The sequence below is a fragment of the Diabrotica undecimpunctata genome, chromosome 1 (assembly GCF_040954645.1).
Source record: "Diabrotica undecimpunctata isolate CICGRU chromosome 1, icDiaUnde3, whole genome shotgun sequence".
NCBI lineage: Eukaryota > Metazoa > Arthropoda > Insecta > Coleoptera > Chrysomelidae > Diabrotica > Diabrotica undecimpunctata.
Genome location: NC_092803.1, coordinates 195,826,924 through 195,899,012, shown reverse-complemented (window position 1 = coordinate 195,899,012; position 72,089 = coordinate 195,826,924).

Below are 72,089 nucleotides of genomic sequence, written 5' to 3'. Positions count from 1 at the left end.
TACTAGAAACGGCAGAGATGAGAGTACTGAGAAGAATTACAGGAAATACGCTGAGAGGTCGAAAGATAAGTAAAGGCATTAGAAGAAAATAGAAAATGGAAAATGGAAAAAATGTAAAAACTACATAAGCAGAATGAAGGAGACCGTTGTCGTCAAAATAGCAAGAGATAAGTCATCAATCGGCAAAAGAAGTATCGGACAACGGCGCAAAATATGTAGTGACAACCTACCATAGAGCTATTAATCCACGTATGAACAAGCAGAATTGCTTATAAAGGGAAAGAAGAAGAAGAAGAATGAGCCTGAAAGTTTACTTTTTGAACAATCCTCTTGATTACTTTTTGAAAAATTTAAGAGGCGTTAGTGAGAGGCAGGGTGAGCGTTTTCACCAGCATATTAAATTTACTAAAAAACGTTACCAGGGCCGCTATAACACCAACATGATGGAAGACTGCTGTTAGTCACTTTACCGAGAAGCTCTACAAGCAACTTATCTCAGAAAAAGCTACACAAGCAGCTTCAAAGAAAAAAGAGAAAGGAAGTATAAACCAATTCCATCTGACTAGTGAAACCTACATTGCTACACTGTATCATTATTTAAAGTAACATACCATAAATAAAAACCATGATTGTGATTAAACATAGCGTTCCATTAATTTGACCATATAACGTATATGAATTTTAAACCAAATAACCAAAAGCAGGTTGCTCTAAACTATGGATGATACAAAAAACTTGGACCAGATTTTTAATGAAAAAAAAAACAAGCTAATTACTATAAATAAGGTGAATAAAACCTTTACGGTATATTTTCAAATTTATAATTTATCTAAGTTGTTCTACATACTTTTTCGTACATATTGACAATTATTTTTTTATTATACGGTATTTTAATTAAAATTTTTTTAGTGCAGATTTGTTCCATATTCGTAACGCCTCTGTAGTACACTCAACATCAGTATGACATCCGATAGAAAATCTGACAGGGAAATTTCACCCCTGTGATGCTCAATTATATCTCTCGCATCGTCATGCCACTGGAATCGGAGCATTACATTTTCTGACAAATTGATCTGCATTTGAGTTTCCCTCAGAAGAAGATGGATGAGGTTAGTTATAAATGTGAAGCTTTTGGAAAGATTCCTCTTCTGCTCGTTTCTTTTATACATAAAGTATCTCCGAGACATCCACTAAGAGTTTTTGCTGTACTCCCTTATCAGAGATGTTGTAAGAGTTTCACTTGCATCATCTTAGCAGAATGGAGAAACGCGCACCGACCTACTTGATGGATGTTCAGTCATCGCGAGACGGATATCATCTGTATATTCTTAAAATCTAGAGTCGCAAAATGCACAATGTTGCCAAATATTCTTAGTCTATTTAATAATTTCGTTGAAAAATGTTAAAAGAATCGGAAATTATATAAAACAACATTTAAATTAAATTTGAATCCATATAGGGGAGTGGTAGGAACACTGAGACGCAAAACTTTCAATGACAATAACTTTTTTATTAAATGCTGCTTTAAACTTATATTGTACCTCTATATTTATTAAATAAACAAGAACTAAAGAATCATGTCGTTTTTTGATAAAAACTAAAGTTAACACCTCAAAAATATTAAAACTTCTTGCAATGTGGGAACACTGAGAGGTAACAATTAACATTATTTTACGTTAACACTGTCAAAGTTTAATTCAAATTTTAAAAGCAAACTTTGGCGCTTATTTTACGCTTGCATTACAGAGGGCGGCAAAATCATTTTATTGTCTCTTTTTAATACATGTGAGAACCTGTTTTCACATTTAGCGCTTTTTCTTAAAAACGATATTTCAAAATCATTTTCTTTTATTTGAGACAAGACTTTGCCTACATAGTATATCTTTTCCTTGGAGTTAAATTCAACAAACACACAATTCTAATTATAGCGACAGCGATCAAGATCTTTGAAACTAATTGGTTCGGGATCTTCACCAATAAAATCCTCTCCTCCGCTGGAATCATGTAATTCCATCTCATTTTCAACTTGCTCATCAGAATCACTATCTAATACGCGCCTAGTTTTTTCTGTTTTGGTGTTTTTTCTTTAGATTTAATCAGTTCCATTTTTCAGAGGTATCCGTAGCTATCATCATCTTTCCTTTGCGTTTTTTGTTGCTCTCCCCATTAGGATAACCCTTAAAAACTATTGGACTAACAAAGGTTTTCGTGGTATTAGTATTACTTGGACCTGGATTTTCTACATCTAGAGGTTCATTTATATTTTTAGCACCAGCTTCAACGGTAATAGGTGGCCTGTCTACCACAAAACTTGACAAAAAATCTTCTTCAGTGAAGACATGCCGATCAAATGGAAATATTCCGGTTTTTCGAAAAGCACTTGTGATGTTAACTGGCGTCACTGCTCGTGGATATACTGTGCCCACACAGGCTGCTACGTTAAAATGATAAATGTCTGACCGAAATGGTTCATCATGCATCTATTGCAGCATTATAGAGAATTTGAAATGGTTTTAAGAAGCCTATCGAGAAGAATCGATGGCCTTAACCGATAAATGACTTTGATGATTATCCACTAACAATAAAGAAGGATTTTCTCTGGTACTACCAGTGTGCTTAATAAAATGTTTAACAACTTACACAAAGCACTCTCTATTCATCCAACCTATTTTTGAAGCTAGTAATAAAGTTACACTTACGACTTGTTCAGAGTTCGATCTTCAACTGAGACTAAGGTTTACTAAGTACTACGTGTGGTCAGTGCTGCTATATGGCGTAGAGGGCTGGACACTCAAAACGAGGGATATAAACAGATTAGAAGCTTTCGAAATGTGGCTCTATCGCCGTATCCTAAAAATACCATGGACAGCGAAAATCACAAATATAGATGTCCTTAAAAGAATAAACCAAGAACGCCAACTTTTCGAAACCATCAAGAAAAGGAAAACGGCGTATCTAGGTCACATCATGCGAAATGAAAAATACCAGTTCCTCCAACTTATAATCGAGGGTAAAATTGAAGGCAAGAGAGGAATGGGACGCAAGAAAATGTCCTGGCTCCGAAACATAGGGCAATGGACAGGGATTAACGACATACAATCTCTGATACATATTGCAAGAAATAGAGAATTAATAAAAAATGTGATCGCTAACATCCATTAGTGGATTTGCATCTAAAGAAGAAGAAGAAGAATAAAGTTACAGGGGGCGACCCGTTTATCATAAAATCTTTAAAGTGTTCTCTCGGGAATATCAGAGCAGAAGGAAGAGCTCCCACAGATGCTCTAACAATACAGCACGTTGTTACGAGAATTCCACGTTCGCCACTTATAGTCTTACTAACCCGTTGTATACCTCTTTCTGTAAATACTTTTTGGGACTTTTGAACGGTAACGGTTCCTGTCTCATCTAAATTATAGATGTCACTACCATCCTCAAACACCGGGAAACGCTTTAAGATAGTTTCAAGTTTACTGAAAAACATTTCAACGTTAAATTTATTGAAACCGGTTGCTTTTGCAAGACTTCAACCTTCTGAGGTCCGAAGGGATAAGTTATTCGAATAACGTTTCTGAAATCCTTTCATCCAGGCAAGTGAAGAAATTTTTGATGTATCCCAGTTTGCTGAAACCACTCTTTTATTGTGGACTGCGGCTTCATATGACGGTGTCCGGGGGTATCTTCTCTGGATAAACCACAAAACATTTTAGAACATTTAATTATATATTCGCACAAGTCGTTCTCTTGTTCGATTGTAAAAATTTGCTTTACGTTGTAATTAGGACATAAACGGACATTCTTGTCTTGTTGATGTATTTTATATATCTGTGGTCTGTTTGGAAAGATAGTCCTTACATGTGCCGCTTGCCGTATAGAAGTGCCACCTTGTACTAATTCAATAGCCGGTCTCATCAGATCTTCAGAGTATCTTCCTATTTTCCGATTTTATTCTTTGGTATGAAAGTGTAAAAAACAATTTCGTTTCCGTGTACTACATAAACATATCTTACATTTTATACAGAATACAGTTGCAGTATTTTTCCAATTGACCTTTCTGCATCTATTTTGTTTATCAGCATAGTCCAGTAAATGCTGAGCCTTATAAAGACGTTGAACTTCAGCAGGTATGGGTTGAATTTCGACTCTTTGTTTTTTATGTTTTGGCTCTAGGTCTTCGTAGTCGCTACAGGTCTCCAAATTGGAAGACTGAGTGTTGTCCAATATCATTTGTTCTCCCATTACTAATTTGAATAATCTCAGTTGAGGTTTTGACACCAAGAGTTGCAAACTGCTAAATCTAGAAAGTGGCTGATGAAACGAATTATCAAGTTTTTGGTACGTGTTCGTGCCGGACAGACTACCAATGTTCTGTCGACAAGGTCAACTCCACCCATGATCTAATTGTAGAAGTCAACGTTTATTGTTCTACCAAAGAAAGCAAAATCTGTATCCTGCAATGATTTTCAGACCATCATTTTAAATCACATTTTAAAGATATTTCTAAAAATCATACACCAAAGGATATATAGACTATGCGAAGAAGAAATCAGCCGTACACAGTTTGGTTTTCGGAACGCAGTGGGTACGAGAGAGGCTCTCTTTAGTGCTATTTCAACGATGTAGAGATGTAAATTGCGATATTTTTCATGCTTTATTGATTATCATAAAGCATTTAATATAGTAAAACACGACAAGCTGATGGAGATATTAACAAATATTGAGAATTATCAGCAATCTTTACTGGAATCAAACATTGTGTATCCGTACAGAGACAGAATAATCCGACGATATCAAAATCAAACGTGGGGTCCGACAGGGATATATACTATCACCCTTGCTATGTAACATATACTCTGAGGAAATCTTTCAAGAAGCAGTAGAAGATGTTGAAGCCAGAATTCAAATTAACAGAGAATGTATCAATAACATTAGATACGCGGATGACACGGTGGTATTTGCTGACAGTCATGAAGCCCTCCAGAAGTTAATAAATAGAATCGCAGAGGTAAGTCAAATATATAGACTTTCACTGAACATTAAGAAAATAAAATGTATGATGATCTCTAAGAAGGACCAGCAAATTGAAAGAATCAGTGTGAATGGTCAACCAATAGAAAAAGTAAAAAGATACACCTACCTTGGTACAAATGTCAATGAAAATTGGAAACATCCCCTAGAAATAAAATCTAGGATAGTAAAAGCAAGATCTGCATTTCCAAAAATGGCTAAGCTATTCAAATGCCACGATTTATCAGTATCCATAAAATCAGGTTACTACGATGTTATATCTTTCCTATACTCTTGTACGGAGTTAAGTCGTGGACTCTTACAAACGCCACCTGTAAGAAAATTGAGGCTTTCGAAATGTGGCTTTATCGTAGAATTCTAAAGATATCCTATACCGACCACGTTACTAACCAGGATGTTTTATTAGGAATGCAAAAAGAAAAAGACTTACAAAGTCTTACAAAAGAGTTACAAAAAAACCACAATAAAAACAGCCAAAATTGAATACCTCGGTCACATCATGAGAAACAGCGAAATATATGGGTTGATGCAATTAATTTTTCAAGGGAAAGTAAAAGAAAAACGCGGACCAGAAAGGCGGAGAATTTGCTGGCTAAAAAATCTAAGAACGTGGTCAACACAATAACCACAAATCTTTTCAGAGCCGCAGTTTGCAAAATAAGATTGCCAACATCCGAAACAGATAGGCACTACAAGAAGAAGAAGAAAATACATTTCATTAACTGTGGAAAAGTTATTTGATGACATCTCTCATCCCTGAATTTAACATATCACTTACAAGATACGATAAAATTGCTCAGGGAACTCTCAGGATTATAAAATCTTTCAAAGAAATTGTCTTTACAAACCAATAATCAAGAACTATACACTGATGCTTCAAAAAATGATAAAGGAGTAGGCTCTTCAGTTGCAATGTCACATACTATTATCACGTCATCTCTTATCCTTTTGCATCGTTTATACCGGCGAAATATTTTATCAATAAATCATTGGGATACGATCATCACGATCAGTAATGTTTTTATGATCGTAGTCTCTTACTATGATAACTGTTCTAGGAAATTCTTATAGGGTGCTTTTTCCTTGCCTTCTTCATCGCACTACCACAACCATTCAAACATTTCCAGTCATGCTTGTGTTAGTTCTGTTTTAAGCCGATCCAAGATCATTTCCTCTGCGCCTTGAGCTGGTACTGATGATTGCTACTACCCTTCACCAGAAAGGGATAACAAATAGGTAAATAGATTTTGGAAGGATGAAGGGATGGGACATGGTTTCACTCGGTAAGACATTGTGAGCAAAGCATGGCTCGCGTGGGCAGTATCGTTTTCCTGAAGTGATCTTTTCTCTATCAGGATCGTAAAAAGTATTAACCGGCTAACTTCATTATTTTTATTAAACTTTTATCAAAAAGTGGAACATATTTATTTCATCCTTCGTGGTTATTATGTGTAATTATATGCAAGAGTTTCTCCATTACTTATGCTTTACTTAGACGTTTCAGTTTTAGGTTAGATATTTACAATTTGTTGCAATTTGCGTATGTTACATACATACGACTTAAGTTAATACTATACTACAACATAGTAACGGTAAAATAAACAATCATCTTCAGAGAGTTGAATGAACAGATGTAATAAATGTCAAACCACCAAGTATGAGTAGCCTCATGAATTTAGAAAATAAAAAAGAATGCTACAGAGAAGAAGTTAAATGATAATAATAACATAGAAGAAGCATAATAAGGAAAAGAAAATTGCGAATAAAGAAAAAGAAAATAAGAAGAGGAAATTTTAAACACTAATATTTTTAATTAAAAAACATTATATTTATATTTGTGTATGGCAACATTGCAGAAATATTTGTGACACAAGCAATTCATACAAGAAGATCTCCAGCCCACTGTTACACGCCTATCTAAAATGAGAAAAATATGATTCGTCTACTCTTAAAGCTGACAAATCGTGTCTTGAGCCGGAGAGTAAAAAGTTGAACGTTTATTTAATGAGATCATATATTTTCCGAGGGGATAAATCATGATTTTGTGAAAAAGTTTTGCGAGATATATGGGAATGGAAATTACCGTATAACGGGGCGGATTTCCACCAAGTTGCCAAAGATATTTATATCACGCCTTCGAAATACTTTTTGTAGATAGGAAAAGGAATATTTTATTGTGTAAATTTTCTCTCAAACCAAGAAAAAATAAATAGGAGTGAAATATTCAGACAAAATCTTTTTTTTAGTTTAATTTTAATTTTTTAATAAATAATCTTTGAAACATACAGCAAAAAAATTTTCTAATGATTTAAAAAAAGTTAATATATTTGTAGGGTAGATTCACGTTTCCATTGTTCCGAAATTATCGATTGTTTTATTCGGAATAATTATTGTCAACTTCCGCCTTCTCCTCCTGTGATTACTTTTTTTGCATGTCTGATTGTGGGCATCCTGTAAACATGTTCCATCCAACGTGCTCTTTGTGCTGTTACTTTTTATATTCTTCTTCTTCTTCGAGTGCCATATCAGAATTATCCGACGTTGGCGATAACCATTGCGAAGGCTTCTCTATCTTCTTCAATATGGAATAATTGTCCCGCATTTGATATCCGAGTCCATTCACGCATGTTCCTCAACCAAGAAACCCGTTTCCTTTCTACGGCCCTCTATTTTGCAAGGATCAGTTGTAATATTTTATATCGACTTCCTCTTACTATATGTCCCAGATAAGACATTTTTCGATGTTTAACAGTCTTTAGCAGTTCTCTGCTAAAGATCTTTGTTGACACTCCTTAGTACTTCTTCATTAGTTTTTCTTGATGTCCAAGGTATCTTCAGTATTCGTCTATGAACTCACATTTCCAATGCTTCAATTTTGTTCATCGATACTTTTAGCGTCCATACTTCTGCACTATACAAAAGTACGGACCAAACATAACACTTAATCATTCTTTGTCTTAGTTCTAAAATGAGATGATTATTGCAAAGAAATGACTTTATTTTCATAAAAGTAGTTTTAGTCATTGCTATTCTACGTCTTATTTCTATGTCAGAATCCAGTTGGCCCGTTATTACAGTTCCCAAATATGTCATTTTTGACTTAACACTAAACACATTTGGTTTTGTTTGAGTTTATTTTTATGCCCATTTTCTCTCTTACTTCGTGAATACGATCAAGCAGAATTTGGAGACCTTCAATATTATCTGACAGAATTACTGTATCGTCTGCATATCTAATCACATTAAGTAGTTCCCCGTTGATTTTTATTCCATATGGTTGTCTCTCAAGTGCCTTTTTAAATAACTGGTCCGAGTAAACATTAAACAATGTTGGCGATAAAATGCAACCTTGTCTGACTCTGTATGGAAATTTCATCGTTGTAGTTATCTCCAGTTTTTTACGATATTTTTACGATACCAGTTGGTTCCAGTACAAATTTTTAATGACACGAATATCCTTATCCTCTATTCCGATATTTTTCAGTATTTGCATTAATTTTACATGCTGTAATTTGTAGAATGCCTTTTCGAAGTCCACGAAACATGCAAATACTTCTTTTCTTTGGTCACGGCATTTTTTTAATAGGATGTTAAGCGCAAAAAGTGCCTCCCTGGTTCCCATGGCATTTCTAATACTAAATTGGATATCTTCGAGAACTTCTTCGCATTTGCGGCTAATTCTGTTGTGAAGTATTCTTAGAAAAATTTTAAGAGTGTGTTTTAGGCTAATTAATCGATTTATTGAGCATTTTCTCGCATTGTGTTTTTTAGGTATTGCGACAAAGATAGATTTGAGCCAATCTGTGGGAATCACTCCTGTGTTATATATTGAATTAAAAAGTCTTACTACTACTTTTATGTTATCATCCTCTATTAGTTTTAGCAACTCAGTTTGTGTATGATCTGGACCACAAGCTTTTCTAATTTTAGCATTATTTATAGCGCGTTCTACCTCGCATTTCATAATTTCTGGGCCGTCAGTACAGTTTTGGTAGAATTCGGCAATATTATCTTCAAACAACAGTTTTCGATATATTGAAAAAAATCGATTTTAATTTTCTAACTTCAAAGGGCTGTAACTTTTTTATGTGCACATTTGTAATAAGGTAAGTTAGGGTTCAATCGAACTATTTGTGGTCCCAGAATACGCGATTTAATTGATGACTTACCTTTTTGGTACACACTGTATATTATTAATATCGTTATTTACGTCCCTTGCTTTTTAAATTAACACTTGGATACTGAATAGTGCTTCTTTAAGTCCATTTCTTAATCCAAATTGAAATTTATCCAGCTGCTGTTCAAGGTTTTCGCAGGAAGGCGATCAGCAACATAAATCAGTTCTTTTTAGCGTTTTTTTTATTTGCTCAGTGTTTACGCAAACGTTCTGCAAAACGATGTTTTCGTTCTTCTGATCCTTTTTTGGTCCGGACTGCTTCTGTTTAGTTTGCTCCGGTTTTATATTCCACTTATCTATTTCGTCTTGTCTTGTCTCTTGACTAGTCTCTGAAGGTGTTTTTGTCTGTGATGTCTATTTGGTTTATATTTGAGCTTTTGAGATATTTTCAAATATCAATTCACCAGGATGTTGGTAGTTTAAGTGCAGTTTTGTACTTCAATATTTTTTTTGTTAGCCTATTTCTTGGTAGTCCTTTCTTTTTATATGGCCACAAAAATTCATATGTCTTTTTCCGATAATAATTTCTATGTTCGAGACTTTTTCAACTGTTTTGTTTTATTGTGGTCTGTATCCATCTTCTATTTGGCTAGTACCAATGATTTTTTTTGATTATTTTGTAGTGTTGTAGTGGCGGATTTTAGTGTTCTTTGATACAGATTTCTTGTTATATTTGTTTTGTGTCATCCCTAGTACTTTTTTAGTCTTTTGCAGTCAGCATTTTTGCTATGTTTATTGTTTCCCTGTGTTTCCCTATGTTCAATTTTTCACATGCGAAAAACCATGTCATATTTTTCGCTGGATTAATTCCTACTATTCTCTATGTGGCTAGCTTTTTAGACTCGTATGTGCTGTAATTCTTAAAGTTTTCGTCAATTGATTTTAGCTGTGGATTTACACATTTTCTTTTGATTTGTCGAAGTTATTTAGATGCCTGTTTAGTTACAAAACTGATTGAAACTATTATAAACATTTATAGAAACAGAATTTTATTTTAATATACTAAATAAATTGATAGGTATATCAGCAATAGTATTTGTAGACTTAAAATAAGACAAGCTAGTATTTTAGAACTGTTTTAAAAGAATTTGAATAAATATTTAATAACAAACTATATGATAATAGGTAATGACTTCACAGCTAAAACAGGGAGGATGGCATATGAGACAAAAATATCACTAGGAAAATTTGATTTGGGAAACAGAAATGAGCGGGGTAAAACTTTACATAGTTGCCTGCTGAAAAAAAAAATCTATTCCAAATGAATAGCTTTTTCTACAAAAAAAAATCGGTTGCCTGTAAAGTCGGTTTTACGGGCGAAGATTTTACGTGACAACGTCTTTTTCTCGGTAGAATATTTATTGATATGAATATTATTAAATTGCACAATAGGAACAAGGAACTGAATGAAAATAAGAATTGCACAAATTTTAACTATAGAAATATATTTTGTTTACTAAAACATTGTACATGTAAACTTAAACTTAACTAATTTCTATTTGAGTGATTCAACGCGCCTAATTCTCTAGTGCTGCGCGCGCAGCGGATCGATCATGTTTGAGTGGGAGAGAGACGCAAGGCATTCGCCGGTCCGGCGGGCCTCTCTCTCGTTCGGTGACTCATCGTAACAGACGTGAGCGGGCGTTACACTTTTTCATGAGTGACTCCGAGCCACAACCTAATTTAAGACGTTGTTACGTCAAAAAACCATTGAAGATAGATGTGGGATAGTTTAAATGTAAAAACTAGGAGCGAGATCAATTTTATGATCACTGACATAAGGCAAATCTTTAGAGATATTCTAGTCCTAAATTAATTTTCCACAGGTAGCGACCACAGAATGAGAAAAGTCTGGATATAAATAGACCTTGGGAAAAATAGGTATCGCATCATCAAAAAGAAGTTTACACCTACCTGGACAGAGCCTAATAATATAAATGTATTTGAAGAACATATCAACAGTGTATTGGACGGATGTCATCATACGATTGAGACTTTCGCGTGATTTAGACGGGGAGATGCAAAGTTTTCAACAAAACCGCGTCTTATTCTGATCCTAACCATGTCGAATCACAGAATTAATTACATATCTTGTTTTTTTCGAAGATGTCCGTCAGAGAAGTTGTTATAACTATTCTATTAGCTATGTTTTAGTATAAATAGAATATTAATAACTTTTTCTTTCGATTCTTTACAGAAGGAAAAAAAAGTGATCTTTCCTTCCAAATTCTGTTGTGTCTTCACCAAATTGGTCTTGTAATTTTATTTTTTTGTCTGTTTTGGACTGGAAATATGCAGTGGCTTTTAGTTGATGTTTCTTCTGGCGGACTGAGTAGGAACTACAGATGACTGAGTGGGACGTAAGGATGACTGAATAGGACTACGTATGTCTAAAGTAGACTGGGAATAATGAAGGTGGATTAAGGATTATTATAGCCCTATACTTAACTATGGATTATAATCTATAACTATCTTTGAATATAAAGATAAAATTCAAAATGAAATAATATTTTCTAAGTTTCTATTATTTTTCGTATTTTTTTTATGTTTCAATTTTAAAAGAAAGTAATATGTTTATTTTTGTAAGAAGGTATTATTTTTTTGTTATTTATTAATTATTGTATATGTATATGTATATGTATTGTATATGTGTATGTATATAAGTATTGTATAATTATTTAGTACAAACAGTTTTTAAGTTATTAGGTTAAAATCTCCACATTTAAAAAACTTTCCATAACTTCTTTGGCTGTAGATATAATGCATTTATCTCCTTTCATAGGTTTTGTTTGCATTGTGAGTCCCTAGTAACTAATGTATTCGATCTTGTTGATTTTGGTTCGCACAAAAATCTATCTACCTATTAAAATCATAGCTCTCGTGGAAGAAAAAGAAAATTTATATCAAAACCTCACTAAATTATCACCCAAATTTATAGTGTCCTTATAATGAGATGTTTTTGTAAACTCTGTATATTAGATATTCATTTGGAATAAGGTTATGACTTCGTGTTAAACCTGCATATATCAATATTAAACATCTCTTCTGTAGACTCGAAAGTTTTCTAATTTACTTCGAACGTTACCAATGTGATTACATCGATTCATTCGAAATCATGTTATTCATAAATGAAAATGGCGTGATAATACGCCATAATCATGTATATTTTATGAAAAAGTTAATAGATTTGGTAACGACGTAAACAGACGGTGAGTGATAGTTTAGTGGTAAATTTATTTGTAGTTGTTTTGTTGTTAGTTTACACTGATAAAGGACCAATAACATTTTTTAAACGTAGGAAAATATGCATATTCGGTAATTATGCATAATCACCGATTCATGGCACTTACTATAATATATTTATCTAATAATATTCTATTGTTTTATTAGAAGTAAAAAGTAAAAATTATACGTTTTGGGTGAGGCCGTACGTTTGACATTAAGCTGTGCCTCAAAAAGTCATTTTTACTGCGAATAGAACATACTATTTTTTTTTTTCAAACGCCGCATATCATTTTTATGTTACTATGCTTACTTCTATTGATTGTCACTTTGACAAATAAGAAAAATCACCAATTTCCTTCAGATAATTTGTGTACAGCAAAGACTGTAACCACGAGAACAAGCACAGCACTATTTAGTCTCCAGGTATTAAGATTTTTCAATATACACTAATAAGATTTTTTTCAGATATCCTTAAAAAAACCAACAAAAAAAACAAAAAACGGCTTCTCCCACAAAAAAAAAACTATAAAAATACTAACAAAAAACCGGCGCAAGCCAACAAAAAAATTATCAAAACCAAAAAACTTGGGCACGTAGGGCCCAAACCCTTGAGCACCAAGTCTCCAAACTGGACGCAGCCCAGAGCGAAGACTTGAGACCCAAGTAAGCAGTTTTAGTTTCGCGGACAAGTCACAAAAGGATAAAAGGACTAAAGCGCTTAACGTTAGCCTAAATTTGAATCGGTTAGAGTACCATGTTGGAGTTCTATTACCCAGGACTTCCACATGAAGAGCATTTGGCTGATAGTGCCACTATCGCGCATCAGAGTGCTATAGGGGTGAGGAGTAAGGAATAGTCATAGACCTCCAATATAAAAGCTTCAATGAATTGTTACATTTAAACCTAATTCTAAGAGGTGAACAAGTCTTACAGGCTAGGTTTAATAAAATTGCTTGCTTACGCTCAGTTATGCCTGCTTCTAATTTTTTGTTAGTTTTATAAACGACAAAATCATCAGCATACTGTATAATAATATAATTATTTTTTCCATCGGGTATTTCTTTTTTAAAAATATTAAGAAAAAAGTACGAGATAACGGAACCCTGTGTTAAATATCAGAAGGCAAGTTATTGGTTGGTGTTGTGTTTTCAAAAGTGAGCTTTCAAAGATTTGTGTCACCTGATTTTCAATCCTATCATTGACAGGAAATTGTCCGGGTTGTAATCTTTCCGCCACTTTCCTCTAATAGAAGACATTCTCTGTTTTGGAGCATAAATAAGTCTTAATTTTATGCTTTCCGTCTACTTTTCTAGTTCTTCGCCATTTAAGTCCATCTCTTTATAATTCCATACTACACTGTGGCAGTTAAAGTGACCCAACACGAATTTTATTGGCTGTGAGTGAAAGCTATTTGCTTACTCGTACAAAAAGTCAGCGTTTAGCAGTTTTTAGATAGATTACCGTATGGGAGTTAAACTCCAATGTGAGTATCTCGATGTCATTTCGGTTTGTTAAAGATGTGGAGGCTACATCGATATCTGGTCTGACAAAGACTGCGCTACCATACCAATCTGTGGTGTCTCCATTATCTCTCAATACTTCATCAGGAGAACAACAATTATTGTTGTTAATGATCAGGATAACATCATGTTCTTCATCTTCTTCAAGTGCCCTGTCCGTTGCGAACGTTGGTTATCAACATGGCAATTTTGATCTTGTTTGCGGCGCTTCTGAATAGTTCGACCGATGTGAGCCCGAACCACTTCCGCAGATTTTGGAGCCACGAGTGTCTTCTCCTGCCTGGCCTTCGCTTACTGTCTACTTTCCCCAGGACATTCAATTGCAGTAGACAGTACTTATTGTGTCTCAATATGTGGCCTAGATATTCAAGCTTTCTTTGTTTGATTGTGCTCACGATTTCTTTCTCCTTTCTGATTCTTTGGAGTACCTCTATGTTGGTGACATGTTCGGTCCAGGATATACGAAGAATGCGTCGGTACACCCACATTTCGAATGCTACTAGTTTTCTCGTGAGCGTCTCTGTCAGCGTCCAGGCCTCCATACCATATAGTAAGATCGCAAAAATATAGCATTTAACTAGACGCAGTTTTAGGGGAAGAGACAAATCCTTGCTTATGAGGAGCTTTTTCATATTGTTAAATGCTTCTCTAGCTCGTTCTATTCTCGCCCTAATTTCTGTGGCCTGTTCCCATTTTGCATTTACGTTGGTGCCAAGGTACACATAAGATTCTACATGGTCAAGAAGTATGTTACTTATCCGTAATTGTATTGTGTGTAAATATCCGTACACATTTATCATATATTCTTCTATGAATGATCTTAGTGAACGGTTTAGTGACATGATTGATCAAGCTTATAAGCCGGTAGTCATCACAAAACTGGGCATTTGGTTTCTTCGGGATTGTAATAAATGTTGAAGGTAGCCAGTTCTCCGGAATTTTACCGCTATTATTTGTTAAAAAGTACAACTAGATTATCAAGGAACTGTTTATCTGATTTACATAGGATCTTTAATATTTCGCAGGGTACATTGTCCGGACCTGTTGACATATTGTTTTTTAGTGCTGCAATTTGATGGCTCCGAGATAAGATTTCCATCGCTATCTTTTATGCTGTTGGGTGACCTATTGAATTTCCTCTTGTTTGTCATTGATTTTATTTTTTTGTGCATATTGTAACTGTCGTATTTCTGTTCGTATTGTTCTATTTCCTTGCATTCGTTGGAAAACCATTTTTCTTTGGCTTCTCGAATTTTCGTTCTTATGATTTTGTGGATCTGCTGGTATTTTTCTGCATTTTTATTCTTGAATTTACGTCTTTCATTCATCATATCCATTATCTCATCAGAAATCCATTCTTTCTTCTTCTGTCTGTCACGCTTTAATAGAGTCGCGCCTTCTTCACTGGTCCTCTTCGGTCGAAAATTTTTCTGATCGTTGCATCTTCATCTCGCCTAATTACATGTCCTATCCATCGAAGGCGTGCTAATTTAATACATTTTACAACGTCAGGTTCCCCAAAACTTCTGTATAACTCAAAGTTATACAGAAGTAGCGCCTACGCCACAAACCCTATTCTTGGACTCCTCCATATATGTTCCTTAGAATTTTTCTCTCGAAACTTTTAAGCAATTCTTGGTCGTTCTGTGTAAATGACCACGTTTCTGACCCGTATGTTAACACTGGCCTTATTAGTGTTCTATATATGGTAACTTTAATTTTTCTGGGTAGTTTTGGGGCCATCTGTTTCCTCAAGCCATAATAGCACTTATTGGCAAGCACTATTCTTCTTTTAATTTCTTCGCTGACATTATTGTCTTTGATCATTACTTATATATTCACTAAAAATATCTATTGGTTTCATGTGTTGAGTAATTTGAATATATGCTATAACCGTTGCACTAAACGTAAATCTTGAAACGTTCAGTACAGTCGACGCCCACAAAACAGGACCAATATTAATCTTATATTTAATTCTACTTCGGAATTTTCTTCTTGTCCTTTATTTTAAAGCTCTCTCAATTTCCGTTTCGTCACTATAACTTAAATTGTCATTTTTGAATTTTTAATTTCTAAGAACCACATTCATACAAATTTAAACGGAGACATATAATAGTAAACTGTCATTAGGACAGAGGACGCGTTAATACTAAGGTCGTTGTCGGGTTAGAAAATCTTGTAATTGTCTGTTTTCTTTTTTCTTCCTCTGCTGATTCTACTAATGGAAATTTGTGTTCACAAAAACTCGTTCTTGTTGTTCTTATTAATTCTTTAGATTAGTAGGTAGCAATATCAAATTTGTGAAACAAAAAACCGGACAACTCAAATAAAGGCTCTCCACAATCCGATTAGATATTTCATTAAGCATTTCATTTCGGAAGGTGCATTCAGTTTTATAGATCCCTAAAAAGCACATTAATTTTCACCTCCACTAGCAGCGGGGTGGATTCAAAAACGAATCAATTGCATAGATTGACCAAAGTAGTTCATTACTCGCATCTATTTTCAGCACCACTCGAAATTCGCAGCTTTAATATTTATAAGCGCATTTGAACTCATACATAGAACGGCGCTTTATATGCCAACTAGATGGATAACATACGCCATTTACTCTGCCAAATCAGACCGAAAAATAACCAGCCATTGTTGAGAGCTACACTTTATTGCGGAGCCACCATATGGAATACTGATTTGCGCACACACATCACAGGGCCAATTCACTTTTCGCTTTTCACAATATTACCAAAACATGTCATCTATTAAGTGGATACATAGTATACGCAACTGCGGCGTTGCCAAATTTTTTTGCGAATAAAAAAAAAAGAATATAAAATTATTTTAAATCATGCATTTTTACGTATTATAAATGTAACTAAAAAATATATAAAAATAAACTTACTTCCACTAAACACCTGCTAAGAAAAGCTCTTATCAACAAGTATAAATAAATAATAAATTATATTATTTTCTTAGGATACTCTTTTTCGTTAATTATTATTTTTTAATTCAAAATCAATTATCAATTACAATGAATAAGAAAGAAAAACAAAGAAGTATATCTCCAATCCCAATAACTAGTACCAAACGTCCTCTAGCTATGTATATAGGACAATATGTTAGGTATAAATAAAGCATAACCAACTTAAAACCCCCGGATCAACTGAGAGTGGGGGACCTGAAAGGAACCAACACGTATATTTTGTTCACTAGAGAAAACAATCGGGTACTCCCAGAAAACGAGTAATATTGGTACCAACACAGATGAAAGCTTAATCAAAACGGTATTTATCAAGGTCTTGGTGACTAGTTCAATTATTATTTAATGACTATCGAACTCATGGTTGAAGAATCTACGTGATTGGTATCAATGCAGATTGATTGATTTGTTTAGAGCACCAAGTTCAAAAATAAAAATAGCCATTATGATTGCCAACCTCCGTAGGGAAACGGCACTCTACGAAGAAGAAGACTATCGGCAGATAAAGAAAATTTGTTGTCAAATTTTAGCAGACAACATGATGTTATTCTGATCATTGACAACAATAATTATTGTTCTTCTGATGAAGAACTGAGAGATATTGAAGAGACCACAGATTGGTATGGTAGCGCAGTTTTTGTCAGACCAGATATCGATGTAGTCTCCACATCTTTAACAAACTGAGATGAGATCGAGATACTCATAGTAGAGTTAAATTCCTGTTCGGTAATGTCCATCTACAAACTGCCAAACGTTGACTTTTTCTTCAAGTAAGCGAAAAACTTTCACTTAGCCAATAAAATTTGTGTTGGGTGACTTCAACTTTCACAGTGTCGTATGAAGTTACAACGAGATGGACTCTAATAGCGAAGAACTGGAAAAAAACACACAATGTCTTCCACCAGCGGAAGATGAAAAAAAGTTTATTAAAATCCTTTGTAATGAAAAAAAGGGTTCAACCCCGACTATACCCTGTCAACAAGAGGATTGAAGATCTGGTGATTTCTTTGAAAGGTCACTCCAAAAAACACAACATCAATCAATAAATAGCCTCCCCAGGTTTATCGCAGACCTCCGTTATCTCTTCCCTTTTGATTAATATTTTTACAAAAGAAATACACGATGGAAAAAATAATTATAATATTATACAGTATGCTGGTGGTTTTGTAGTTTATAACACTAACAAAAATTAGAAGCGGGCATAACTAAGCTCACTCACAAATACAGCTAACTACCTTGAAATTTGAATCGTTAGGTCTTCCCCTTACCCCTCAAATATCTAAGGTAACCATCTTTACAAGACATAATCTGCCCAATATTGATAACAAAAATGGAACTGGTAATATCCAGTTACAAATAAGGTAACTTATATTGAAATTATTCTTGACAAGAAGCTTAGCTGGAAACCATTTATACAAAGTATAAAATCAAAATGTTTAAAAGTATACATTTTTTTAAAATTCGTAAGGAGAACATGGTGGGCAGCAGATCCACAATCGTGATTACCGTTTTACAAAGCCTTTAAATTTGTTGATAAGTAAACATAAATTAAATGCCTGCATATCAAATCTCTCAGATTTTCTGGAAATATATACGGATGCGTCAAAACAAAACAATGGTATGAGATCTGCATTCTATATACCATCAACAAACGTTCAAGAAAAATTCAAACTAAATAATAATACTTCCATTTTTTTTGCAAAAGCGAATGTTATTATTAAAACCTGCGATTATATCCAAAAAAAGTGACACTTTTGAGTGACTCACTATCTGTTCTTAAATGCATTGCTAACCCAATTAATGTCGTGGCTACTGATATAAATCCTTTTATTAGAGAATTATAAGTAAGAATTCATAAATGAAAAAAGTCAATACGAATTAAAATCACTTGAGTAAAAGCTTATATATAACTTCGTGGCAATGAAGTTGCAGATTATTTAGCCAAAGAAAGCATTACAACTGGAGAGCATATCAAGAACAATTTAGAAGCTGAAGGATATTTAATGATATCTAAGAGTAAATTTAAGAGAAAATGGGAATTGCATTGGAAAAACTATTGCTCTAATAATCTCACGCGATACACACTATAAGCAAGTATTCCGACAGTTTTGTGGCACCAAGATTATAATTTTACAAGAAATGATATTGTGACCATGTATAAGCTGCAATTCGGACATACAAACTTCCCTTAACACTTATATAAAATCGGTGTAGTCAACACCAAACTTTGTGTATCTTGCAATGTGGTTTGCGACGTAGATGACATTTTTTATGCTTGTAGTAAATTTGAAATACAAAGACAGAAACTTATAAACATGTAGTTTATGATTGCAAAGTTTATTAAAATGTGTAATTTAAAACTTTAGTGTAGGTGTTAAGCTCGTTACCTCTGTTGAATCAAAGAAGGATTAATTTTAAAAAAGCGTATCAGCAGGCGATTAGGTCTTAACCTTAACGTTAATCAACGCGAGTACTTAGTCTGTACCGCTGCGGTTTGTTCGAAAGTCTGCTTGTTCCACAGGTATGTATCGGATTATTGTTTAGTTAATCATATTAAACGGCAATTTTCCAAAAAATTTGTAGACTACGCTTTGAAGTACAAGTCTTATTGATACAAGAGTTCTGGGTATACAATGGCCAAATAAAGTCTATCAGGTATTGGATAAACTTTTATATATAGCAGATTTCTTTGGAAAGTCCCGAGAAGTTGTATTTTACTAAAATATGTTTCATAAGCCAATTTGCTACAGAACGAAGAATGTAAAACATACTGCTTCCAGATGAGAAAAAGATAAAAGGGTAGAATGAGCTATGTTAGGAAGTTCTCATGGAACAGCTTATAAATGAATTAGGAGACAGGAAAAATAATAAAAGTGAAAGATGTAATCGGTAAAATTTCACATATTAACTAACACCGGAACTGGATACGACACGCAGTATAACAAAAAAATAAAAAATGGACCAGAAACATTGTCCATTGGGAATCACTAAAATATAAAAATGTATTACAGCAAATTAAAAAAAAAACAGCGGTTGACTATTCAAATTAAGAATAAAGAGACAGTGGCAAAGATCCAAAAAGAGTAGAATACTCAAGAAGGGGTCTATATCCGTGACTTAATCGAAACTCATTCATATATTCAATAATTAATTCATTGAAAATACTTGCTAAAAGTGTTTGTATAAAATTAAATTACATACCTTAAAAGAAATTTTACTTTTGGTAAAAATTGACAACACTGCATCCCTCTTCGAATAAAACTGATATTCTGAGAGTCAATTAAAGTAAATAAAATGATGAACACTATCACCATCAATAGCAAGGGAACAGATGTGTCCCATTCAAGCAAGAAAATTAATATTGGAAGTGGTTTGTTAACGGTGGATGTTAAATAACGAATACATTTTTGAAATTAATCGAAAAGGTGGTCCGTGCTGCTGGTGCATTTATTGAAATGTGCCAAGTGATGAATTGATTGTGATGAGCGTTGCAAATTTATTCCGCTGTTCTTTTGACACTAAATGATAAGTGGACGTTTTGTTGTAGTTAATTAAGTTATGGAGAGCACAAACTGACAGTTATATTAAAAATAATTAATTACTGTAGACTTTGCAGGCCATAATAATGAGTAACAAAAAGTGACAGTTAGATTAAAAAAATAATAATTACAATAGACAGTACCGATCACTGTCATGGAAATTGTAGGCTTGTTCCGAAGCTATTGTCTTGTGGTATTTTACTTTCTAAATATTATTTATTGAAATTTACCACAAGTGCAATTATTTCGCCTAAATGAGATTAACAGGTAATTGAATTCTAAATGAAAATTTTAGACTCTACGAATAATACCAAAGAAAAACTGATGGCAAAACACTATGGAACAGAGATAGAAGTACAGATATACGACGTAGATGCAAGGTGGAGAACATTAAGGACTGAGTAAGAAATTGAAGACTAGAATTGAACGATCATATAAGCCGAGTGAAAACAAATAAAGTAATAAGATTGTTTCTTGAACTTCAGAGTTAAGATTGTTAAATATGTTTCCGCCATTTTTATTGGTACCAGCTAGTAATCCTTAAATTGTTTTTTGTCTTTGGTTCTTGGTGGTTTCTCCCGGACTTCGTAATCTTTTTAGATAATTGACAATTTGGCTAGTTAGTTTTTAGTCCAGTGGTACGAACGTCAATAAAAATTGGGACCATTGATTAGAAATAAAATAATAAAATGTAGGATAGAGATAATAGCTGAGCTATCCAAATGCCATGATTTATCATTATTCATAAAAACAGGTTACTACGATATATCTTTTCTATACTGTTTACAGAGTTGAGTCGTGGACTCTCACAAACGCTACCTGCAAGAAAATTGAGGCTTTTGAAATGTGGCTTTATCGTAGAATCCTGAAGATATCCTATACAAACCACGTTACTACCCAGGGCGTTTTCTTAAGAATCCAAAAAGGAAAAGAGTTGTTAACCACAATAAAAACAGCCAAAATTGAATACCTCGGGTATTCGATTATAAAGATATGGGTTGCTACAATTAATTCTACAAGGAATAGTAGAAGGAAAACGAGGACCAGGAACGAGGGCCTCTGCGCCGAGGGTTTGTAAGTCGCCCGAGGGCATATACATCTATTAATACCCTTGGTGCATACAAACTTTTATGTCATTTTATGTCATACTAGTTCGTTATTGCATCTACAAATAAATATGTTCTAAAAAACCGGCAAATTTGATTTCATTTTGACAATATATTTACTGGTCGACATTCTATCGTCTGTATCTTGTATTAGTAGTATCGTGAAATGCTGTCAAACTAAAACCGTGAAAATGCAAATTTTGAGATCCTAATGTATTCTAAATATCAGCGAATTCTTTCAGAATTGCCAGTTTTATGTGAATTCTAAATCATGTTTTGAAATGTTGCTAAATAAAGATGTTTCTAATAAGTTATCTTTTTGTTTGTATCTTTACGCTCGTGAGGGACATAAAGTACACTTTATGCCCGCGCGGGCATAAAGTACACTATTACGGTAGTTGGTAACTAAGCAATAAAAACACAATAATAAACTAGTATGATATAAATTATTATAAATATCATAATTCCAATATAACGCTTGCAAGAAATTTACTCTTTAATTATTTATTTAATTTTCCATTTTACTGATGACCATGAAATGAAATATCTTTTATTAATGCGTCAATTTTCCACGGAACTGTATAATCGCAAGAGCAATTTTAATTGCTCTAACGAACATTGTACTGTAACAAATCATCCCCACTTGCACATCATCATAGATGGGGTAAATTTTCCCTCGTGTCGGTGGCCCAACTACTGCGGAACGTCATTTGACCTTCTGTCACTTTATATGGCCTGTCAGGCGCAAAATTGATATAATGCTTAATTCATGTCATTTGCTTTATGCTTATACCTTCTGTTAGGGATGCTCGAAGATTAGATCGGATGAAATCCTTTTTAGATTGGTTAAAAGTAAAATATGACGGCGATATTTCAAAAGTGTTTAACATTTTAAATATTATGTAACAGTGTTTTTCAATTTATTTACAATTATTTATATCATTTAAGACTTTTGTAGGTTATTATCGATTTTAGTATTATAATGTAATATTAGAACAATAACTTTAAATATTAAAAAATAAAATGGATCAAAAAATAAACCATATGAAATAAGATACTAAAATAATAACAGCAAAAAAAAATATAAAATGAAGACTAGACAACAGACGTAAACATGAGGACATATACAAAAAATAGGAAAAAATGGGTATACATTTTAACTCTGTTGTACTTGTTTTAGTAACCGTTTTATAAACTTTCATTCTCAACATCCATGTAAGATGAAAACAAATTTGGTTTTGGCCCTGAAATCTAGGGTTATCAACTTGTCACACATCGAGTTCAGAAACAAGGAACTAAAAAAACTGAGATCTATATTACAAGAGAACTCCTATCTTATAGGGCTGTTAAATAAACTCATTTTCGGTTCTCCTTTACCTTCGCAATTTTCTAACAACCAAAATTTTCATAACAATGAGGTCCGACAATTGACACTGACACACAACAGATCAGTGATACCATCTAAAATAACTTATGGTTGCCTACCCTACATTCCATTTCTGACCCCGAATCTAACGAACATCTTCAAAAATGTTAGTGGTTTAAAAATTGCAGCCAAAAATGTGAAAACGGTATCGAAGTTATACACAAAAACAAAAGATCCTTTCACAATACAGAAGTCATCGAATGTTGTTTATTCTATACCGTGTACGAATTGTAACAAAATATACATAGGAGAATTATCTCGTAATTTTCACAGTAGGGTGATCTCACATCGTAGTGATATAAAAACCAAAAAAATAAATGCATGTGCATTGACAGAACATGCATTAACGTTGAAACACGAATTTAATTTCGAGAATTCCTGTATTTTGGCTAAGGAAAAGAACCATTCAAAACGTGTTTTCTTGGAAATGTGTTCCATAAAATCTAGTACATTGTGCATCAATAAAAAGTCTGACATACATAAACTGAGCAACATTTATTGTTACTTACTGGAAAAACATCCAAAATAAAATAAATATTTACCTGTACATAAATTACACTTGCATGCATAACATGTTGCATACCATTAAGACAGATTTAAAAATTAAAAAGTAAATCAGCCAAGATGGGCCTCTAGTATTTCTTAAAAAGAAATATAATATTAAGTACACCTAATTACTTTTTAAGATAGATAGATATTAAAGATTAGAAGATAGATATTAAAAAGGGTGTACGACGGGGATGCGTCCTCTCGCCGCTCCTGTTCAATATATACTCTGAACAAATCTTCAGAGAAGCACTGGGAGAAGTTTCGGAGGGTATCAAAGTAAATGGAGAGGTAATCAATAATATTAGATATGCTGACGACACAGTTATTATCGCAAATGACTGCAACGAGCTTCAAAGACTCATGCAAAGCATACACACAGCAAGTCAAGAATATGGTTTAGAACTCAATACAACCAAAACTAAATGCATGCTTATCAGCAGAACACAACAACCTCCGATGCAATTGACATGAAACAACCGAAAAATAGAACAAGTGGAGACATACACATACCTTGGAACCACAGTCAACACAAAATGGGACCAGTCAACAGAAATAAGATCACGAATTGAAAAAGCGAGAAAAAGTGGTTCACAAGCAAAATCTCAATGGAATTAAAATTAAGATTGGTCAAGTGTTATGTCTTCCCGGTCTTGTTCTATGGAGCGGAGGCATGTACCACAACGGAAGCCACCCTGAAGAAACTAGAATCCTTTGAGCTGTGGATATATCGCCGTATTCTTCGGATATCCTGAACAGACCACATCACTAACGTGGAAGTTGTGTGTGTGTGTGTGTGAGAGAGAGAGAGATGGCATTAGACAAAAAATCTTTTTGCCACAGAAAATTGTTATAAGGATGTTTAAATTTTTATTTTAGAATCGTTTATAAACTTGATTAGAATATTATATATAGATTTGTCAGAATAAGATAACAGATTGCTGATGTTCACTGGTAGGCTAATATTGAGATCAATTAAATCTAGATATAGGCTTCGAGTCTGTTCCCTATGATTAGGACAATCGAAAAATAAGTGGTTCAAATCTCCGACAGATTTACCATCACAAGGACAGAAAGGGGTTTCATAGATTCCAATCCTATGCAGATGCTCTGGAAAGAGGCCATGGTTAAGTTTTAACCGGGTTATTAACGAAGAATGTACTTTATTATAGTTAAAATTAAAATGGGGAATATTTTTTGGTAAGCATGGATGAATAGAAAAGTAATGGTTTCTTGAAGACTTCTGAACCTCTTTATATTTTGACATCCATCTTTCCCTGCCAATACTCCTGATAATAGAAAAAAGATCTTTAAAGTAGTAAAAATTTGTAATTTCTGATATCTCAGATGTATTTTTTGCCATACCATCCACTAATTCGTTTCCAATTACTCCATTATGTCCTTTAACCCAGAGTAAAGTAACTGTTTTTTTTGTGAATTTTAGATCATGTAATAATTTTTTGATATCAAGTATAATGGAGTTTTGAAAACTATCCAATGGATGGCTACGAATAGCTTGTAATACTGCCTGAGAATCTGATACTATTACGATGTTCTCACAATAATTAGTGACACACCAAGTTAGTGCTTTCTGTATAGCAGCAGCCTCGGCTGTAAAAATAGAACAACATTCAGGAATTCGATATTTCTCAACATAATTGCTGTTTGAAACAAAAAAAGCGAAACCAGTACTTTCAACAGTTTTTGAACCATCTGTATAAATTATTGTTAAATCTTCCCCTAATTTGCTTAGTATGGATTTGAATATAATATTAGTTAAAATTGGCAAATCTGAATAAGAGGGCATTATAATGGTTGGTTTGTCTATCAGAACTTCAAAGTCTTGTATGTAAAAAGGAAATTTTGGGAGCTGTAATATATAAGATTGAAATGAATTCGTATCGATAAAAGATTCTGCAAGAGGAGGAGAATTTTTTATTCTCCAATAAGAATTTGTTAAATTTTCTGTCAAAAGTAAACCTATTTTGTGAACCATAGTTGTATTAAACGATCTGTATGTTATTAGACGTTTGTTGGCTAACATTTGCCTACGTATGTGTAAAGGTGGTTCCTGGGCTTCTGCTAGAACTGCTTGGTTTGGTGAAGACATCATAGCTCCTAGACAAATTTTTATTGATTTAAATTGTATTCTGTCAAGAGTTAATAGATTTGTTTTGCATGTTGAACCGTAAAGAACACAGCCGTAATCCAGAATGGATCGTATGTAGGATCTATAAAACATTAAAGAGATATTTTGATCTGCACCCCATCTTTTTTTAGAAACGAAACGCAGAAGGTTAATTCCACGCTCGCACTTTTGTTTTACGTACTTTATATGGCTGGACCACAAGAGTTTTTTATCTAGGATCATGCCTAGATACTTATACTCTTCTGCTAAGGGGAAATTATAATCACCTATCTGGCATTTGCCTGTGACTTTTTGTCTACGTCTAGTGAAACATACAATCGAAGATTTTTCTTGTGATATACTAAAACCCATTTGTTTCACCCACTTATCTAAGTTACTAAAGCTAAGTTTTAGATTCAACATACAATCTTCATAGGATTTATGGCTGGTATATAAACATATATCGTCTGCATATTGAATTATTTTGCATTTTTCATCCGTCAAACCATGCAGATCTGCAGTATAAACATTAAATAATAAAGGACTTAGAATTGAGCCTTGTGGGAGACCGTTATATAATGTTCTTGGACCGTGTAATACATTTCTATGGTCCCGTAAGTATATTTTTCTATTCACATACAAATTTATTATATTTACAGATAATCTTTTATCGATACCACACCCCACCATTTTTGAATATAATATATCCAAATCAACCACGTCATATGCACCCTTTAAATCTAGAAACAAACATAGCATAAATTCGTTTTTTGAAAAACAGAGTTGAATATCCGTAACTAAATGTATGAGAGCATCAATGGTACCTCGACCTCTACGAAATCCATACTGTGAGTAGGGAAAAACTGAACTACTTTCAATAAAATGTTCTAATCTAAATTTTATAAGCCTTTCAAAGGATTTTGTCACACATGATAATAGAGAAATGGGTCTATAAGATGATGGAAGTTCTGGGTTTAAGTTAAATTTGAGTAAAGGGCATATGATAATATTTTTTAAAGTATCGCAATATTCTTGTTTCAACCACCAACTATTAAAGATTTGTAAGAGAACATCTTTGGCATTTGACGGCAATTTGTCCAATATCTTATAAGTAAAACCGTCCAAACCGGGGGCTGTATTTCTGCTTTTTTTTAGTGCGAAATCAAGTTCTGAAGGAGTAAAAGGTTTTGACATGGAATCTACACTAGTATTAAAACGAAAAAATTCTTTAATCCTACCAACATTACCAGAGGCAGATGAAGGTGCAAGTTGGTCTAACATCTGTTTAATGAGATTTTCAGAAAGTTGAGGTTTTTTGTTGTACTGATAGTTATTGGAAATTGATCTGACGGTTGACCATATTTTTGAAAGAGGTGTGCTTTTGTTTAGACTATTTAAAAAATTTATCCAACTACTTTTTTTCTTTGTTTTAAATAATCGTTTGGTTTGGGCTGCTATATTTTTATAGTTTATGTAATTATTATAGTTACTTTGGGTTCGATACGCTTTCAATGCTTCTGATCGTTTTTTTATTATGAATGTACATTCCTCATCCCACCAATAAGGCCTTGGAATTGAGGGAGTAAAAGGTTTTTTTATGGGCATAGATTTGGAAGCAGCTAGAGAGATAGTCTGAAAGAGTAGGGCTGTCTTCTCATCGTTAGAAAGATTATTAGATGATAAAATTGTGGATAATTGTTTGTCTAAATCTGTCTGAAATAGCTTCCAGTCAGCGCGGCAATCGTTCCATTTTGTTGATGGATTAATTAGGAAAGAAGTAGGATTAATTTTAAGCTCTATTTTAATAGGAAAATGATCGGATCCCAATGTGTCGGGATATACTGACCAGTTTATACGATTTGTTAATGAGGCTGAGGTGATAGTCAAATCAACGGCAGAATGATTGCCACTCGCGGCGATTCTAGTAGGTGATCCGTCGTTTAGAGAAACTAATTCGAAAAAATCCATGCTTTCGACTAATATTCTACCATTACGGTCATCCGGGATCGGACCCCACATGTAATGGTGGGCATTAAAATCACCACAAAAAACTGTATTATTATAATCGAATTGTTCAAATAAATGTATCCAATCAGTCTTTTCTACTCTGATGTCAGATGGTTTATATATAGACACAAAAGATATATTAATTTTGTTAAGTAAGACTGCACACACTTCTATTCCGGTATTAAAATTATAGTTAATGTTAATTATTTGATAATCAATGCCGTTTAGTATGAAAATGCCTACACCGCCATAGCCACTTTCACGGCATTTTGAAACAAAATTATACCCTTTTAATTTAAAGTCTATTTGGTTTTTCAACCAAGTTTCGGATAAAATTATAATATCTACATGAGAATTATTAATATAATTTATGAGACTGTCCCTATTACTTACTAACGATCTGCAGTTCCATTGTAAAATATTTAAGGAAGATTGAGTAAGTTGACTGTGCATTTGGAAATTAATAATACGAGTGAATGCTTTCATTGTCACTCGTCGCTAAATTATCCGTTTCTCTGTTATTACCTGTTTCTTCTAAATTATTAGAAATAAGTTTTCTTAATTCATTTTCTAAATTGCATATAGGTTGAGATTGATTATTGGTATACATAAGTTGATTAATATGAGATGTGACAAGTAATATAAGTTTCTCTTTATAGTCAATAAATTCGTCCCTGTAGGGATTGGGTATTATAGGATTAGATTTAGGGGTAGGTCTTTTGATAGAAGTTGACGCAGAGGTATGGGGTAAAATTGGTGGAGAAGTTGCTTTACGTTTATTATTTGTAGAAATATGAATAGTTTTCCTTACCGGTTTATTTAATGTGAAATTAGGGACATTGTTAGACGAGGTAGGTAAACTGGGAAAATTGGAAGTGTTATTTAGAATAGAAAATCTATTATTAGTTATTATTTTTGCGTAACTTGGATTGTTATGTAATTGTTCTGCTTCTCTGAATGTTATATTTTCTGATGCCATTATTGCTTTGATTTTCTTCTGTTTTTCGTATATTGGACATTTTCTAGACAACGAGGTGTGATCGTTGGTTTTACAATATATGCAATGATTATTTTCATTACAAGTTTCTACAGTATGGGTGGTGTCTGTACATTTTTTACATCTACTGTCCTTAGATTTACATTGTTTTGAGGAGTGACCATATCTGAGACATTTATAGCATTGCACTACCGGGTGTATGTATGGATCTACTGAAAAGTTGCATAAATTAATTATTATGTTTTGTGGAACCTCGTTTCCCAAAAATTCTACAATTATCATTTGTCTTGGTACTAATTGAGTTGTGCCATCGTTGTTCGTTACTTTTCGTTGCATCCTTTGAACATTTACCACTTGTCTCTCGGATATTATCGCATCCTTTAAATAATTCTCCGAAAAGAAAGTATCAACCATACGAACTATGCCTTTTCTATGTGTATAAAATTTTGGAATATAAGCTATAAGATCATTTTTATTTATTAAATCATGATTAATTATTTTATTTGCTATAGAATAAGTTTTAAAAATGACTTTTACCCTATTAATGCCAACTGTTTTTATATCAAGTACATCATTTTTAATGGACGAATCATTTAATAAAAAATGTCCTACCTTCATTGGAAATAACCTACCGATATTTTTATTTTTGTGTTCAATATATACAAAGAATGGGGCCTTATCGCTGGGTTTATACCGGTTTTCAAAATCAATTAAAGTATTTACAGACCTGTTATCATCAATATTAGTTTTTTCAGACGTGTTTACGGAATGTAATTCATCGGGCGGTCTATGACCTCCAATAGCATCTTCTTCCATACTTAGATTTTTTTGGAATACCAAATTATGGGCCTAATTTGCACTAAACAAATTCACAAAATAACACAATAGCGATCACTATCAAACTCGCACCGACAGCAATATCAAAACGAACCGTTCTCTACGGCTATCGACTCGGGTGTGTGAAACGTGGAAGTTAAGCAGAGTAATTCAAGTAATAGGCAAAAGCAAAGAAATAATCTTCACCGTAAAGAAACGGAAGCTTGAGTACTTCGGACATGTCATGAGGCATACTAAGTACCGGCTGCTACAGTTAATAGTCCAAGGAAGAATCGATAGTAGGAGGGGACCGGGAAGAAGACGACACTCATGGATGCATAACCTGCGACAATGGTTCGGACTAACATCGATCGAACTGTTCAGAGGTGCCGTAAACAAAGTCAAAATAGCCTTGTTAATAGCCAACGTCCGAAACGGATAGGGCAAAGGAAGAAGAAGAAGAATTACTTTTTAAACATAGGGTTTTTACTTTCTGTCCTCTATGTGTCAGAGTTAAAACACACCAGTAAAAGATGCCATAAACAAAGTTTTACTATCTTTACCTAAATTTTAAAAATTTTAGAATGTATTTTGTCCATTATTTTGTATTTTATATGTGTGTTATTAATGATGAGTGTTAATGCTTTTATAAATAATCTCAACGACTAGTAAGTTGCACTGAAGAATTGTGATATTTTATAAATATTTACATATTTTTCTTATTACAGTGTCTTGAAAAAGGAATAAAACCATTCCGAAAGCAGCTAGACAAAAAGTTAAAAGACTGTTTCATTAACATCCCGGCCAATTTTCTGACTGCATCCCTAATCAACTGTGTTGTTTGTTTATATCGACAGTCACTAATATCCAGTATTTCTTGTCTATATATATATATATATATATATATATATATATATATATATATATATATATATATATATACGTTTGTATTCACAAAGATGAATTTATTTGCCAGTGTTTATAAATACAGGAAATGCTTGTCAATTCTAAATCAAAAGCCGAACTACCAGCGATACATATCTTCCAATGTTTGGAGAACAAACGCGAGGGTGATTCTGTATCCCCGGAGATTTTATCATAAACATGGACGTAGTTATAGGAGAGTGGATTATAGGCAACTATAATGTTATTATATTTAGAAAGTATATAAATATTAAAATTTTTCACACTAAAACATAGTTTCTGGTTTGTAGTGCAAAATGTATCCTTATATATATATATATATATATATATATATATATATATATATATATATATATATATTCTAATATAATTTTGGTATTTAGAACAATTTTTTTTTAATGTGTAATCTCTTAAGTCTTGGGCAATCTTCAACGTTTCGTAGAAATTTCATTTCCAAGATGACGGAGAATGGTCTCAACGTAAACCTCTGTGACTGACGTAATGGGCGATCATGTTGACGCCCAAGGAGGTTATTTACGACGGATCACGTCGGGATATATGAATCCCGTTATTTAATGTAACCCGCACAACACTCGAAGATAGTCGGGTCAAAGCGATTGCTGTTATCGTCGAAGACAACTCCTTAAAGGTATCGTCGAAATACAGATTTATTGGTTTTTAATAAAGAACTTAATATTTGTGGTGCTGTGAATGTGGATTTATATCTGTTATCAGGGAGTGGCTGTATGGTATTGATTAGATATACTTAGATTGGTCGAAAACCTGGCAAAGTATGTCATTGTAAGATCTTGTTTTCTTAAATTTAGTGGTGGTTCCGAGGATTCAACATAAAGGCTTTACCTTTAAAACAATTTTTTTAGTTTAAAGCAAAATACCAATCTGACTCTGATCTTACCTTGGTAGTAGAATATGATATCACCTACGTGTAGAGTATTGTACTGATGGTTTTGTAGATGAGTGTAAATCTTTTATGAAAAGTAAGAATTAAATAGTGCTTAGAACGGAGTCTTCAGGTATGATCTAAAGTGTGTGTTTTGATAACTTTCTATCTCCTAGTAGTCTAAAAGATCGATTTGTTAAATTAAAAAAAAAATAAATATTATCACTTTAATTATACTTTATCAAACTCTAAAGGAATGGAAGAACCTAATATACTCGAAAATGTTCCATATAGTTCTACTATAATAACAGTGGAACTGCTGAGAGCAACAAAAAAAACAGGAATAAAATTGTTTTACTTGCTCGGTAAGAAAATATGGCACTTCAAGCAATAGCCTGACGAGTGAATAAAATCTACAATAACTACATCTCCCTTATCTCACATGATAGCAAAATATTACCTCACATAATATCAAATGAGATACTGAAAACTTTCAAACTTTCATATAAAGAGAAATACCTCAAGAGCAAACTAGATTTACCAAAGGTAGAGGTACTCAAACACCTTCTGAACCTAAGATAAAGTATAGAAAAATCTAGGGAATTTAATATCTCATTATACGTTTTTATACATTTATACATTTTTTTTATAGAGAATAGTAAATCCTACGACAGGGTCAAACGGCAACACGTAATATATACTAATAAGTAATTAAGTGAAAAACACTTAATTTCGCTTATAACTATACGAACACACTACTGAACAAGGTGTTATGACAAGGATATATACCGTCTTCACAATTATTTAATAATAATGGGCAATATATTCTAAGAAGAGCGCTTAAAGAATGAGAAAATAGCATCTGAATAAATGGCCAAAACATAAACAACCTACGTTTTGGAGTCGACACAGCTCTTCTGGCAAATAGCCAAGAAGAGTTAATTGATCTCATACGAGTGGTTGAACACGAAAGTAAAATATTTAGTCTGTAGTTAAACATATCAAAGACAAAGATCATGGTAGTGGATAGACTACATAACCAGGTGAGCTCATACTTATATCTGGAGTCATTGACCACAAACGCAGGGTCACTACAGAAAGAAATAAAACGTAGACATGATCTACCAAACGTCGTATGAAAGATGGCCAATGTATGGAAGGACTCTCAAATTTCACGAACTCTAAAAATGAGGTTGATCAACTGCTTAATATTCCCAATACTGACATACGGATGTGAATCTTCGGAAAAAAGAAATATAGACATCACTGAAATGTCCTTTTGTAGCAGAATGTTATGAATTCTGTGTTATGAATGGATTTCTGTGAACCGACCACAGGACAAATAATTCCATGGATGGACTTCGTCCATCTCCAACAATCAAAATACTTTGGACATGTTATGAGAGCAGACACAGAAAACATGCAAAGACTTATCCAAAAAAAAAAGTAGAAGACCGAAGATTAAGAGGAAGATTTCCAACAAAATGAATCGAACAAATTACAGGAATATGCAAAAGACCTATGCATGAGTTAAAAGAAAAGATCAGTGACACGTACACATCACGTCGATTACGACACTCCTCCGAAAGGTCCGGACTGAAGATAGAGAGAATCTTCTGGGAATGAGAGGTCTTATTCTGTATGGAACGCTAATGATTCCAACCTGAAGAATGAATAGAATATCCAATGTAAACCATTGTAATCTGAAGGCTGTTAGAATAAATCAAGAATATTATATTCTTTGAGTCAGTACATCAGGCATTTATTTATCAGTTTCTCCATTATCTAACAATTTACAGAGTGTGGATATGAGAAAAATTGGTCTTTATCATTTTAGAAGATCGAAAAACATATAATATTATGGACCAAAGTAGATGGATGCAAATTATAAGGTAGCAAAGACTCACACAGAAAGTGTATCTACAGATAGAGTAAGAAAGGGAGCAAAAAACGATTGGGGAAAACATGTTTTAAATAAATAATAAGGGAAAACACGAGTAAATAGATAACAATTGAGAAGAATTTGTGCCCAATGGAAAGATGGAGGAAAGGAAGACCAAAAAGATTGTGGACAAATGTGGAGGGATGAAGAAATAAAAAATACTCAATCAATGTAGAGAGAAGCACAGTAACTCAGGATTAAAAACGAAAAATGGCAAAATTACGAAACACTAGCTATAATATAATTAAGTATTGTACTGGTTTTGTAATCTTCTTTGTTGTGTATACCAAATTATTGTTCGAAGTAGAATATTCAACCCCTCTGCTACGACTCTGCTTATATCTGCATATCATCCCAACAGACCAAACACTATGAAACGACACTTTAATAATATAACACCCTGTCATGATTCATAGCCGACTGGAATCACAAATGGCAGCCAGTGTATTTGAACACTTGATTTGTTTGCATTGTATCAGTTCCGCTGCTTATTTGAGGCTGATGTTCCTCCACAGTAGCTGTGATTATTAATATATAAATTAGTGTTGTAATATTAGTAGATGTGTGTAGATGCTAAAATATAATATAATATGTAATTATTATACAACGTTAAAAAAACTTATCCAACATATTTTAACTCCAATATTTTTATTATTTTTATTGGAAATAAGCCACAATTTTAGTTTACAATTAAGTTTATTTTGACCTTTCGATTTCCACTTCGGAAATCGTTACCAATATATATATATATATATATATATATATATATATATATATATATATATATATATATATATATGAAAGTAAAAGATTGCATTTCATTTCAATCGGAACTCCACCATTGCTCTACACGTGTTTCGAGTTATTCAACTCATCATCAGGAGCACTTGTGGAAGTTCCTATCAGAGTAATTTACTATCAGAGAGAGGTCTCTGGACTTCTTGTTACTTCATATATATATATATATATATATATATATATATATATATATATATATATATATATATATATAGAAATGCAATCCTCAACGACCCAAGCCGACCGATGACCCGGAAGCAGACTCAGCATAACCGAACTAATAAATAGATGCAACATCCATTTTTCAACGCTCTTTTTAATTTGTAATTCAATTGTTAAACAAAAGTTCCATAATTTATAATTTGTGATTTCTCAAATAAAACCTTTTTTTTAAAATACAAGTTTAAGTGCTCCCAACATTTCTGGCGCTGCGAACAGGATTCTACGTACAGAAACCACCCGTTTCCTGGTCAACTTCAGTTGTTCGACGAGAATCCATTGAACCTGGGATCAGAAGGAAGAGCATGCAGAGAACATCATTCATGATCGTCATCCTGTAAGTCAATTTTCCTTTTTTCCTTTATGAGCATTTTAAACGATATTTCTAGAAATAATTTAGAAGTTTTATTTGAAAATCTTATCTTAGATACTACTAGTTCTAGTTCTAAATATAATATTCGTAATTCTAAAAAATCTTTAACTAAATCAAAAATGCCTATGTCAAACGCTGATATTTCTAGCCTATGCGCTACTTTGCCTGAGTTTTCTACTGGAGATAATCTCTCCACATTTATTAAATCTGTTGATAATTTAATTGTATTTTTGGGTACACAAGATATTACCCAGCCACAAGAATTTGTTTTAAATGCCAATATCGCTTCTCGTATCAAGGGCGAACCTAGAGATTTTTTAAATTATTCCAATAAAACTATTTGGACTGAAATTCGGCCTGCTTTACTCGCTAAATATGGCGATAGACGTTCCGAAGAAATTTTAGTGAACCAATTATCTACTACGGTACAAAAACATAACAAAAACTACGACCAATATCACCAAAGGGTTTCCAATAACTTAAATGATCTTTTACAGCATATCTCTCTTAATGAAAATCCTGCCACAGTTGCCTTCAAAACCCCTTATTTTAAGAATATTGCTCTTAAAACATTTTGTACCGGCATAAATGACCCCTATTGTGAATATTTGTCTCATTTTCAAATTAATTCTCTCGAAGAAGCCCTCCAAAAATGCATCTCGTATGACAATCATAGAAGTCAACAACAGTACATGAACTTCTTAAAAGGTCAACAAAACAAGCGACCTAATACATTCAGACAAAAACCACATAATTCAAATCAAAATAATTCAGATAGGTTTAATAATAGAACCAACAATCAGCCCAATTTTCAAAATAACTTCATGTACCCCCCTCGTAATATGCAAGAGCCCACATTCAATTTTCCACGGCAACCTAATTATAATTTTTCAGAAAGAAATCCTCCACAGGCTAATCAAGCCAGCCCTCCTAGAAATTATTCTCAGCCCAATAACTTTGGCAATAATCCAAATTTCAGAAAACCTCTCCCAAAAAATCTGTATAATAGACGAAACATTCCAAATCAAAATCAAAATTATACTTCTCCTATGAGTGGTGTACAAACAATCTCAAGCAATCAACCCATGACTGTTTCTACAAGAAGAACTCACAATTTTAACGTACATACTAATATTGACGAAAATCCCGAAAATTTCACACAAAATGTCGAAACAGACAGTTACGAACATTCTCAGGATTTTCAATACGGCCTTTTCAAAGACGACCCACCTCTTCTATAAATTTAAATAATATTAATAACTATCCCCGATTACCATACTTTATCATGCCCAAAACTGGATTGAAAGTTTTAATCGATTCAGGAGGTTCTGATACAATTATTTCCCCTCAAGCTTTAAAATATTTTAATCCATCTCATATTTATGAAAAACCATTTACATTAACTTCAATGAATGTGACTCGCAAATATTTTCAAAATATAAAAACTCCTTTACTCAAATATATGAACGTAAATTATATTATTGATGCGCGAATTGCTGAATGGAATCGCGAATTTCATATTTTACTCGGCAATCGTGATTTAGAAAATTTACAAGCTGTTATTAATTATCAGACAAAAACGTTGACCCTTAAGAGTGTCGGTGTCATAATTCCATTTCAAACACTGTATAACAAAATTCCAGTAGACGTTGCGGAAGGTGAAATATTATTCCCTGAAACCAGAATTAATCACGTAGTTATACCAGAGTCCATTCACATTGCGAAAGACAATTACATAGATAATATTTCTCTCTGTAATCATATTCAACTTGAACCCATCCATGTAGAAAAATTAAATAATTATGAAGTTTCAAATGGCCCAACAAACTTTAATCCTTCTGTTATTAGAACTAGTCATTTAAATTTAGAAGAAAAAGATAAAATTTTAAAATTGTGCAAAAGATACAAAGATATTTTTTATGATGATAAAAATAAGTTAACTTTTACTTCTGGCATTAAACATGAAATTAGAACGCGAGATGAAAATCCTATTTATGTAAGAGGATTTAGGCATCCAAAAAAGATGCAAGAAGAAATTACAAAACAAGTAAATAAATTATTAGATAATGATATTATTAGACCTTCCATATCGCCGTTTTCTGCTCCTGTCTGGATCGTACCGAAAAAAGCCGATGCATCCGGAGAGCAAAAATTCAGGATGGTAATTGATTATCGTAAACTTAACGAAAATACTATAGATGATAAATACCCTTTGCCCAAAATTGACGAAATATTAGACAATCTCGGTAAAGCCACATATTTCACAGTTCTCGATCTTGCTCAAGGTTTTCACCAAATCGAGGTACATCCCAATTCCATCGAGAAAACTGCCTTCACAGTTCCTCATGGTCATTTTGAATTTACAAGGATGCCGTTTGGTTTAAAAAATGCCCCAAGCACTTTCGAAAAATTGATGGACAATGTTCTTAGACCTTTTCTTCATAAATTTTGTTTTGTATATATGGACGATGTTATTATATTTTCTAAGTCTTTACATGAACATCTTGTTCATATTGCTACAATATTCGATACATTCCGAAAAAATAATTTGAAAGTACAATTGGATAAATCAGAATTCCTCACAAAAGAAGTTGCTTTTCTTGGTCACTTAGTAACCGCTGATGGTATTAAACCAAATCCTAGCAAAATAGAAGCTATCCAAAAATTTCCTTTGCCAAAATCAGTCAAAGAAATCAAATCCTTCTTAGGTCTTATAGGATATTATCGTAGATTTATACCAAATTTTGCGAAAATTACATCTCCTCTTTCCAGATGTACTCGCAAAGGAGCTGTAGTCGATATTAAGAATCCTAATTATTTAGAATCATTTGAAAAATGCAAACAATTAATAACCAATGCCCCTGTACTCCAATATCCAGATTTTTCAAAACCTTTTGTTCTCACTACTGACGCTTCCAATGTAGCTATTGGATCTGTGCTTTCTCAAAACAGTCATCCAATCGCGTATTACTCTCGAACTCTAAATTCAGCTGAACAAGCTTACTCCACAATTGAAAAGGAACTCTTAGCCATTATAGATTCTTGCAAACATTTCCGTCCCTATTTATATGGCCAAAGATTCTTGGTCGAAACGGACCATAATCCCCTTGTCTGGATCTATAAAATTAAAGATCCTACGTCTAGATTAGCACGTTGGAGACTAAAACTTGATGAATATAATTTTGATGTAAAATATAAGAAAGGAAAGGAAAATCAAGTTGCTGACGCCCTTTCTAGAGTACAAATTAATGCTTTAAGTACCAGTTCAAACTGTGCCGAACCTTCAGATATTGATGAACAGTTCGACCCAGACGAATTTCTGGAACAATATGACCGACTGCAAAATTGTGACGATACGCAACACACTGCAGTTGAAAATCCCATTTCTGGAATCCAAATTTCTGAAGAACCAATTAATATGTCTACAAATCAAATTATAATTATTGATAACTCCCAAAAATTCGATTTAGTTTATCGAAAAATATTTAATAAACATAGATACAATGTAAATGTCACAGAAGATTGGAAAACAGAAATACCAGAATCTTTTAAAAATATTTTAAGACCCAATCAAAAATTTGCCATAAAAGTATCTCATGAATTTAGACCTTTTATTTGCAATTACTTTAGAGAAAATATAGACTCAACCGTTAAAACATTTTTCTGCAATAAAATACTGCAAGACATTGAAGAAGAAGAAAGACAAATCGAATGCGTAAAGAAATACCATACCGAGAATCATAACGGTATCGTAGAAACCTACAAACATTTAAAAAATAAATTTTACTGGCCTAATATGCAAACTACTATTTCGAACTATATTAATCAATGCGAAATTTGCCTTAAAAATAAGTACGAAAGACGTCCCTACAAACTTCCACAGTTAGGACCTTTACTTGGCCAAAAACCTTTTGATATTATACACATAGATTTATTTCATTGCAACAAAAATCTCTATTTGACAGTTATTGATTCATTCTCAAAGTACGGACAGTGTTACAAAATACCTGACAAAACTTCGTTGTCAATCCTAAGCAAACTCAGACACTACTTCTCACACCACAATTATCCCAAAAAAATAGTATGCGACAGTGGTACAGAATTTAATTCCGCCATAATTAAAGAGTTCATGAATCTTCACAAAATTGAACTACATTTCACTACAGTAAATAATTCATCTTCGAATTCCCCTGTAGAACGATTTCATTCCACCCTTATCGAAAAGCTTCGAACTTTAAAAGACCAAAATCCAAATGATCCATTAGATGATATCTTCACCCATGCTGTATTAATTTATAATCAATCAATCCATAGTGCCACGAATTATTCCCCTTTTTCTATTCTTTACGGTCCTTATGCCGAAGAAATACACTTCGATTTTGATCTTCCGGTATATGAAACCTATAACCAAAGACACAAAGATGAACTTCAACCTTTTATAGAACACTTATATAAAAAACAAAAAGAAAAAAGACAAAACATACTTGACAAAGCTAACGAGACTGCCGAAGAGATACCCGAAATAAATCTTGCAAATCCCCTGTACGTAACTAAGAAAAAACATCGACCTAAATTACAAAATCCCTATTCTACATTACGTCCCGATAAACAAATTAAGACAAAAGTAGTCGGTAAAACTGACAAACAAAACGAAACAAGTACTCACTTGAAATTTGCAAAAAGACCCCGAAAACTCATAGACAAAACTTCTTTACAGGACGATCCTATCCCTGGGACATCTTCTCAAGATCCAACAAATTCCGAATAATGGTTATTTTGCTGAAGAAGTTGGAAAATCCAGAGAAACCTCACATTTTCACAGACATATCTTGCACATAAATTTACAAACATTAGAGGAGACCTTAGAAAGAGATCCTATTTACTATTTTAAAACCCCTATTAAAAATGGACCCCTGTCCTCATTGTATTCCCAGTATAATCATTTACATGACCTAGCTAAAGACAATTTACATAAAATAACTAGAAAACAGAAAAAAGGACTTTTTAATTTTCTTGGTACAGCTATTAAATATGTAGCGGGTAATCCCGATAATTCAGATCTAGATATGTTAAGAACACACATTACAGCTATTGAACTTAAAGAAAATGAAATCATAAAAAAATTTAACAATCAAATCTCATTTGGACAGTCAATTGATACGAGATTCGAGAAACTTATAAACAAAATTAATAATAATAGTTTCGTACTTCTATCCGCAGTTAATAAATTATCTGCCGATTTTGACGGCTATGTTGCTCTACATAATGAAATAATTAACCTTCAAAATATTAATGAATTTCTCATGAAACTTATCAGAACAATCACTTTATCTCATTTAGATATCCCAAATATTGAATTATTCACATTAAATGAACTCGAAAGTTTAAAAGAAAATCTTCTTCAAATTTATTCAAGAAATGCCCTTCTCATCGATGATAATCATCCTTATGAACTTATAGAAGCATCTAAAGCCCTTGTTTGTGTCACTTCTCAAACAATGCTCATAATAATAAAAATCCCTATCCTAGACATTAACCTATACCTCACCTATAGAATTTATCCTATCCCTAATTCAGATCACATTATGATATTGCCACCCACACATTTCTATGCTAACAATAAATGGTACGAAGACTGTAAGGGACATGCTGAATACATAGTTTGTACGAAATTGATCAAATCAAGATGCTCCATACCCAATGTTCAAAATTGCACTAAAGTCGTTGTCACAGAAAACTTCTTTCAAGAAACCAATAAAGTAATATTATTAGGAGTAGTCAAGCCAATAAAGATTGAAGAAGAAAAAGTCATAAAAAGTAGTATCCTAATGACGGACGAACCAATTACCATAGAAGGAACCAAATTTAATAGAAAGACTACACAAGAAATCTCCATCCCAGAAGTCGTTCCCATAAAATTGATACCAGAGCATAAGATTCAAATTGAAAAACTTAAAATTCCAGAGACCCATGGCCAGCTTCAGCCAATAGAAACATTGGACCCTCTTCCACAAATTTCAACGGGACTTGGCACCACTAGTTTAATTTTAATAGTTTTCCTCTTATTATTCATTTTTATTTTTTTAATAAAAAAGAAAAAAAGAATTTCCAGACTACTTTTTGGACCCAAACTACAGCCAGCCCAAATTCAAATCCTGGATCAGCTCATCGCAGAAGTTTCCCAGACTTCGAGGACGAAGTCAATTCCAGAGGAGGAAGGAGAAATGCAATCCTCAACGACCCAAGCCGACCGATGACCCGGAAGCAGACTCAGCATAACCGAACTAATAAATAGATGCAACATCCATTTTTCAACGCTCTTTTTAATTTGTAATTCAATTGTTAAACAAAAGTTCCATAATTTATAATTTGTGATTTCTCAAATAAAACCTTTTTTTTAAAATACAAGTTTAAGTGCTCCCAACATTTCTATATATATATACTCAGTGACATTAGAAGTGTTTCACCCAGAAGGAATAATGTCTTGAACTTAATTTATTGGCAACATCGACATCTGCTTGTAGTACCTCATTCCAAGCAAATTGAACTTCATGTATTAACTGTGCCAGAGTCTGTGGAGGATGGTGTAAAGTGGACAGTTTCCGTCCCATCATACCCCATATATGTTCGATAGGATTTAAATCCGGAGCACGGGGTAGCCACGGAAAAATATTAACGCCAGCTTCTTGAAGAAAGTCCACAGTTTGACGAGCAATATGGGGACGCGCGTTGTCTTGCTGAAAAAGGACGTCTCGATGGCCGTCGAGATAAGGCAGTAAAGTGGTTTGTAAGATGTCATCAACGCGCAGCTGTCATATTGCCTCAAATCAACATAAGTGATCGGCTACCATAGGCAATGGCACCTTAATTTATTACTCCAACTGTCCTGTGTACATGCCTCTCAACAGAAAACTCGATATCCTACGACCATCATGCATTCCTAAACAGAATCGTGATTCATCGCTGAATGATACATTACGCCATTCTGCCACCCAATACCACCGTTCTCTACACCAATTTAAACGTTGATGACAGTGGTCCGCAGTCAAAGGAAACACTAGTCGTGGGCGGAGTGAAACCAGTCGGAAGGCTCGAATGCGACGGTATAATGTACTAACAAGTGTACCGACTACTCCAAACCGTTGGTCAGCAATTTGACACGTAGTAGCAAAACGGTCTCGCAGAGCCAGTAATCTCAAGCGCCTATCTTGACGCTCTGTGGTACACCTCGGTTGACCAGTTGGTCTTCTTCGTGTTCCTATACCTTCGTTTGCACACACACAACAGACACGCATAACCGTCATTGCCGTACAATTAACAGGACGGTCAATTTCGCGATACGAAAAACTCATATCTCTATACGCAATAATTCTACGACTGTCAAAATCGCTAACATGGTGCTAATTTTGGTGTCTTCGAATTTGAGGCATTTTTTACACTACAATTAGACTGAGGAATAATAACTAAAAATTTCTAGGCGAACCGGTTTCACAAATCGGCCTCTTTACAAAAAAAATTCAAACATAAAACATAAAACATAAAAACATAAACATAAAACTCTATTTTTACAAAAAGTAGAGAAGACAACATTGGCATTGTTATAATAGCACGTGTTAAATATAGTCATTTGGTTGTTAAAAAATTAGGTTCATGAAATTATTCCTTCTGAGTGTAACACTTCTAATGTCTTCTTCTTTTTCTTCTTCTTTTTATATAGTAATGACTCTGTCTGTTTTTCAATGTGCATCCAGTAAGTTGTCGTTCTATCGTTTTCGTGGTCTTTCTACTGATCGTCTTCCTATTGGGGAACCGTCTCTTGCCGTCTTTACTACTCTACTTGTTGTCATTCGGCTTATATGATCGTTCCATTCTACTCTTCTATTTCTTACCCAGTTCTTGATGTTCTACACCTTACATATATGTCGTATATCTGTACTTCTAGCTCTGTCCCATAGTGTCTTACCATCAATTTTTCTTAGTGTTTTCATCTCTGCTATTTCTAACATCCTTTTTGTCCTCTCTGAGTCAGGTCTTGTTTCTGCCACGTATGTCAATGTGGGTCTGATGACTGTTTTGTAAATTCTGCCTTTCGTTTCTTTCCCGATATTTTTATTTCTCCACATTGTTTCATTTAGGCAGCCTGCGGCTCTGTTTGATCTATTCACTTGATCTTCTACTTTGGTTTCGTATGTATATAAGATGGTAGGCAAAAGTAGATACGTAATTCTGACTATTTTGTCGTCATCAGTACGGTGCAGCGAAGTTAGGATAGGAGAATGTTAACTTGGAAAAGAATCACTACAGGAGCAATGCGAACAATTTGTGACAATAATGTTAGAAGATTCTGAGGTTTCAAAGTAACTAACACATCCACGGAAGAAGCTACAGCTACCCTCATTTCTTACTTTGTCTAATCTTGATTTACCGGCCGCTCTCCTCCAACAATCCATTTCTGTTGCTTCCACAGTCTTTATGGCTTTTTCCTTCGGTGGCCATATTTCGCTTCCAAATATAACAATGCTATTATAGATTCTGTGTGTATTTTTTCTCAAAATTGTTTTATTTCGCAATATGCTATTCAGTTGCTGAATAACTTGTCTTTCCTGGTTACTTTTGTGTTTAACCAAATTGCCATCATTGGTTATGTGTATGTCTATATATATATATATATATATATATATATATATATATATATATATATATATATATATATATATATATATATATATATATATATATATTAACAGTGATTTATTTGTTGGTGTTGCTCTTTCAAAAAAAACTTTGTTCTTTATTCTTTGTTTTTTTTTTATTTATTTACGCTGCAACCACAAGGGTTATTAGCGACCTAAAAAATATAATACAGGTAAAGGTAGAAAAAATTACAATAATTGATACAGTTCTGAGTCTTTAAGATAACTTACTGTGTTTTGTAATATTCATGTTTTTTCCTAAGACTTGTGATGGAACAGACATGAAGTCAACAGTGATATTATTATTCTTTAGAGGAATTATTTACCGATGAGTCAAAATCTTCTTCCGATAATGAAGTTTTCACTGTAGAGAGTAAACCTATGTGTTTGCCAAGTTTTCGTATTAATTTGGTGCTTATGGTTTTCATTCTTTTGTCGATGAAGTATGAATGTAATTCCGTTAGAAACTTTATAAGTACATAAGAGTCTTCTGAGTACAATTTTGTTACGCTGATTATGTCTTTTGATCCTTGTATATTTTCGAATAGATCCACTACTTGATCGAAGCTTAACAATTGCTTTTCCCTTTCTACATATTCTCTAACTGGTTCCAATAATGTTTGGAGATTTGGTATATCATTTCTTAAGTTTTTGTCATTAGTTTTGGTTTTTTTCTTTAATTGAAGCTTAGGTTTTTCAAAGTTTTCTTCGGAGGGTGGCGTGATTGCATCTTCTAGGGTTCTTTTTCCGGTTGTTTTGTTCGAAGTTACTTGGGGTTCGTAAGAATTCAAATGTGTATTTTTATTTGGAGGTAAGTGTTGACTTGTTTCGGGTAATGTTGCTTTATGTTTTTGGGTATTAGAGGATGACTCAGACGATGTAGGTGTTGCGATTGTAGTGTTAACTGAAGAAGTGGTCAACTGTATGGATGTATTTTGTAGTGAGCACTGTTGGGTTTGGTTTATTGATAAATTTGGGATTGCTACTCTTTGTAATGTGGTTTGAGAAGACGTAGTAAGTGTGGAGGGAGTGGTATTTGAGATTGCGGGAGTATTTTGTAGATTATCTTGTTGAGTATGATTTATTGATGAATTTTGTCTTATTTCTGTTTGCATTGCACTATCATTGTGAGGATGGTTAGAAGGTGAAATATTTGGACAATTAGCTGCCTGGTGTCCAGTTAATTTGCATTTGAAACAATTTTCGTTTTGGGCTATAAATATGCGGTATGATGTTTGTTCCAACTCGATAATAAAAGATTCAGGTAGTACAAAGTTGTCTGGAAAAGGTGAAACGAAAATTTGTCTTCGGAAGCTTAGAATATGACTAAAGGCAGGATTGGTTGCTCCTATCCGTAGATATGATATGTCTGAGAGAGGATTTAAACCTAGTTTTAATAATTCGTCCATTATTATGTTAGAAGGTATGCTTGGACATACATTGGACAGAATTAAGCGGACTGATGGAGTTATTAATCTTCTCGCTTCTAGTATATTTCCATTTACTATTATTTTCTTTGTTTCTGCTATGAATTCATCTACTAGGTTTTTGGATGATAGATATATTGATATATCTACCCTATATATACCATTGGCATATTCTACAGTTTGATATACGGGATGCGAAAATTATATTTTTCGGTTCTATATGCTGACTCAATCCTTCAAGATAGTCATTAATTGTACAATTCTCTAGAGTGTTAAACAAAATAGCTTGATCTCTGCTTGGGATTAATATACTACGTGGTTGACTAACTGCTTTTGAGTATGATGCATTTTGTGGTAGCTGATTGGAAGATGACATCTTTTAAATGGATTTTAAAATCCGACTTAAACCGGTGCTGTTTTACAGCTTTCGTTGTGATACCAGTTCATGTAAATTGGATAATACTTATAACTTATTGCAGTTGTGTACTTAAATATATAAATCCAAATAGATGAAAAAAGTATATTTTATCTACTCACGATTCCAATATTCAGTATACAAATCACTTTCACTTTTATACTTAATTACTTTTCTTAAGTTATTAAACCACTATAAAATTAACTTCTTTGCGAGCTATTTTAGATTAGACTCGAACATGATTTTGATTTTAATATAATTCACTATTTACATGTTCAGAACTGAAGAAATAATCGTTTAAATATTTAAATTTTTAAGAGAAACTTTGAAATGCGTCTAAACACTTTGACAGTTTTTTGACGTTTTTTTTCTTTATTCTTTGTTGTTCTCCTCCTAACACATGTATTTTATTTTTTTGGCATTTATTTCTAAGCTTCATTTCTGATATTCGTAAATGAGTTTGCGTGTCATATATTCTAGAGCTTCGTAGTCGTGAATCAAGACTATGTGGTCGTCTTCACAGTATAGTGTGTATAATGTAGTGTGGTTTACAAGAATTCTCACGCCACTACTTTTCTTTTTCCACGCCTTCAACGCTTGTTCCAAGTAGATTTTAAACCAAGTCGGGGACAGACAGTATCCTTATTTGATTTCCTGGTTTGCACAAACTCTTTGGATATCTCTTGGTCTACCTTTATTTTGCTCTTGTTGTTTGTATAGAGTTCTTGCACTGCCTTCATTAAAGTTAAGTTGATGTTTGTTTTTTATAAAGTTTCCTATACATTTTGTTCTGGTACCAAGCCTGACTGCTTGGTTTCGTTTCGTTTTTTTTTTCTATAAGTGCAGACGGTAGAAACAACAAAAATATATAAGTGTAAATTCCTACATTATATTGTATATTTTATTGCATTATTTATATACCGCCATTTTACATTAGATACCAAACTCTTTGCTTTCATTATTAAACTCGAAAAGTTGAAGTAAAAGCTGTTGTTAAGTTGAAAAACCCGAACAACAGCTTAATATAACTGCGAGTAAATACCGAATACAATATAATGTTTATCATAGAAGTAAGACATACATTGCTCCTCATGAAAATGAATGTTTCTGGAAGTATAATTTGTGAAGACGATGAGTTCGCTGTTGAGCTGTATTGCAAAGACGCTTCAGTGACTATAATATGCCGCTTAATTGTCTCTGAAAATGAGAAATTCGTCGAGAAGTTATAATTGGATGCGCGCCACCCGCTCACCCACAAATTGTCTCGGGAAAGTCTTACATATCTTCACACAATGCAATTTAACTCTTAGTAGTTGTTTTTTGTCTATTTGTATCTCTAGTATAAATTTCAATTTTCTTTTTATGATTAGGAACCTCAAAATTATTGTGCTGTATTTATTATTATTTTACTAATATATGAAAAACATAATGCCCCAAATAATTACAAATCAATGCAAAAGTTTCAGAAAAATAAGTGTGTTATAGTCTTAATTAAATATCTTAATAATTAAGTTTATAAATATGAATCTAGGGAAGTTGTCGGCTATAAGGACACAGACCTGGTACCAGCCTATTCTCGGCCCCCTGTATCGAAAATTAAAACGTTTAGACATTTATATCACATAACAAAACTAGGTATCTAATATAGGTATAACTAATGGTAGATTGTCTCCCAGAAAAAAAAATGGGAGAAAATTCACCAGTTATCTAAATAACTTATTAAGGATCGATGGAGATGATTATAATGAATCAGATATAAGGAAACGGCATTACTAGTTAGAAAAGATCTTTCATCAAGAGCTAACAAACTGGAATTTCTCCAAACCAACCTTCTTCCATTCATATCAATAAATCCTTGAGAGTATGCTTGAGAATGACAACTACAAGCTATATTGGGACTGCACTTTGCTTATAGACCAACCATTTTCTTTTTTGAGTGCCTCTCCTATCGGAGATTGGATATTATTAGGGCGATTCTAATTTTATTTACTGCTGTTTTGAATAATTCATTAATGGTACAGCCAAACCACTTTATTAAATTTCTCATCCAGGACATTCTTTTACGGTCTGGATTTCTGCGTCCTTGGATTTTTCCTTGCATTATATTTTGTAGGAATGTGTACTTTTGTCCTCTCATCAGGTGGCCTGAGTATTCAAGTGTTTTCTCTTTTCTATATTCAGTATAACTTCTGGATCGTTATTTATTCTGCGTATTACCTCTTCATTTGTAATTTTATCAACCCAACTTATTTTTAGTATACGGCGGTAGCACCACATCTCAAAGCTTTCAAGATTTTTAACATTCCTCTGTTTAAGAGTCCATGCCTCAACACCGTAAAGCAAAGTAGTGAATACATAGCATTTTAACATTCTAGTTCGTAGCTGAATACTAACATCACGATTACAAAATAATTTTTTCATTTTTATAAAGGTAGACCTGCCAATTTCAATGCGTCTTTTTATCTCGCGATTTTGGTCACCTGTCTCATTGATGAGGGTTCCCAAATATTTGTATTCGCTTACTTTTTCGAGTTGGGTACCGTTTATTGCGATACTAGTGTCATGTATTATATTCTTACTGAAGGTCATATATTTGGTTTTTTTGACGTTCATCCTTATGTCGTAGTTATTACATATCTCATTCATACTTTTAACTAGACGTTGTAGATCTTGCGCTGTTTTTGTCATTATCACAGTATCGTCAGCATATCGAATATTATTGATAACTTCTCCATTGACTATTATCCCTTCATTTGCATGTGAGAGAGCTTCTTGGCATATTTGTTCGCTGTAGATATTAAACAAGAGCGGTGACAATATACAACCCTGCCGTACTCCTCTATGTATTTCTATTTTGTCCGATGTTTGGTCTTCTATTTTTATATTAGCTTGCTGATTCCAGTACAGATTTATTATTATTTGTATGTCTCTGGTATCGATGTTCTTACCCTCCAGGATTTCTCTGAGTTTATAGTGGCGTACTTTATCAAAGGCCTTTTCAAAGTCTATAAAGCAGGCGTGTAGATCTTGGTTAACATCTAGACATCTCTGTGTTAGGACGTTCAAGGCAAAGAGAGCTTCTCTTGTACCTAATCTTTCTCTGAATCCCATCTGTGTATCGTCCCTTATTGCGTATTTTACTTCTTCTTTCAATATGTCTGGTACAGTTGACCATAGACCAACCAGTGGCACATAATACACCAAATCTGATACTGATACTAGTTAATAAATTAACTAGAAAAACAACAATAATTCATGTAGCAATACCTTTCTCGTTCACTGGTGTTATTCCGGAAAATCTAGAAAACATGAACTAGCTAGGTTTGGGTGAGCATCTTTATAAGACCATGCAGAAATCTATACTACTCTCGACGTCCAGATGCAAATAATTTTTTTTTGAGTGATACTCCAACATATCATATCATCTAGGGCTTAATAATACGGATAAAGTCCCATCATAACTAAATCATTTTGCTGGCTCAGAAATCTGGGATGAGCAAATTTTCCTCTCAGAAAAGTATAAGCTTAATTGCTGCCATGTTATTTTTGATAATGAGATATTGAATGTATTTCTGAATGCCAAAATTGGAATCTTGGGTACACCCCAAGATCTTCTTCAAGAAAGTAGTGGCTCATATTGTTTTTAACGTAAGTTTATTCTTATTTAATTCAATTCCCATTGTCTACTCAGATCTCTTAGTATAGTATGTCAAACAAGAGAAAAAAAGACAATACACAAATCTTAATTCTGTTTCACTCACTAGTTTTGATACACTTTTTTTATTTTTAGAGTATTTTCAAAACTACATTTTAATCAATAAAACTATTAGTAATTGCTAGTTTTTATAATTTTGGAAGACTAAAGGTGTTTATATAAACAATTCCCGAATAATGCAATCCTAAATAATACACCTTATCAACAACAGAATAAACGAAGTTCTTTCTCAGGAAAATAAAGAATTAAAAGCTTAACATTACTTCCATCGACTCATCCCAAATAACAGTGAGCAATAGACCAAGATTTGAAATTTGCTCACATATCAAGAAAGAACAAACTTTTCGATCCGCCTTCTTTTTCGAGAAATCGAGGAAAGAGATGAAAATAACCATTTTCCTGTGTGTGTTAGGCCAGTATAAAAAACGCTTAACAATATGGTATTTGGTTGAATAACAAACAGCTTAAATATTAAGGAAAATAAAAGGACACGAGTGCTGCACTACGTTATAAAAACTAGATTATTGGTAAATTCCAAAGAGCACTAATAAGCTGAAATTAAATCTTTGAAAGAAAAGCTTTGCATCAGTATGTTTTACCAGCCGCCACATAGGCAGCAGAAACCTTAACTTTCACAAAAAGATTTACGGAGAAACTGAGATAAACACAGCCTAAAATTGACAAATCAGTGCTTGGAATAAGCTTAGGAAATAAAATAACAAACTATAATAGAAAATTCGTAGACAAACTAGAATAAAAGACATTATGCCAATGTCTTTCACCTAAACCAATCTGGGCAAATTTATAAAAACGATATAAAAAATCTGAAATTTTAAAATATTTAAATCATGAATGTGTTGCTTGTGTGAGTCCATTTCAAAAGGTAAAAGAAATAATAAATTAGACTTACTCACAATCAATTTAATTTAACTATCCCGACGACCGGTTTCGCTTTCTACAATATGCAAAGCATCTTCAGGTCTCGATACAAAGTTAAATAAATGCTGAAATAATAAACCCATATTAGGGTGTTGTCTAATAAAGATAAACAAAGATAGATGATATAAATTATATAAATTACAGTAATTATGCCAATATTACATGTCTGTGGTTTTTCAAAATGAATAAAATGTTTAAGCAGACAAGGTAAGACCCACAAATTGGTAAAATAGTCTAAATTTAAAGTTTGTTAAAGTACGCCAATATTAACACATCAACTAACTCGACTATCGAACTAAATCGACATCAATTAACCATAATTATGTCAAATCTTAAAATCTGTGAAAAATTGTTTGTCTAATAAAAGGAAAACATCAAGATTATTATAATAATTAATAAGAATTAAAAATTTCGTACTTTCGTTCGTTAAAGGCCTTCGATAGAAACGCCAGAAATATTCTTTCTATATTTTCTTTATTTCTATATTTACATGTTTGGCGTTAAATGCAACCTTTTCTCTCCTAAACTGGCCTATGAATAAGGATTTGAGAAAAGGAATGAAAATAACAAATCCTCGGTCCACTAGTGATATTTCAGAGCTGAAAAGTCTGCAAAGTTGCTGCTTGTATAGAATATTACTGGTCGAGGCTGGAAGGCTGCATTTCCGGAAGGACGTGTCCAGCATGAATTCGTGGTCTCGCAATCAGCAGAAACCGTGACGGCAATGACAACCCTAACGGGGGATAATGGTACAGTGCCGCTGCCAAAACATATTTATTTATTTGGGAAAGGGCATTGCCCAATTGAGTGTCTCATCTGTGCTATGTGTTCGAGGTTAATATATTCTCAACAACGTTATGGCAAATTTTAAAATTATTTTTTATTTGAACGATTTCAAATAATAATATATTGTTAATACTCTTCCTGTTATTGCAGTAGTTGCTAATTAAATGGATGCAGACAAAATAACAAGAAGAGGTCGTTACTAAAAGTATCGTAAAAAAGCCGCCAACATGACAAAATAAGTGATTTTTATGCAATACGTGCCGGAATCCCAAAAGTGATACCAACTGGCCAGAAAAATTGTTAATACATACATGTATAAATGAGTATCCTGTTTCCAACCGAAAGCATTTATTTCTCTAAAATTTAAAAAGAGCCGATATCTTCCATTAGATAAGGAGGATTTCCATAAGGGTTATTTTTGAGGTTCTAAAAAGAATGCCAATGAGTGTCGTAATTCGGTAACTAGTACACTTAGTCTTTTATACGAAATAATATTAATGGAGCTTATATAAGAAGATAGCAACTATTAGGAGGAAGCAGAAGTGAATTCAGAATTAGCAGGTCATAGAACATTTCTATGTAAGAATCGTAGAAAAAATGTTACAAAGTCAAGAAGCAGACATAACTTTCATTGAGGTACACTGAGCTTACGATACAGTGCCCAGAACTTTGGCAAGTACTTTAAGATACCAATATAAAACACGCCAACAAAAAACAAATCAAGACAATGTAATATCTATATGATCGATCTACATCTCGAATTAAAATGGTTAACACTTTGTCACCTGGCTTTGCCTTGACGAAAGGGCTACGTTAAGGATGCTGCGTGATTCCAACACATTTTAAAGTACGTACAATAAATCAATTAAATACTTGGAAAGTTGGAAAATAAAATTTCAGTGTATGACGATGGATATAAATGGCTCCTGTCTATATACACCGCAATTTTATAATAAGGAAGATAAACAGTGTGATAAAACAGTTGGTCAAGAGAAAAGTTTTACCAGAAAATGGATCTTATACCAAAAGAAATCTTAGCATTAGAATCCACATCTCAAATCAAAAACTCCGCCTGCAGTTATGTTGGGTGGTTCGAGCAGCTCGACAGAACTGTTGCCGGTCATAAGCCCGGATAAAAAAGGAGCGGATCTACAGCTAGGTTATCACCCTACTGATAGAATGTAAAACCATACAGCTCATAGAAATAGGATTATGCCTCAGAATAGGAATGATTTCATTACAATAACTAACGCGAGAAAGAGGACAACGAATTTATGGAAAACGAGAAATATACTTCGCATCGATACTTTGAATGTAAAGTCTCTAAACACAAGAGAGCAGGAAAGATATACGAAAAGGGTCAAATTACGCTAAATGACTATCTGATGATTTACAGTGGTGTTGCAAAAGAAGTCAGAGCCAAACGAGGAGTCACCCTGTTAGTACACAGAAAATTTTTATACCAAGTACAAGAATGTAAATATACCTCTGAAAGAATACTAAGTGTAAAAGTTAAACTGGATGTCAAAACCCTAAATGTGATATCAATCTATGCACCAGAGAACAACAGAGATACCACCACAAAGGAGAACTTCTACGAACACCTTCAGACTGTAATAAAGGAGACACCAAATGATTGGATGTAAGAGTACTAACATCAGCAGAAATAGGAAGCGATCATAAATTGGTATTGTGCGAAATCCGAGTGAAAACCCATATATGTTAGAATAAAACACCAGAGTACATCACAAAGATAAATGTTGAAAGCTTACAGGATGACTCTACAAGATTTTTTAAAAAAGAATAACCGAAAAAAGCAAAAACACATATATCACAGAAAGTGATGGAGTCGAAGAAAGCTGGACAAAAATTAAGTTTGATATGTTAACCTCGGCCAAGGAAGTTCTTGGTGAAAGAAATATAATTAAAAATAAATCGTTCCCAAGTCGAAGAACTTCATAGTTTTGTACAAAAGTAAAGGTAAAATGTAAAGACAAGAAAAAAGCTTATTACCTGAAATACATGCCAACCAAAACCCAAGAGGCATACGATAATGACAAGACAATTAGAAAAGAAACACACGCACTTGTAAGAAAAATAAAAAATGATCACCGGAAACGCTTTTCAAAGAAAATGGAACATGATTTTTACGGTCTGCAAAAGGAAATATGGCGCTTGGATGTGAATGGAGTGTGGATGTGTATGAATGGAGAATGAATGAATAAAGGTAGTGCTTTGGAAGTTATACCGGCCTTACAGCGGTCATTCCGCTTCTGGATCGCTGGATGAGGGTCTGGTCAGAGGTCAGAGGAGGGTCTGGTTTAGCAGGTAGGTAGGTGTTCGGCGTAGACTTGGCAACGAGAGGGCATTTTAAAGCACCTCGGGAACTATCGCCGGTACTACAAAGAGCGAATCCTGCACTAAGGCCAGTCAGGCGGAGTCCTGGACTGAGATCTCTTTTGAAGATTCCAGACCCCCCCTCTATAAAGACAAAAAAAAGTTGTACACGGAGAAAAAAAGAAGACTACGTCAAGTACAACGTCTTAGAGAAGACAAAAAATGTATCCATCGACGTAAGAAGAGGGAATACGAACAGAACACTCTCAATGAGATACAAAAATTATTCGATAAAAATGAAACGAGGAAATACTACAAGTCCTTAAATAATAGACGTCGAGAATTGAAGAAAAGAAAAGAATAAACGATATTGAAGGAAATTACAACATAGGTGACAACAACAGTGAATCAACAAAATCTACAACATCAACTACACAGTGAAGACCCAACAAGAGAAGAAGTTTCAAATGCCATCCTACAACTCAAAGACAATAAAGCCCCAGGAATCGATGAAATCTGTGCGAGAATATATAAAAAAAGTGGTGATCCACTTTTTGCAGCAATCTATAAACTAATAGTACTGATATGGCAAAATGAATTGGTACCAGAAGAGTGACTAAAGGGAATAACATTTCCGTTACATGAGAGACATGGTGAATTAGGATGGTGCAAAGGAATTAGGACTTGTGGTAAACGAAGAAAAAAACCAAATATATGTTGGTTTCTAAAAACCCCTGAAATATCCAACAGAGAATTTAAATATAAAAGATATATAAAATATTAAATAAAGAATAAAATAATAGAAAATGAATATATCTATAATATAAAACCATATTTTTGAGCAAGTCAAAGAATTCACATAGCTTGGATCGCTAATAAACGCAACAAACACGACAAGCGACGAAATAAAAAAAGCATAGCAATAAAAAACAGAACTGTTCACGGTCTCCCAAAACATTTAAAAAATAAAAATATAAAACGTGCGGTAAGATCTGCGTATAAAATCTTCGGCAATGTATTGTTTGAAAGATTAAAACATTTTACAAAGGATACTGTTGGTCATTATCAATGCGGATTTACTGCCGAAAACTCAACTACACATCGAATTCAGGCACATAGGCAGATTGTAGAAAATTCACTTGAATTTAACATAGATACACACCATCTCTTCTTCGACTTCAAAGCAATCTATAAAAGTGTGAAAAGAACTGCATTATATAATGCAATGATAGCCTTTGGGATCTCACCTAAGTTAGTTAAGTTGACCCAACTAACAATGCAAAACGTAAGCTCATGTGTTAGAATTGAAGGAGAAAACTCTACGTTCTTTGATATTAATACTGGTCTATCACAGGGGACGCGCTGGCGTTTCTTCACTTTAATATTGCCTTAAAAAAGCCAATCAGACAATTAAATATGAGAACGAATGAAACTATTTTTAAAGGATCGATGCAAATTCTCGCATTCGCTGATGATATAGTTATAGTGGGCAGAAGTATGAGAGACATGGTGAATTCGGATGGTGCAAAGGAATTAGGACTTGTGGTAAACGAAGAAAAAAACCAAATATATGTTGGTTTCTAAAAACCCCTGAAATATCCAACAGAGAATTTAAATATAAAAAATATATAAAATATAAAATAAAGAATAAAATAATAAAAAATGAATATACCTATCTATAATATAAAACCATATTTTTGAGCAAGTCAAAGAATTCACATAGCTTGGATCGCTAATAAACGCAACAAACACGACAAGCGACGAAATAAAAAAAAGCATAGCAATAAAAAACAGAACTGTTCACGGTCTCCCGAAACATTTAAAAAATAAAAATATAAAACGTGCAGTAAGATCGGTTTTGATATATGGGCTGAAACGTGGACCTTATTGCAAAATAATAAAAGATTCTTAGTATTTTTGAGAGAAAAATTCTTAGAGAGATTGTTGGGGCCGTAAATGAAAATGGGTTATGGCGTCAAAGATACAACTTTAAACTATATCAGTTATACACTGATCCAGATATTGTGAAATTCGTTAAAGTGTAGAGACTTAGATGGGCTAGACACATTGCTATGATATCAGGTCACGAGTACACGAAGAGATTAACATTTTCAAAACCAGAGGGCACAAGAAGTAGAGGAGGACCACAAAGGAGATGGATTGATAAAGTGGAAGACGACCTGCAGATTCTAAGATGGAGGGAAGTTGCCAGAAATCGACAGGGGTAGCGACTTCTTTATGAGCAGGCCCAGATCCACAACGGATTGTCAGGCAACTTATGATGATGAACAGACAATCACATGTGTAAGCACAGTTCAAAATAAACAACCAACTTATAGATACAGTTGAAAAATTTAAATATTTTGGAACTACCTTAAACAGTAAGTGGTATTATGACAAAGTAGTACAGACAGAGAGATAGAGAGAGAGGAAAATGCAATACTTGGGTCATGTGTTGAGAGGCGAAAGATATGAATTACTTCAAGTTATACTGGAAGGTACAGGGCAAAAGATCAGTAGGAAGACGCCAGAACTCGTGGCTGAAAGACCTGAGGAGATGGTTTGACCGCTCATCCGCAGAAATCTTTCGCGCAGCAGTTTCCAAAACTATAATTGCCATTTGGATCGCCAACCTTCGAAAGGAGACGGCGGCATGAGAAGAAGTAAAGATACGAGTAGCAATACCTAGAAATATTTTTATTAAATTTAATAACTACCTTTGTCGATACGAAACTCCTTTAAATCTTTGCCTAGAATGCTACATATGGCAAATTTTAATGTACGGTCTGACCACTTTAAGTAAGACCAATAAAACGTATTGAAGCACTCAAAATGTATGAGCATGAATGTCCAAACGATACATAGCATGCGGCACCAGAAAAAGAAGAAGAAAAAGTAAAATACCAAATATAAAACAGTAAGAGACTCAAACTACACTTTTAGAAAGTTATAATTAAAAACCGAAATGCACAGGTAGACAAAATTGATAAAATTGGACCGAATTTAAAAATTTAAAGAATTACATATAGGTACTTAGTTGCAAGGGATTTCAAACGGTATGTTATTTTACCCCCATTGCCATTAAAATTGCTGGGTGATTCTTACACTGGGTCAGGGGTCAAAGTAAAATAATCGAAAATACTGGAAAAATGTATCCCCCTTTAATTGAAAATTGACCTGTCGCTGGGTTTCCTTAAAAATGTTGTCGTAGTTTCCGGCCACCCTGTATATAAGTTCCTATTTTTCAAGATACATTGCAATTTTTTTTAAATCTAAAAAAATATTTTATCACATATAGTTTTCATTACTTAACGTCGATAATAAACATTTGGTGGATGGTTGTTTTTGTTTCAATAATGGAAAACAGCAAATAAATACACCTACAATAAAATTAAATCTTTAAATACAAGATTTTTCAAAATCTACAGTCCATCCCTGGTGGTATATACGTGACTACCCTCTCGAATTGTAACTTATGAGGCCAAACAATATTGGAACTGGATTTGGTTTTATTTTCGGACCGAGAGGAATGTTATATTGGCGGTGTAGCGTTTCTGGAGTGTTTTTGCTCACATAAGTCAGTGGTTGCGGAGAATTTTCTATTACGATGAAAATAAAATCTATAAAGGGACGGCAACAGTTTCAATTTAACAAACCAAATTAAATTTTGACTTTTCCAATGTTTTATTTAATATAAATAAATTAATACTATTCTATTGCATGCGTAGAATTTACTTAAAAAGATAGAGTGTTTATCTTGAAGTTGATATTCGTTGTCATAAAATAAATGATGTTGGTAAGGCTTGTTAAAATTACTCGTACTGATTACATCTTAAAACTGTATTTATTTTTATAATTTAATAATAATAATTTTTCTATATTTAATATATCGGTTTACTGACTTGTTTACAATATCAAACGGTAACGCACCATAAATACAAACTATTGGCTAGCGTGATTCATTGCTTAATCTAATACATAGGAATACTACCACTGAATTTCCTTCTACATATGTACTCTATTTATCTTCTCCTTTTTCTTCCTTCTTATATGTGGGCTTTAAAGCCTATTTCAATATTAGCCTCCTAAATTGTTAAATTATCTCACCATCTTTTTCTTAGTCTGCCAATACTTCTTCGTCCATTTGGTGACGTATCTCGTGCTATTCGTACTATCCTTTTCGTTTTATCACTCATCCAGTTATGTTTTCTATGTATATTGCATGCTCCTCTTATATTTTCGCTTCTCTTCCTATCCAACAGACTTTTCCCTGATATTCGAGTATTTTCATCTCTGTTGTTTCTAGTAGTGGTCTATGTTAATATATGTCTAATTGCTGCTTTATAGATTCTTGTTTTTGTGTCTTGTCTTAGGTGATTGTTGTTCCAGATTGTGTCATTAAGAGATCCCGCCGCTTCACTTTCTTTTAAGCTTTGTTGTCGTACTTCTTCTTTAACATTTCCGTAACTTCTTCTTCTTCTTCTAATGGCGCTACAACCCTTTGTGAGTCTTGGCCTGCTTAACAATGTTCTTCCATTCTGCCCTGTCGGATACTTTCCTTCGCCACTGCCTGATGTTCATGGTTTTAAGATCCCTCTCTACGTCGTCTATCCATCTTTTACGGGGTCTTCCTCTTGTTCTGTTTCCTTGGGGCTTCCATCTCTGGACTACTTTTACAGCTTGATTATCTCTAATTTTTTCTAGGTGACCAAGCCAGTTTAGTCTTTGTGACTTTACAAATCTGACAATATCTGCGCTCTGCATTAGTTCATCCAGCTCGTGGTTCACTTTAATTCTCCACGAACCATCGCTGCATTGGGTTGGTCCAAATATCTTCCTTAGTATTTTGCGCTCAAATATTCTCAGTTGATTTTCATCAGTGGTTGAGAGGGTCCACGTTTCACATCCATATGTGACCATTGGTCTAATTACTATTTTGTAGATTCTCAGCTTAGACTCACGATTCAGTAACTTACTTTTCATTAAGTCTTTGTATGCATAAAAGCACTTATTACCGCTAAGAATCCGTGCTTGTATTTCTTGACTGATGTTGTTGTTGTCATTTATTATTGAGCCTAGGTAGGGAAAAGTGGAGGCATATTTGTAGGTATGGTTGTCTACCTTTAGATTCTCATGTTCATTCGATTTTGTGCACTTCATATATTTTGTTTTACTTTCATTTATATATAGACCAAACGTAGCAGCTTCTCGTTTAAGTTCTGTAACTTTTTCGCTTAATACCCTTTTGTTGCGGCTTATTATGGCAACATCATCCGCATATGCACATATTTGCACAGATCTTGTATTAATACAGCCGTTTATATCCAGTTTTCTAACAACAGCTTCTAAAGTTAGATTAAAAAGTGTTGTTGATAAGGCATCCCCTTGTCTAACTCCATTTTCAATATCAAAGGCCTGCGTCATATCTCCATCTATTCTTACCATAGCTTTGGAACCCTCCAGAGTCATTCGTATAAGTTTAACCAACTTATTGGGTATCCCTAACATAGATAGTTGCTTTAACATCTTTTGTCGATCTACTCCATCAAACGTCTGTTTGAAATCGATATACAAGTTGTAAATAGGTATGTTATATTCAACACTTTTTTGACGACAAATACCGTTTTGTCACTCATCCAGTTATGTTTTCTATGTATATTGCATGCTCCTCTTATATTTTCGCTTCTCTCCCTATCCAACAGACTTTTCCCTGATATTCGTCTGAGTATTTTCATCTCTGTTGTTTCTAGTAGTCGTCTATGTTAATATAGGTCTAATTTCTGCTTTATAGATTCTTGTTTTTGTGTCTTGTCTTAGGTGATTGTTCTTCCAGATTGTGTCATTAAGAGATCCCGCCGCTTTACTTTCTTTTAAGCTTTGTTGTCGTACTTCTTCTTTAGCATTTCCGTAACTAGTTATATCTATTTCCAAATATCTAAACCTTGCTTTCTGCTTTATTCTTTTCTCATCAATTTCGATTTTACATCGTAGTTAATGTTGTCATGCATTTGGTTTTTTCTGCTGATATTATCCTATTTTATTTCTTGGCTGTTGTACAGCCAAGAAATAGCAGATGCAGAGAATTAACATAGCAGATGCAGAGAAAATGTGCCAACATATTAGTTCATTTCCGCAGTAAGAAAATCATTATAGCAGAAATGCTTCTTCTAAAAGTTGCCTTCCAGTTGGTTTAAGCATTTTAAAAATGTACAGAATATTTTTAAAAATGTACCCTGATCAAAAATCTCTCTGCGTTTTGGACTTCCCAGATCAGAGACTTGTTCATATTGTGACAAGCTCTTTATCAAACTTTCTTGTTCTAGCTATGAATGTAAAAGAAAGAAAATAGAAATTGAGAGTAAAATTCATAATATGCGAGCTGAAGCAGGTTAGAAAACATTAAGACAAGATATTGAAATTGCAAAAGTAAATGATAATTATGTGGTTTTATTTACTGATTTGCAACAAGTTCTTTTTTGCCCTAATCTAACTCACTGATCAGTTTTCTACCAGCGACAACTACGCTGTTCATAATATGGGAAATGATAATGCTACAATGATGCTGTGGAAAGAAGTAATGGCGCATCGAGGCTCCACTGAGATAGCATCAGCATTGCTACTTTATATAAATGAAAACTTCAATCGTCTTGATCCATGCCAAGAAAATACTTTTATTTAGTCAGATAGATGTGTCGGCCAAAATAACAATTGGAAAGTCATTACACATTACGAACATTACTTCGACTACTACTGTTAGAAAAATACTTCACACAAATTGAGCAAAAGTTTATAACTAGTGGACCCAACTTTCTACCCTGTGATAGAGACTTTGCCCTTATAGAACGCAGCAAGAAATTTTCATCGGTTTATCTCGTTTCAGTGGACAGATTGATATAATTGCAAAATCTTATAGTTAAAAACCCATTTAAAGTTACCTACATGCATCAAAAATTTTTAAAAAATTTTATCTTTGTCAGGTCTATAAAACATAGATATGCTGGTTTATTGTACTCGATGGCCTTTTCTGTGATTTGTCTTAGTAGAAATACGGCGTCTACGCGGGATCTTCCGGATCTGAATCCTAGTTGTTCATCTGATAAAGTTGTTAGTTGTCTCTTTTCATCCTTTTTGTAAACTGTTCCCAGTGTTCATTTTTTGTTCTTCTTACCAACTGCTTTGTTTCATTTCGTATTCTTCTATAGGTGTCTCGGGATTCTGTAGTATTTGATGAAGGTAATTTGCGATGACTAAAATAAAAATTGGTTGTGTATTTATTTAAAGAGACACTCAAAGTTTACAGTTTGAAATTTTAAAACACAAAATGTTAAGTGCATATTGTGAACTGTATAGAATATTAAGATATACAGGGTCGAACAAAAGTTAATGCATTCAAAATTAAATCGAATAAAAGGATTTTGAAATACTGGAATTAAACTTAATAGATTCTTTTTTTTTTGAACTGTTGCAATAAACTGACAACAAAAAATTAAAGTAGTAATGATCAAATAAGCACATAACTTTCTAAATTTCGAATTTGGATGTACATGCAAAGTATAAAGATGAAGTTTTAGTAAAATCCAATTTAAATTAGTTAAATAAATATCTAGTTCGAGATGGTGCTCCTGCTTCTATTTTGAATCGTTTTTATGGTTGTATGTTGTTGACTCTAGGACCTAAATTGACGCCAATATATCTGATTAACGGATTTTTAAATAATGATAAAAAAATAAAGAATAGTTTTTTCCATTTTCCGGCCAAACGGTGCATTTTCTCATAAGGCTGAATCCATATATCAGGCTTAATCGAACTAAATTAAATTTGAAACGAAATATAAAGTTTTTATTTTCACGAAATTTTCGGATTATGTAGACCTCCAACTGGAATTTTTCTCACGAACCGTTATATGTAGAAAAATTCTGAGCATACGAGAGGAACGAGCGACCGATTTTATGTAAAAAAAGTGCAACGGTTTGACTCTCGGACCAAAATTGAGGTCAACATGCCCGATTATTGAATTTTGAAAAAAATCCGACGGTACCCCATTTGAACATTTTTGGGCAAATTAAAATTTTAAGAAATCGTTCTTTTAATGTTGATAGATGCACTTGGTCTAGCTTATTCCAAACATGTGTTTTTTCCATCCCCTACCAACAGTTTGGCAAAAAAAATGGAAAAATCGAATTCTATTTTCCGGCCAAACGGTGCATTTTCTCATAGGAGTATGTATATATTTTCTTTAATCAGTGCGTCAACGTTAATCGAAATAAATTAAATTTAGAACGAAATATCAAGTTTTTATTTTCACGAAATTTTCAGGACATGTAGACCTCCAAATGGAAATTTTTCTCATGAACCGTTAGATGTAGAAAAATTCTGAGCATAGGAAAATAACAAGCGGCCAATGTATGTAAGAAAAGTGCCCCTGTTTTTCTCTAGGACCTAAATGATTTTACTACTGCCGACTTGTAGAAGTAAGCGGCTACGTAGCCGCTTTACATTTAATTCTTTTTATTTAAGATTATAATTATTAAATTAAATAGAGAGTAAATATATTAAATCCCTCTTTATTACTGCGGCCTTTTGTAGGAGAAAAAAATATATTAAAAAGGTGAAAAAAATCAGAAAAAAAACTTTCGAATGACTAAATAGCTTTTTAAATACCTTAAATCAAGCTTTTTAAGTATTTACTGTTATTATTTATATAATAGTAGAGTCTCATATGCGTTTGCTGGCGTGTCTAATATCCAATCTAACAAAAAATATGCGCTAGCTTTAAATCGACGCAGCGTAGCGTAAAAAGACGCAAGAAATTCAATCTGTCACCGCGACGAGTCCATCCAGCCGCAAACTACAACCAGATGAAGTAAACAGTGCAGCAGCTGGGGATGATCTCCAACACAAACCGAGTCCCGATGATACTACCGGGTCGGTTTCACTTACAATTCGATATATAAGCCCTAACCGCTCTTCCTTGTTTACACGCACGACATCCGTGCAATTAAAATATCCAGATCATTCTCTTCCTCTTCCTCTACCCCCGAATCTCACCCTTTTTCGGTTAACAGCCTGCGACGTCGATCGCCACCCCGATGCTAAATGCGGCGAAAATTCACACACGGTTTTAATACTATTGTTTAATTGTGTGCGCCAATAAACCTATTTTTAATAAGGTGCTACTTTAACGTCAATATTTATTTAATGTTTAATCAAAAACTAAGTACATATAGTCAAAGGAAAGTCATACATTCAATTGTGACATTTTCTATAAATGTAAAAGTGTTCTGTTCTGGAGATCCTAGCCTGATAGAATTCATCAAAATCAGCTACGAAAATAATCGAAAATTTGCATATTGTGACAAATTATATATTATGTATTAAAATTTTAGTAATTTTCAAGTGTTTTACGTCACTTGCGATGACTCAACGAATTTTTATTTATTAGTAACAACGAATTACAAGCTTATACCGAGTAAATCGAAATCAAAACATCAATTTCAAATCATTTAAACTGAAAAACTTGTCCCTAATTGTTATGTAATAACTAATAAACCTGATAGTAAAAATACTGATCGTGAACTGAACCAAACTGAAGTTAATTGTGTTGGTAATATTGGTAAAAAACTGGTTAACAATATAAAAAAAACACCCAATTATCTGACTAGAATCTTAGTTGATCAAAGTGCTATTCTTGATCAAAGAACTAAGAGTGAGGTTATAGTGATATTATTAAGAATTGACAAAATATCATATTGTATCTCCTTTAATTTATTAAATAAAATTATTGAAAATGGAAAATGTCCAAAGAATTTAAAGAGGTAATATCAAACTTGTATGTAAATCAGGAAATAGGGATTTTAGTTAAAATTACCGTTTAATTTCAATAATCTCTAGCCTTGGAAAAATTATGGAAAAATCAATTAAAACTAGGATGGTAAAATTTTTAGATCTACAAAAAGTCATTAGTGATTATCAATTTCTTATTCAATTATCACATATTAATAGATTCAAGACACGGAACAGACATAACAAACTGCAGAAGTTATAGAGGCGCAAACATCAGACCATTGTTTAGTGATCTCAACACTAAGAGCGAGAATTTCACATTCCAACAAAGAAAAAAAAATAAATTGAAAGAAATGGAATGTACAGAAGCTGAGAGGTGCAACTATTGCAAAACGGTACTGGGAAAATATAACCAATAGGTCAAGGAATCAAAGTCTAAGCGAAGAAGACCAGAGAGATATCCTACTGGAACAGGATAAAGGAAGATATTAAGTCAGCAGCACAAGATGAAATAGGAACAGAAACTTGTACCCGAAAAAATCACTGGTTTGCTCCTAGAGAACAAGATTCCTAGATAACATAGATTAAGATATGAGAATTATCGAAATACGTGCTTGGCGAAGGAAGGCGATGGATAGGGACGACTGGAAAAAAATTCTTGGGGAGGCTAGGACCCACACAGGGTTGTAAAGCCAATATGATGATGATGATTAGCAATTTGGCTTTGTTGAAGGCAGAGGTACAGATGATGCAATTGCTTCACTAATGGGTCGCATTTATGATTTAGTCGATAGAGGAAAGCAGACATTATGGGTATTTTTAGACTTGGCCAAAGCCTTCGACACAGTAAGCCCTACGTATAGGATTTTTTGAAAGTTACTTAAAGAATAGGGAATAAAGGGTAAAAATCAATATAAGTATTAGTAAGGAACAAGTGGTAAAGTAAGGTATTCCACAAGATTCTTGGCCCATTATTGTTTATAAGTTATGTTATGTCTATAAAATTAAAAGGTAAAAGTATAAGTTACGCAGATGATACAACTGTACTGTATAATTGGGATCACCTAAAATTATTGGCTGAAGATGATCTAAAAAATTGTTTTGATTAGTTTGCACACAAACAACTAACTGTTAACTTCACAAAAACCTTGTTTTTGCCTTTTGTTTCTTACAAAACAACTTTGCCTAACTATGAAGTTTTTAATATGCAATGAAGGACGTAACAGCCAACTTATTTTGTCTACTTATTCTGTAAAGTATTTAGGAATTATAATTGATAGTCATTCAAAAACCTATATATTGCGAATGTGACAAAAACCCTCAGAGTTTCTCATTAGAAATCCTCAGAGTTTCTACTTGGCGAAACTAAATTTCAATTTTTACACGTGTTGTAAATTATGGCAAAAATTATTAGTGAATTTAGTTTCTAGTATTGAAGACCGAATAAAGAAATAGAAGAGAAAGACGGTTTTATATTTAATTTCAATGCAGAGCATCTGCCATCCGCTTGTACTTATTTTAACTTTACCAGGTATCATCAGAGCGTCATATTCGAAGCCACAACAACTCGAAATTTGGCAGAGCCTCTGGGTCAGATAAAGTTTAATCGAGCTGCTTAAACTTATACATGCAGCCAATTTAACTGCAATAACTATGCTTTTTAATTCTATCTATCTATATAAGGATTGTTACAGCTGTCGCCGCCTTCCTTCTTTCAGCCAACGTCTCCAGTCCTTTCTGTTCTGCCATTCTCCATCTCTAAGGTCTCGTCTTTCCATAGAATCGTCCACTTCATCCCTCCATGATCTTCGGGGTCTACCTCTTTTCCTCCTTCCTATTGGGCTCCAATCCGAAATCTTTGCTATCCACCTTGTATGATCTGTTCTTCTCACATGTCCATACCATGCTTTTTAAGAACATATACAAATCTGGCGAGATACCTACAGAATGGTTACTATCGAGCGTTATTCTACTACCAAATTATAGACTACAGATTGATCAGTTTAACAGCACAATTATTAAAAACATGTTTAAAGGTGATACATATAATAATATTTTGCTTTCGTAATAGCTCTGTAACAAAAAAAGCTCTATATAGGTTTACAACTCTTGCTCAAAAATGTCGTAACATACAATATAGTTCTTTATGTCATTTTTATAGACTATGAGAAAGCTTTCGAAAAAGTTAAACATAATATTCTTATGAAATGTCTAAAGCTGAAAGGCCCCGACAAAAATAATATTAACAAAGTGAGAAATCTCTATTAGAATCAACAAGCTGCGGTAACATTAGATGGAAATAGCACGAATAAGCAACAGTTAAGCAGAGACGGCTATGTACTTTTAATGTTACTACTTAATATATATTCCGAAGAGATACTTACACACGCACTTGAAAAACTGTTTAAAAGGGATAAAAAAAAACGCTGTATTTACAAATAACATTCGTTGTGCTGACGATACAGTCATTATCGATAAAAACTACAAAGACCTGCAGACGCTTCTAAACACAATTTGCGATACTGGAAAAAACTTTGGTTTAACAATAAATATAAATAAAACAAAAATCAAGGTTATCAGTAAGAGGAGTAAAGTCATACCAAAGATCCAGATATAAAATAAAGACATTGAACAAGATATTGAAGGTCTAAGTTTGGAATCGGAAATTCTATTAAGAATAAAGCAATCAAAAGCAGCCTTGTTAAAGATAAGAAAATTTCTGAATAATCAAAGACTCAAACTGCAAATCTGATATTGAAAGGTAAACTGTTATATCCACTCTATTCTTTTTATGGCGCCAAAATTTAGATTGTTATAGTTGACTTAACGAGAAAGATGAAAGCTCTTGCCATGTGTCCTTTTAGAAGACTTTTAAAAATACCAAGGATATAATCACACTACGAACGAAGTGATGTTGCACAGAATAGAAAGAAGCAGATGCCTTTCATTTGAAAATGTAAGGAGAAAAACAGCATATTTGCAGATACTTTTAAAAAGAGCTGAACACAAATATGCATTTCCAATGGTTATAGCTAAACTTTATTGGTGAAGTCGACTCTGAAAAAAGACGAAAAAGATCTGGTTACCATATAGTGAAAATTGACTATCCATTTGATATGTCTGATTTCATTTATAATGTCCTGGTCTCACAAGTATCTTTCTCATAACGATACGCAGAGAAGGGAGCTCTTAGTCGCATTTTCAGCCATACCAGCTTTTGTAAATTTATTTTCAATCTTCCTTACTGACTGCGTTTAGAGTCTTTCTGGACTTTTAGTATTAAATTGGTTATGTCATCATAACCAATTATTATAAATATGACAGGAAAATTTTGGAAAATCATTCGAATTGTTGAATGACTTGTAATTGGTCTATTGGGATATCTTACTCTAAATAAAAATGGTTTTTTAAACAATAAATCACAAAATAATCATTTTGGCAATTCAAATATTGTCAAATATCAGAAACATCAATATGACCAAACGCAACAAATTCTTGCACTGCGTGTGGCTTGACTTTTAGGGGTGGTCTGAAAAATGTATTATACCTATTTATGCAAAATTTTGGAATACGTTTAATTCGTAGAACAATTTTAACATTTGTTTTCGATACAGACATCAATTCTCTACAAATAGTTTCACATGACTTTTGGTGTACAATAATTAGGAAAATAAAACATCTTTATTATTGCTATTCTCCTTAACTGAGTACACTTTAACAACTTTATTGCTTTTTAAACAATAAATAATTAAATAAGAATATTGACAATTAAAATACTGTAAACGTATTATACACTTTCTGCACTAAGTGTGCCCTAACTCTAAGTACTCTGGCAAATGTAATGTATTTTTAGAAAATTTTGTAGTTTTAATTTATAAAACAATATTAAAATTTGTTTTCAATGCGATCTTTAGTTCTCTAGAAATAGTTTTTCATGACTTGTGATGTAAAATAATTAGGAACACAGGAATTTAACAGTTTATAATTTCTCATTGAGTTTTCTGTGGTCGGTTTGACTATTCACGATCCGGTATATATACATAATCTTTTTAAAAGTAACTAAATTCATTTTACTCGTAATTTAAATTAAATAATTTATTTGATATTAAAAAAAAACTTTTGTCTTGTGTCACCCTGTAAGCTTCGGCGTTCATTGGCATCATCCTCATCATCTTCCGAGCGATATCGACAGCTGCCACCGCTTACCGCCTTCTCCGTCAGCGTCTCCGAAGCGAAGTAGTATCGGCGGCGGTGAACAGCGCTTGAGATTGCGTGATGGCTGCCGCCTCCACCTGCTCGCTGACCGGCCCTGCCCAGTGCCCACCGTCACCATGGAGACCACCTCGTCATTAAACCATCGCCTTATCATAACCGCTGAGCCGACCCCGGCCATCTTTGGTCATCGCTGCTGCCCCTTGCCATGCCGCCCTCTCCGCTCGTCGGCGGGTGATTTTGCCGCCGCCACCGGCCGACGTAGCGGCCAAACGTTTGTCATCTACTGACCTGGCTCGGTCATCCGCAAGAATTTCGTCTTGGGGTAGAAACAAAGAAGGCGGCGGCACGTGGAATGGGGGCGGTTTAACTCAAAGAAATATTATTGGAATTACAATTTAACATTTACAAAGACAATACAAATAACTGTACTGAATATATTTGAAAAAATAGCTGTTTTGTAACAAATTTATAAAGTGACTATTTTGTTCTATCAATAGTTTTATTAAAATACAAATAATTCTGTATTCTTATATGTTTTACGGACAAGAATTTAAGAATTTGATTTTCCTTCATTCCAGAATTGAAGTGTATTTTGTTATATATAATCTTTATCTATATCTCATATATAATATTCTCTGTATAATCTTTATTATATAAGAGGTACTTTAGTATTTTATACAGTCTTTTTTTGTCCTCCTATTTAGACTTCGGCTACTTTTGATTATTTTCTGGTTCATATTTGCTAGAAAGATATTAAAAGAAGAATTTAATATGGCATTAAAAAACGCCAAAAATGGCCAAGCAGTAGGTCCAGACGAAACCCCAGTAGAAACCGTAGGCCCAAAATTTCGGGCCAATGCTTTTTAAATGCATTCATTTTTTTCGAATCCTGAGAAAATTAACAAATATTTTTGAAAAATTAAAACGCAGAATGAAAGATTACATTATTACCGAGGGCCGAAAGTCCCTTAGAATAAACAAAAAGTTTTTTTGAATGTGATATTTGAAATTAAAAATCACACTAAATTTTCTCTTTTTATCACACTATCACACACATTACGCTCTTAAAATACACAAATGGTGCAACCTTAGATATACGTAGACAAAAGTAGACAATACGTTGTCACTTAAAATTTGTACAATTTTACAATTAAAATTACATAAAGCGACAATATCACAAAATAAAAGATAATTAAATACACAGTCCGTTGCAAAATTTAAATAAATTGCAAATTGCATAAGAAAACCTTACTAACTAATAAGTTTAAGTTGCTCATGTGGGCATCAGATATAGAATAGATATAGAATAGAATAGAAATATGCTTTATTGTCACTAAAAATGGTACAATTTTATAGACAAAGCTTACAAAAAGTCAAAAAAATAGCAATAACAATTCAAATTTACTAAAATTACATAAACCGTCAATATTACAAAATAAAAGATAATAAAATATACAATCCATTGCAAAATTTAACTAAACTGCAAATTGCATAATAAAACCTTAGGAACTAGTTTACGAATAAGTTTAAGCTGCTGCATGTGATACCCAAATATATATAAAAATACTTTGTTGCTTGTACCTAAACGTACTGTAATTTCTGAGTTATTCGTTAAGAAACTCTTCCACTGAATATTATTGTCTTTCAGATAGATAGGCTTTTGTCATTTTACGGAACTTTAGAAGTAGCATATTTAAGTTGCAAAAGGAGATGGTTGTATAATTTTTTTGCCGAATAAAATATAGATTTTTTTACTAACTCAGTGAATAGGATCGGTAAATACACATCAAAAGTTAAATTTCTGTGGAGTAGTCATGATTAGGTCTTGCTGGAAAAACATGTAGGTATTTAGGAATTAAGCAAACACTTTCTAAAATATATAAAGAGGAAAGAGTTAAAATTCTGTGACTTTTGAAGTAGCTTCTGCACAATGTTATTCTACTTAGGCCAAAAACATACCGTATTGCTCTTTTTTGTAATTTAAAAATAATATCAGATTGGACAGCTGTACTAGAACCCCAAAAAGAAGACCATGTCGAAGATGAGACTTGAAAAAAGAAAAAAATGTCATTTTGGAGGATGCTACATTGATATACTTCGAAACAGACCTTATTGCATAGCAGGCTGAGGCTAGTTAATGAAGGACCCTTCAAGGTTGCTGTCTATAAAAATACCAAGAAATTTTACAGAATCAACGATACTGATTTGGCTGTTACTAAGAAGCAAGGATTGAAGATGATAATGCTACTGTCTTACCCAAGTTAAAAGAGAGTAAATTAGAGTCGGACCATGTTTTTAATTTAAGGGGATCAGAAGCTATATTTGCATGAAGAATTGCTATATTAGAGTATCAGTATTTTTTTTAATTGCCGTATTGCCAGATTCCAGTAAGAGCCTAAGAAGGTATCCATTGAATTCTGGCAAGGAATGGTGGGGGAAATCTTTTTTGGACATCGACGTCAAGGAGCCAGACATCCTGGCATTTTTCGGCCGAGTAAGATACTAGGCCAGAAAACTCCAGGGTAGTACCGGATTAACCGTGTTCTGGCTAAAACCTTAACCACTGTTCCAGAGAGGTGGTCTTGCCACTCAATAAACAACTGAAATAAAAAACTAAAAGCTTATAAGTAACCATACCTATTATCGTAAATCAGAAAATATCTCAGACGTTAGGCCATAAAATAATACATATACCATATATTTCAGATCCCTGGTTTAATTTCCTCCTCTGTCCTCCTGCTCCTTTTTATTTATCACCCCAGAAATTAGACAGTGTACTTCTCTCCATTCTTTCTCTTCTCTCAACATTATGTTTACTATGTTTCTTTCATTCAGCCCGAAACCCATTCGCCTCTCGAAATCTCCTCTCTCATTTGCCCATCTCTGGCAGTTATGTGGGCGGGGGCGTCCGGTATCCCACAAAGAGATTTAATACTCTAATATAATATTCTAATACTTGTACACAGAGTATAAGTATTAGAGTATTAAAATATGATACTGGTATCATCAGTAAAAAGAAAAATGTTTTCATCAATCTTTAAGTTAGTGATGTCATTTAATAAAGATAAGGAAAAGTAGAGGACCTAATACTGAACCTTGTGGTACTCCACATACAATGCTTTTGTGACTAGAGTCATTATCATTTGTTCTAACTAGTTGCTTTCTACTCCTCAAGTAAGATTGGAACTAATTTAAAGATATACCTCGAATTCCGTAAAAATCTAGTTTTTTTATCAAAATGTCCTGATTAACAGAATCAAAAGCTTTGGAATAGTCACAAAAAACAGTGGCAGTGTAAAGATTATCGTTTAGTGCTTGATAGACCTTATGTAGTACAGAAATTATAGCATCACTGGTACATTTATTAGATGAAAAGCCGAACATACTTTGTAAAAAAATGTTGTTTTCAACAAGAAAGGGCATAAGTCTCTCAATAATTGTGTATAGGACCGGTAGTAAAGCAATAGGTCTATAAGTGCAGACATTTGATTTCTTACCACCCTTATGAAGAGAAATAATAATGGCTGTCTTTGGCACTCTGGGATAATACCTTTTTCATAGAAATCAATATTCAGTTAGACCAGGACTTCCAACATATTTTTTTCGAGATTGAAGAAAATTTTTATGGATAGTTGATCAGTAGTACAGGAAGATTTACTGTTGATACTACTAACTGTTTGGATCAGTTCAAAATTATCAACTTATAAAGAATGAATTCGAGACCTTTTTTGAATTGAAAAAGAGAAAATACCATCTTGTTGTGGCAAAATAGTTGATGTTATAGTTATACTGACATTAATGAAGTATTCAGGTTTTGGAAAAGAAAATGTTTGGGCTATATTAGTTTTATTTCAAAATTCGTTTATTATAGACCAAGTTTTTATAAGTCATGTTGTCAAATTATTCTAGAAAATACACGCTTGTTCAATTATGCATAGATATGAATGTGGAAATGCATGTTTGTTACGGTAATTTTGAAAAAGCATTTGAAAAAGTAGACATGAAAAATTAGTCCAGATTCTAAAGACACAAAACAAAGACAAAATAAGGTTTACTAATTATATTAACAAACCTTTACGGGAATTAAAGGACAATCATTGTGATCCATGTCAGAAATAATTGAAATCATAAGACGAGTTAGGCAAAGATGTATCATGTCTCCATTACTATTAAATGTATGTAGTGAATTTATTCTTGAAACAGCATTACTATCTGAAAGTAAAGGAACAACAATTACCGAAAAAACTATTAACAAGATAATATGCAGATGACACTATAATTATGGCAAGCTCTACTGAGCAACTCCAATTATTACTACACGAGACAAGAATTTTCTGTGAAAAATGTAACCTAAACATAAATATAAAGCAGACTAAACATATGAATATAACACAGACATCAAATATACAAACAAGCATACATTTGGGAGATGTACCTGTAGTAAGGGTTGAAAAATCCAAATACTTGGGAACAGCGATTAAAAAAAAAAGACCAAATAACAGAAAAAGGGCTAGGATAGAAATAGCAAGAAATACGTTTGTAAAAACAAAAACAGTTCTTTACAATAAGGATCTTAGATTATAACTGAGAGTAACAGCTCTAAGCTGTTACGTGCTTTCGATACTACAATATAGAGTTGAAAGCTGGACCACTAACCGAGAACACATAAATAAGCTACAGTGATTGGAAATGTGGTATTACAAAGGGATGCTTAGAATAGCATGAACACAGAAGATAACGAACACGGAAGCATTACGAGAAATGGACAAAAAATACGAAATAATTAACACAAAAAAAATAAAACAAGTTTTAATATCTGGGACACATATTGAGAACACAGCGATATGAAATGCCAAGATTGATAATACAGGGAAAGATAAAAGGAAAAAAGAATATAGAAAGAAGAGCTTAAAAAATTTAACGGACTGGTTTAATGTAATTCAATATCATATTTCCGAGCAGCTGTCGATAAAATGGATGATATCCATCCTCCGATTGGGAGACACTACTTAAAGAAGAAGAATATATCATCATGTGTCAATAATCAAAAATGACATTTCTTAACAAAAATCATATAATTTTCAAAACATAAATCAATTTTAGCAATCAATTGATCATAGCTATAAGTTC